Below are 72,089 nucleotides of genomic sequence, written 5' to 3'. Positions count from 1 at the left end.
CTTCGAAACCTCACAATTTCATGCGACATGTGATTTGTGCTTGCCATGTGTTTGGTGGGTAAGATATCATTCCATTTTTATTGTTCTTATCTTTTTACTCTCCACATTTCAATTATGCGTTTTATATTTCAATGACAATACATTTTAATCACAGATGCCCCTTTAGGTTTAGGTTTAGATGGGTAAACTCGCAATGGACGTGGTCCCCGTACCAGGGAATCTCAAGACTCTATAGGAGAATCTCGACCCAAGACATCAAGATTACATGGAAAAATGCATAGGCTTCCTCCCGACTTTATTAAAAGTCGAACCACATATCACGATGGTGAAAGCATTGCTTCATTTTTGGAATCCCATGACTTCCACTTTCGTGTTTAATCAATATGAATTGACCCCTACAATTGAGTTCCGGAAAGCCATCGGGTTAGGTAAAGCCTCTTTAGATTTCGCCACTCATCATATTGGTCAAGATCCAATATCTCTTCTAAGTCAATTCCTCAATATCCCTACTAATAAAATTGAGGCTATTCTTAAAAGAAAGGGTTAATACCCTGAAAAACCCCAAACCGGTACACTTGTGACAAATTTACCCCAAACTAATTTTTTAACTACCAAAAACCCTAAACCGGTATACCTTTGACAAATTTACCCTAAACTGGTATAGTTATGACAAATTTGCTTTATGTTAGTTTTCATTAAATTTTATTGTCAAATTATTAAGTTAAATTACACGTGACAATTGACTAGTATATCGATTTATGATTTTACGCATCGTTTGTCACAGTTTACAATTTTTTTGATTTTTTTGTAGTATTAATCTAATTTAGCGTAGGGTATATTTGTCACAAATTTATCAGTTTGAGGTTTTTTGCGGTCGAATGAATTAGTTTAGGATAAATTTGTCGTAAATATACCAGTTTATGGTTTTTTATGATCAGTCAGGGTAAATTTGTCACAAGTGGACCAATTTTGAGTTTTTCATGGTCAAAAAAATAGTTTTGGGTAAATTTGTCACATGTGTACCAGTTTGGGGTTTTTTAGGGTATTAACCCTAAAAGAAATTCTCATTCTATGCCTTATAATTTCCTCAAACAACATTTCTTTAGCCTTAAGCCTCAATCTGGGAATCAAATTCCCCGTGTCTTCCTACTCATGTTCTTTGGCTTTGTAGTATTCCCACATACCCAAAAAAAAAAAAAAAACAACGGATCCTTTAGTCACTCACATTGTCAATCAAGTGTGCGCATTTAATTGTTTTACACACATGATCCTCGCCAAAACTTTTGTGTCTCTTAATCATTCTCCAAATTTGGCTCTTTTTACATATCAAAGAATTTGCCCCTCACATGAAGATTGTCGATGTCACGAAATATCATCATCCCATTCTTAGATTTTGCCAAAGAAATGAATTCTTTCCATCATTGTCTTTCTCTACATGGTTTCATTTCCTTAAAAGCCTCAACCCAAGCTTAATTCAATGGCATGTTCAGTGGCTTGGGATTCCCGAGGTGCGCCTTTTTAGTGGAGTTAACAACCCCTCCCCCTCGTGGGATTGACGGGATTAACATCATATTGCCCTTTAAGGGTGCTCTGCCAATATTGCGCACTTCAAATGATCTTGCCAATCCTCAAGCTGGGGTTATATCGTATTGATTATCACGATAAAGTCATCGAGGAAAACCAAATTGACCATGTCAAGGCCGCGATTCAAGCCGCTACTGAAATTTGGTACTCTCATTCCTCGCATTAACGTGGTTGCCGTCGATGAAGCTGACTTGGAATGAGAGATGAAGACTCATCAAGCTACCATTGATTACATATACCATCAAGTAGAACCTGAACTCAAGGTTCAGTTGCCCGATATTCCCGAGCCTCAAGGTTTTCGACGAGCTCATATTAAGGAGCAAGAAGACGATGCCTTGATCGATGAGAAACGCTTGGCCCATGATAACAAGAATCCCCGCACGATCCCACCTAGTCCTTAGATTTCCATCTCATATTCTTTTCTTGTAAAGGGACTTCCTTTGTGTTTCCCTCTTTTCTATCAAGGTTTCCCTATATTCATCTTTATATCACATGTAAAATCAAACCACTTTGTAAGCTTCAAGAAAGCAAGGTTCTGTTTCCTTGTAATTGTTCAATGAAATGAATAAAATTTATGAACATTTTCATGTAATTTTTAGAAAAGGGGCATTCTGATTAAATATTTGCCGTCATTCCTTTTCAATTGGATAATTTCTTTTGAAGAAATTTTGATAAAAGGATGTTATATGATACTGGGATCATATACACTTCTTATTAATTCATCTCAAGAAAATATAAAATTGAACGGATTTGTATTTTAATGATTTCTTTTAAATTGTACTAATTCGAGTCATCTTCTTTTATGAAGGTACTGAAAGATGGCTGAAGAACGGTCTATTATACGTACTCGCCACCAAACAAGAATGGAGAATGAAGATACCCGTGCTCATGTTATTAGCATGGAGAACCAAATGGCGCAGATGATGGTGTTATTAGCTGATCTCTCCAACTAAGTCAAGAACTTAACTTCTGTAGTTCCTACTTCTCCTATCATGAATCCTCCTACCGTGCCCTCTAAAGTGCCGGTAGCAGAATCGTAGGAAAAGGGCCTACTAAAGAGGTTCCTACTGCAACCTCGACAATTATTGATTTAGAGGCTCCATCTAAGGAGATCCCCACTTCGTACTTTGATGAGGAAAGTTCAAGATGCCTTGCAAAGATTGAGGAACGCCTTTGCATGCTACAAGGCTATCAACAGCTGAGGTTCGATAAGCCGTCACCCTTCGCTAAGGTTAAAGTCCCTGCATTCTACAAGGAGCACGAATTTATGAAGAAGTATGATGGCATTGAATGCCTCACGAGACCCACTTAAAGTACTATCTAGGCAAGATGGCCCGTTACTCAGACAATCCTCCACTCCTGATTAATTCCTTTCAGGATAGCTTGGTTGGTCCCGCGTTGACATGGTTTATAGAGTTGGACTTAGAGAAGATCTATACTTGGGAAGATCTCACCGAAGAATTCCTCCAACAATATAAGTTCAACACTGGAATCGCTCCGACCCGAAAGGAATTAGTTCGAGTCGAGAAGAGGAAAACTGAAACATTTAAAGCTTATGCTCAAAGATGGAGAGCTACTGCATCTCAAGTAAAGCCACCCTTATTTGAGAAGAAGGCTATGAAATTACTGCTTCAAGCCATGCCTCGAGATTTCTTCAAGAAAATGTACAACCACACCTGTATTAACTTTGTCGCATTGGTGGAGTTAGGTGAACACATTGAGGGGATCATGCGTGAAGGAAGGTTGACCGAGACTACAAATCGTCGATATGCCTCGAAGAGAGATAAGGAATCGATTGTGGAGATTGCTTATATACAAAACTCCTCTTCTTAGAAACCATATAATCCTTAGGCTCATAAACCTGCCGAGAGGTATGGAGTTTTTCCCGAAATTTTTGAATGTAAAGGAAAAGTCCCTCAAAGGCAATTCACTCAATTTGCCTAGACCCATGTCTCAACTACTTCCAATGCTGATTGAAAGTCATCTTGTGGCAAGAGAGATCCCGAGGGATAATCCGCCAAAGTTTTCCAAGTTCAACCTTAATAAGACGTGTGAGTATCACATGGGAGAAAAAAGGTCATCATGTGGACAACTGGCTGGTGCTCCGTTCTAAGATCCAGAATTTGCTGGATAAAAAGCTGCTCACCTTTAAGGACTCAACGTCAAATGTCCAACAAAATCCCCTTTCGAAATATTCTGAAGATGTCAACATGATTTTTTGGGGATGATGACAAGCATATACTCTTGATGGATATCTAAAAGTTGAAACAGATCATGCCATTTACTGATCCCCAATTGAAAGGTGACATCACTTGTGATGAGAAGATGCTTGCTTAGCGAAGCTAGCTGAGCTAGAAATTATCCAATATGAAGATGGTGAGCCCGCTCTAAGACGAATGTCTCTGGTTGATGTCGATTTGTCTAGCAAAGATATAATCTCAAAAGTCATAAAGAATGTTTGAGAATCCAAGTTAGGATGACACTCAAAAGGAGAAATCTTCAAGCCTCAAAAAGCAAAACCCTTATGTACCAATACTCTAACACTGTAAGCGGTTATGAATATAAAGCTTCTCGCATGGATCGTGAGTTTGTTCGAAAAGCTCATGAAAATAGTGAAGCTGTTGGTATCATTGGCCAACCAAGTGGTAAATATGACTTTAAGGTGAAGTTCACACCACCACCAAGTTTCTTCGTTGACGTGAAGGATATTGTCTCGAGTGGATAGGGATGAGGATGAGTACAAAACTTCTCATTCAAATCGTGAGTTCGTAAGGAGAGCCCATGAGAGAGGTGAAGTGGTGGACACCTAGAGATAACCAAGTGGGAAGTATGACTTTATGGTCAAGTATACTCCTCCTCCAAGTTATTTTCAAAACCCCAAAGACATTGTCCCTATTGGATGGGGAGATGAGTTCAGGGATGACTTCGTGACTTTTGATTGAGCCTGTTGTGATTGATTTGACTAAGGAGAAAATCCCCCATGGGGTTGATGCAACTAACAAGAGCGTTATCAAAGTCCACTCATTGATTGACAATTTGGAATCATGAAGATCTCAAGTGCGGGTTATGGAATCATTGTGATTGAGGCCTAGGCCTCCACATGATCTATAGTTTCAAAATGTTTTAGTGGAACAAAGACGTCCAATCACATGAGGGCTAGTTCCCAATAATTTTTTTCGACAACTCAAATTTAAAAACAAATTTTTCATGGCATTTACAATCATTGCATTCATTTATATGTATATATACTAACCATTTCTTGATTGCATCTCAGGCATGACATTTCACATCATGATAGTCATTTGCATGGCTTGGATTCACATTCAAAAGATTTTGATGAACCCGATTATTCCAACTCAGAGAATAAGGATGATCCTCAAGTTATTGAAAAAGAATGGCTCAGACATGAAGAGTCCAAACCTCCTACCACCAAACGGCCAATCACTGTGAATTTAGAAGATTCAAATAACCCTAAAGAAACCAAGATTGGGATAAGTCTCTCTCAAGCGGATGCCAATAAATTAATTGGACTTTTGAAAGAGTATCAAGATTTTTTTGCTTGGTCATATGCCGATATGCCGGGTTTAGACCTTGAGATCGTGGAACATGCGTTACCACTTGATCCTAATACCGCCAAAGAAATAGAAGCTCAAAAGGATGAAACCTGAGTTGTTGAAAAAAGATTAAAGAAGAAATCATGAAGCTCTTAATTGTTGGTTTCATTGAAGTCACCCATTATGCTTATTGGATTGTTAATATAGTCCCGGTTATGAAGAAGGATGGACAAGTCCAAGTATGTGTTGATTACCGTGACCTAAATAAGGCAAGCCTTAAGGATGATTTTCCTTTGCCACACATTGATGTCTTAGTTGACAGTACTGTTGGATTCAAATTGTTATAATCAGATTTTCCGATTATAACCAAATCCAAACAAAAGAAGAAGACGAGACTAAAACGTCATTCATCACCCCATGGGGAACATATTGCTACAAAGTTATGCCCTTTGGCTTAAAGAACACGAGGCAACATATCAAAGAGCCATGATAACACTATTCCATGACATGATGCATAAGGAGATTGAAGTTTATGTTGATGACATGATTGCAAAGTCAAGACAAGGTGAAGATCATGTTGAAGTCTTAAGAAAACTATTTGACTAATTGAAGAAATTGAAGCTGAGGCTTAACCCCGCAAAATGCATATTTGGGGCAAAGCCTAGGAAGCTTCTTAGGTTTATGGTTAGTAACAATGGTATCAAGATAGATCCCTCTAAAGTGAAAGCCATATGTGATCTAAAACCTCCTTCTACTGTTAAGGAAGTCCGAAGCTTACTAGGAAGATTGAATTATGTTGCAAGATTTATCTCTCAATTGTCAGAAACTGTTAAGCCATTCTTCAAGTTATTAAAAAAGAACGCCAAGGTCAACTGGGATGAAGAATGGCAAAGATCATTTGAAGAACTTAAGTGATATCTTTCTCCTATACTTGTACCGCCTATCCAAGGCATGCCTCTAATCTTGTATCTCACTATTCACAAAGAGTATTTAGGAGCCATGTTGGCACAAAAAGGACCTAAGGATGGAATAGAACGTGCCATATACTACCTCAGTAAGAAGTTTACCACTTTTGAGATATGATATCCTAAAGTGAAAAAGACCTGTGTAGCCTTGATTTGGGTTGTACACCAACTAAGGCAATACACTCTACACCACCGTATCCTTTTAGTGTGACATCCCGATTTTTCAATTCTATTTTCAATAAATTGAGACGGGCATTTCGTTGGCACGCATATAGTTCTTTTCCTTGAGTCGGCCACTCATGTGAAAACTAGTCTATCAAGCGAAGCCGTTAAGAAATTCTAATGCATCAGACTCGAGAATTTGATCAGGAAACGATCTTTTGACTGAGATAATCTGCAAGGGTCATTACGGCACAATTAAAAATCGATTAGAGATCGGAGATAGGTCGACTCGACAGAGGCATGTGATCAGGTGTGGGTGATTCCACCAGATTGCACAATTCTTGTCAATCGACACTGGACCGACTTTTCTGTCGATTGGGTACCTTGTGTTCGTATTTGAAACCTTGAAATTACCTCGACAACCGAAAGTCGTCAATGTTTCAAAGATGTACATTGTGGCTTGAGATAATCAACCACATGTCAAATGCATGAAAATTCCTAAAGGCTACCCGGTAGGTTGGGCCGCGCTAGTATCGTGCCAAAGTGAAATTAACCGTGAAATTAATATCGAATTCAGAAATTGGAAGTCTGGTGTGTCATATAATCATTTTAGAAATATTAACTCATCTTCAGAAGATTTTTCATGTAATCAGAATTTTTCAGAAATTAAATCAGAGAATGGCTATTTTGGCTCGAGAATTAGTAGGCCCGCCTTTGGTCTTGCTTTTGGGACTCAAGTTGGTTCTATGGTCAAGTGATTACGTAAATTGAAATGTGGTGATATTTGATTAATTTTATGGATTTCAATTTGGTTCAATTTGAAGAGAATTGAAGAATGGGATGTATAAAGTTTAAAAATTGGTATGCCACGGCGGAAAAGTAAATTGGACCTATTGGGAAGATTGTGGTGGAAGATTTTGGTGCGTGGGAAGTGATGTCACATGAGGTCACGGTGGGCCACTTTTGTTGGATTAAAGAAAAAGAAAAAAAGGAAAAGAAAGGGTCCCATCTCTCCCTCTCTCCTTCCTCTCTCTCGTGCGACTTCTCCATCTCCATCTTCTTCTTCTTCTTCTTCGGTTCGGTGGCCAACAGCAAGAGGGATTCGGTTGCAGTAGCCCTCCACCCGACTGGTCGCCCCCGCCGTTCAACACCGCTACACGTTGTCGCAGCCCGCACCCCGCCACTTGCACCTCCGCCTCCCTCTCTCCCTCCTGCTGCGTCAAAGTCCTCTTTCCTCCATTGTTGGTTGCTGCTCGGCACCAAGCAGATCTGAGAAGACATCGGAGCAGCCAGCAGCCCATCCAGACCACCGTTGCACACCCCTCGCGCGCCGTCCACCACCTCGCACGCTGCTGCTGTCGCGCGAACCCGCCTCCCCCACCATCGCCCTCGCTCATCTTCACCTTCAGGAGGCTGTTCGACCAATTTAGGCCACGGCTCAGCCGCCTCCAACCACTATGCGCCCCCGCCTCAGCCCGCCGGAGCCACCACCAATCACCGCACGAGCTGTCGCACCTCTCCTCCGCCCTTTCCGACCTGAACCAACAACAGATCCACCCTCCTTCAACCCCAAAACATTAGCTGGAAAATGGGTATTCCAGCTCGATTTTGGCCCGTTTTGGCCGTCTTCCTAGCCCCAGATGCTCGGGCTGCCTTGAGAAAAGTCGATCTTCGCGTTGTCCTCGTCGTTTTGGTTCGCTCGGCTCGCTAAACCTTGATTAGAGGGTTAATGATGCTTTAGGTGTGCTTAGTTATGTTAAGTGTTATTAAGTGGTTAGTTTAAATTATTTAAGTGTAGGTTATATTAAGGTGCTTAATTAACTTAAAGTGTGTTTAATTTAAGGTTAAGTGAATGTTTATATTAATATAAACATTGATGTGACATAAAGGAATTTACTTTTGATTTATTTAAATGTCTCGAAATTATTAAATAATTTAATAATATATTATTATTCGAAATTATTAAAATATTATTATTTAATTATTTTTGGAATAAATTTAATTATTTATTAAATTCCGAAAATTTTGTCAGGACCTTAAATTCTCAGAATTTTGTGCCGGTTGCTGCTGTGTAGTCAGATTTGAAATTGATGATTGGATATTATAAATTGAGTGTGGATTGTGAAAGATATGGATATTATTATTTAATAAATTTTCGGAATAAATTTAATTATTTAATAGATTCTGAAAATCATTTTAGAACCTTATTTTCTCAGAATTTCGTGCTGATCGCTGCTGTGCATTTAGAATTTGAATTTGATGAATGGATGTGGCAAATTGAGTGTGATTGCAATAAATAATGATTCTTTATAAGATCCCAAGTGTGGAAATTGATGGGAGATTAGCCGTGATTAACCACCTATTAGAGGTCGTGCCCATTGGGCCGGGATCTACCACCTTTTAAAGGTTGTGCCAAGTGGGGCCGTGATGCCACTAATTCTAATTCTACTGAGTGGGGTCATGATTGCCACTAGTTGTTAAACCTTCCTATAGGGCCGTGATTGAGAGCAATGATTGATTTGCTAGAATGACATGTAATCGGCCGAGTCAATTGATCGTTGAAACGATCCAAGTGGTTGAATTGTTCTGATGATGTGATTGTGCCGCAGTTGTTTGCTTATCATAATTGCACGTAGTTTAATTATATAAACTGTGATAACCTGCAAATGAAGACTAATGCGAGGTAAGTCTTTGTGTGATGTGGCTAGGCCACCCGGGGTGTATTTTCTTTTTAATAGGGGTTAGGAGGTTGAACTTGCTGAGACATTATCTCATCCCGGTTTGGGGATTACAATTTCAGATCCCTAGTGGATGGAGCAGCTAGATAGCTTCGGTTGGCCTTGAGGAGTTGCAGAGGCGAAGTCATAAGGATTGGAGAACGTGTCCTGCTAGTTGGTTTTAGGATAGTTCCCTTTTTGTCGAGCTGGTCTATTTTGTAGACAGTCCAGTGTTGTATTTAAACCCTTCGTGTTTGTAAATGAGTGTTTGGTATTGTGATTAATTGCCTGTTTTTCTATCCCAAGTTAAATGTTGTCAGGGGATTTGTTTCGCTTCCGCATGCGTAAATAAATGAATGGGTCGGCAACATATCCTGAGATGTCGCATATTTGATCGACCGCAGTGGGATGTGCGCGTATCTCGAGGTTCGGGGCGTGACATTTAGTGACTAAGAATGACCCGATCAAATATCTTTGGAGAAACTCATATTGGTTGGAAGGCTCGCTAAATGGCAAATATTACTCTCTGAGTTTGATATTCAACGCATGGCACAAAAGTCCATCAAAAGGCAAGCCATAGCTAATTTGTTAGCTGAAAATCCCAGGAAATCTAATGATTGGGATGAAATCGATGAACGAATTTATTTGGTCTCACCTAACAAGTGGACCATGTAATTCGATGGTGCAATTAACCTTTCTAGTTCTGGCACTAGGGTAGTTTTAATATTTCTAGAAGGTCAACATTATCCAGTAGCTGCAAAGTTGGTATTCCCTTGTACTAACAATATTTCTGAATATGAAGCTTGCATCCTTGTTTGCAATTAACCATCGATATGAAAGTCAAAAAGCTTCAAGTTTATGGTGATTCTAGACTCATCATCCTCTAGACGAGAGGTGAATGGCAAATGCGGGACGTAAAGTTGATTCCTTACCATGAATATCTCGAAGACTTGGTTAAGGAATTTGATGAAATCTCTTTTGATTATCTGCCAAGATCACAAAATCAATTTGCCGATGCCCTAGCGACTTTATCTTCAATGTTACAAGTAACTAATGGCTTGAGTGTTGATCATTTGCAAATCGACATCTTGAAGAAGCCTACTTATTGTCTGATGATTGAAGAAGAACCTAATGGTCAACCCTAGTATTATGACATCATGAATTACCTTTGAGAAGGCAAATTCCCCCAAGGGAGTCGAGCCAATGATCGAAAAATCTTGATGAAGTTGGCATCCAAATTCTTCCTTAGTGGATGAGTCCTTTATAAAAGGTCTTTTGATTCAGTTTTACTGAAGTGCGTGGATGCAAGAAGCTAAACTCTTGATGAAAGAAATACATGAAGGAGAGTATGGCCCTCATATGAACGGTCATCTTTTGGCTAGAAAAATCATGAGGCTCCATTACTATTGGTTGACCATGGAAGCCGATTATATTCAGCATGTGAGGTGTTGTCACCAATGCCAAGTCTATGGAGACAAAATCAATGCTCCTCCTAATGAGCTTCAAATGTCCAAGTCCTGGCCTTTTTCAATGTGGGGCATCAACATCATCGGACCAATTAATCCTAAAGCATCAAATGGACGCCATTTTATCTTAGTAGCCATTGATTACTTCACCAAATGGATTAAAGCCAGTTCTTATGCCCATGTTACCACAAAGAGGGTGGCAAAGTTCATCCGTCATGATATCATCACTCGATATGGAGTTCTTGAAGCGATCATCACATACAATGGATCAAACCTGAACAACAAGGTGGTGGATGAATTACTTAGAGAATTCCACATTCGCCATTTAAACTCTTCTCTTTACTATCCACAAATGAATGGAGCTGTAGAAGCAACAAAGTAGAACATCAATAAGCTTTTAGCCAAAATGGTGGAAAATTATTGTGATTGGCATGATCAGTTACCATATGTTTTTCTTGCTTACCAAACTTCAATTTGCACTTCAATCGAGGCAACACCATTCTCATTGGTTTATGAGATGGAGGCTATATTACCCGTGGAAATAGAAATCCCTTCACTGAGAGTACTTTCTCAAATCAAGCTTTCTGAAGCTGAATGGGTTCAACAAAGATTTGAACAACTCAATACGATTGATGAAAAAAGGGCAAAAGCCTTATGTCATGGATAAAGCTATCAAAAAAGAGTAGCTAGGTCGTTCAATTGCAAGGTTAGGCCAAGACATTTCAAGATCAATGATCTTGTATTGAGAAAGGTCTTACCTATCATTCCAGATCCTCGTGGGAAGTTTACCCCAAACTATGAAGGTCTATATATTGTAAGAAAAGTGCTACCTGGTGGGGCACTAATTCTTGTAGAAATGGATGATCAAGAATTGCCAAGACCTGTAAATGTTGATGCTATCAAGAAGTATTATCCATGAATAAAATGAAAGGTCTTTGAGCTGCTTTTGGATTGAATCCGAGCCACTTTAGGATGTTTGCATCATGCATCTCATGCATACATATTGCATCTACATGTTTGTTCATTTTGCAGGATCTCTAAAGAAGATTCTACCTTTCAATAGTAGGTTGATCTTAGAAATGCAAAACTTTCAAAAAGTGTCCAATCTTCTTTAGAACTTAGAAGTGACCTTGTCCCTTAGAATGCCAAAAGAGTCAGTTAGAACTCTAGAAGTGAACCCCTGTGTTGAGTAAAGCTCGTTCTATCTACAAACTTTATTCAACCTTATTTTCAAAATCCTCCCCAGTAAGGTCAAGGGAACATGTCTTTTCAAACAAATTTCATTACATTTTCATTTCCCAATGAGCTGAATTTAACCAAAGTGTGCTTTGGAAAACCCGAAAAGGATTGTTAAATATGCCAAGTGGAAGTGCCTAAAATGATGAGAGGCAACACATCCTTATACACTCTTTAAGAGAATTGAGTGAAAAGAACCATGTCTTAGGGCATAGGGTTCGTTCACAGTGAATACATGATTTGAGATGATAAAGGCATTTCCTTTCTCAATCCCAAACACTATTAATATCCCTTGCAAGCCACTTTGAGCCAAATAGGAAGCATTTCCACAATAACCCTGTCAAGAACAACCCCACATTAGGGCAAAATAGGGGGTCTTGGTTGAAAATTATTGAGCAAAATTTTAAGAAAGATTTTATTGCTTTCACTTGAATCAATCTTCTTGTGCTAGTTTCAAGTGATTTCTTATCGAAACTCGAAGCATCCCGAAGTGACGAAGAGCATTCCATTCACCACCACAAACACAATTACCTTTTGTTTAGCCAATTTGAGCTTTATGCAATTCTTTCATAACCCAAGGTGATGATTATCTCCCCACACTGGGGCAAGGCATGTGAATTACAAATAAAATTAAAAACGTTGGTCAAGTTTATAAATGCCACTCGAGAATCCTAGATACTCAAAAGAGAATGAAAACTAAGGGGCATGAAAAAGCAGTGTGCCTGGTAAAAGACCAATGCCCATGAAAAAAAAAATGTAAAGAAGAGCAAAATCAATGGTCATGCAAAAGATCATCCGTTGAAAAACAAAAGAAAAGCCTTGCAAAAGAAAATGTATGGCGAGCAATGTCATTAGAACAGAGAGCGAAGCCCTCATGTCTGAAGACAAATGATCAAAAGGACTCTCGAGATAGGTCCAATTTCAAGAGTCAAATTTTTGAAAAGTCGTCTGATGGTAATGATGCCAAGATAATCACTCACTTTTAAACCTTCGATATCTAAAAGTTTTTCAAGCCTTTTTAAGACTCACCCGAACCAACATTACAACCCTTATCCGAAGTCTCTTCCAATTGGGATGGTTTGAGTTGAAATGAGAGTGTCGCATAAGAGCTATTGCTAGAAGGAGTGGAAGCAATCCTATCTTATCTACAAGGTTCTTAACTTATAAACCTGATGAAAATATTGATTAAATATTCATTTCTTGACCTCAAAGTACATACCCTTTGTCTAAGCCCATGACCAGGCCATCATTACGGTCCCTTCAAAAGATCTTTTGATCAATGGATTGTATTTACTGTAAACATTTCCGAAAGCCTTAAACACAGGTTGAGTGAAACTTTTCTAGTGAGATTTAAATAATTTTCCCATATCAATGGTTGGGAATAAAAGCCATTTTTAAGAGTTAGTGTGAAAGACCTATCTTGATTAGGATATTTCCACTTGGCATATTTGACTTAACCCTTAGGTGGGTGGTTAATTGAATCTTATTTTGTTAAAATTCTCTCCGAAGGGATTTGGCAATCAACATCGTTTTGCAATATTGGCTCTCCAACAATCTTGAAACCCTTTTTCAAAATATTTGTTCCTTAGTGAACCAATTTTTGGTCATCCTAAACCATATCATTGTTTTTGGTCTTTGGTCATCCTAAATCATAACTCTTGCTTTTGGTTACCCTAAACCATACCCCTTGTCTTTAGGTTCCTGGTCAACCTTAAATCTCGTCCTTTTAAGTTCTTGGTCAACCTTAAATCGTGTTTCTTAGGTTCTAGGTTATCATTAAACATTGCCTTTAGGTTCTTGGTTATCCTTAAACCTTGCCTCCTAGGTTCTAGGTTATCCTTAAACCTTGTCTTTAAGTTATAGGTTATCCTTAAACCTTGTCTCTTAGGTTCTAGGTTATCCATAAATCTTATCTTTAGGTTCTAGGTAATCCTTAAACCTTGTCTCTTAGGTTCTAGGTTATCCTTAAACCTTGCCTTTAGTATCTAGGTCATCATTAAACCTTGTCTCCTAGGTTCTAGGTTATTCTTAAACCTTGTCTCTTAGGTTCTAGGTTATCCATAAACCTTGTCTCTTAAGTTCTAGGTTATCCTTAAACCTTGTCTTTAGGTTCTAGGTTATCCTTAAACCTTGTCTTTTAAGTTTTGGGTGATCCTTGAATCTTATCTTTAGATTAGTGGTTATCCTTAAACCATACATTTTTCATTTAGTAATTTTATTTCCTTCATTCCATTCCATGAGAGAGAGATAGAGACAGAGTGAATAAACCCCAACAAGAGTTCAGATATCCCAATGGGTAAACGTAAGTGTCAGTTATGTCCCTAACCAAATATCCAAATGTCATTGCTTTTATCTTTTTCTATTTCTAGATATGACTAAAAATTACAGGTATCAATTGTGTCTTTGAGTGGAACCTCTTCAAACTCTAACTCAAAAGAGGGCAAATATTGACACATGATTTTTTGTTGACAAATTATTTAAAAGTAAAAAATTGAGATTTAGGTTTTTGATCGCAACAAAACCCTATCTCTCGACCAAAAATATTGTTTTTCATTTCTTTCTTTTACATTGTCATTTTTAAGCATTTTTTAGCTCAATTTCAACGAAAAAAAAAACTGAAAAGTCAAACGGTTGACTTTTGGATTGACTTTTTGGTCAACCCTTTAACCAAACATCAACCTTGACCAAAAAGTCAACCCCGTATCAACAATTGACTTTTTACCCAAAAAATTTCGCTTAGTTTTAATTTCATTTTTTTCAAATCAATTTCTTGAAAATTCAAAGATTTTACCAAAAAATCAATCTTTTAGGAAAAGTCAACTAAATTGTCGATTTTGGTCAAACATTTGACCAAAAAAAATAAAAATAAAAAATGCACGAATACATTTCTTTTAATGTCAATTTGACTTTTGTGTCAAAAATTTCACAAAAGTCGATTAAGAACCTTGATTTATGAATTTTTCAGTTTTAGGTTCTAAATCAACCAAAAATGAAATTACTTTTATTTAAATAATAATTAAGTGTAGTTCCTTCTTTGACATTTGGCTTAGGGACTATCTTAAATATGTTTGAGCATTCAATTTCACGATTTATCGAGTCAAAATATGAACTTCCATTTTGAGCCCTAATTAGGGGACCAAAATCGATCATTCATAACTTGTAAACAAACGATTGTTTCTCACTCATTTTCTTAAGATAAGTCCCAATTTGAGATCGATTTTGTGAAATTCACACAAGAACTCATCAATTTGAAGATTTTTATCCTCCCAAGCATTAGAAAGTCAAGCAATTAAGCTTCAATCAACAAAATTCGAATTGACCTATTCATGGCTATGGTTTAATTTCATAAATTTAGGTCTAATTTTAATATTAAGCTTAGATTCATTTTTGACCTAAGCTCGAACACTTCAATTCAAGGTCAATTTGAATGTGGTAAGTGATCTTACTTATGAGTAGCTCATTAGATAGAGCAATTGTAACACTGAGTTTAATTTTAGTTCATTTGCAATTTTGCCTATTGAATTGCAAATTTTATCATTTTAGCCCTTTAGGCCCAATTCAAAGCACCCATGGTTTCGACTCATTTTTTTCCACGATAATCATTCAAGTAGACCAATAAAAGACCCCTAGATCACGTTCATAAGGTTTAATTAGCTTAATTGTATCTTAATTAGTCAATTTTTTCATAAAAAAAATAAAATAAAATTCCTTTTCAATTAGGTCTTTAGGGGTCAAATTGCATAAATCTTTTACCCATAATGAACCGATTCGGTCAATTTGATTGGCCGCTAGCGGGACTGGCTGGTTGAAGCCCTTTCCGACTGGTTCTTGGCCTCCGGCCACTGGTTATGGAACCCTCTCACTCCCAATTTCACTTCTACACCTTTAATTTCCAAAAATTTTATAAATTGATCCTCGAATTTTGTCAAATTGCAAATTAACCCCTAATTAGACATTTTGACGTAATTCCTGATTTTGGCTTGGTTTTTGCAAATCGAATCCAATAGATGAATTACCCAACACCTCAAGATCATTATGGAGCCTTCGAAATGGATTTTTGACCATTGGATCGAGATTTCGACCATCGGGTCGAACCGACGGCCAAAATCGCTTAATGTGGGGGTATATAAGTCAAATCTCTTCTATTTTCAGCATGGGGGTTCATTTGCACAAAATTTCTCTCTCCTCAACCTCTCTTTCCCTCTTTTCTCCCTCCAAAATCCTGCCTAAATAGATCTCTCTCTCTCTCTCTCTCTCTCTCTAAGTTTTGGTTCTAGACTCGAGCCGGTAGTCGCAGAAGTTCCCAAGCCTTTGAGTTGCTGATGATCTATTGTAGCAGGGGTCCTTGACCTTGCTGTGGACAGAGGAGGTTAGATCGGTGGCCAAATCTTCATCGACGGCCCAATCTTTGCCGGCGAGTCAAGGCCGGTCCATTTTGGACCGGTTCTTCCTTTTTCTCCTTAAGCCGGTGGTTTGATTGGTCCTGATCCAAGCCATAGTGACCTAATATAGGTTCTTAGAGTCCCAATCATGATCCGGCGACTTGATCCGATCAATCACGATAGAAATCAACGAAAATCGCGATGAGGGTAAAGATTCGAAACTCGAATCCGATGAAGCGAGATCAAGTTGGTCGATCAGGGCTAGGATTCAAGATTATGAGCTTTTACATGCTTAAGATTGCTGAGTATGAATGCTGCAATGATTTGTTGATGATGTGAACAAATGTTTATGATTTTGAGCCTAATCTGTCATTTTCATAGGCCTATACATAGGTTACTATTTTGGCCAAAACAAGATCCGAAACGACCTCGTTTTAGCTCAAGTCCTGTTAGAATTAGATAATAGACATCCCGAGCTTCGAAATGATAGGTTGTACGCCCAAAAAGAATGTTTTTTAGCCCTCCAAAAACACCTCCGAAGATTAACAATTCTGCAGTGGTTTAGGTTTTTTTTTGTTTTGATCCTATTCCGCCTTCTAACTTTGTTATTTTTGTGCCAATTTTCATGATCATTTCTTGACAAAAATTTCTTCATGATTTTTGTTAAAAATCATCTCGTTCATCTTCTGTAATTTTTTCATGATTTTTGGATGTGTTCAGCTAAGTCAGATTTACTTAGATCTAGGCTTAGGTCAATCTGTTCCATAACAATCTCTGATTTTGCTATTTTTGTGATGATTTTTGTGTTGATTTCTAGAATAAATTTTCTTCATAAAAAATTTTCACACAAGTGTTGTACATGTCCTGTATTTGTTTCAAAAATTTTAGACATGTTTAGCTATGTCAAAATTTCTTAGATCTAGACATAGGTCAATCTGTCCTACATCGATCCGAGATTTGTTTTGATGAAATTAAGTCCATAAATGCACTTATTTGGTTTCAAATCCTTCATGATAATTGAAATACATGATATAGATGTTCAATTGGTGCATGCTTTGCAAGGTTTTTTACATTGAAAATGTGAATCAATTGCATGTATTAGAGTAAAAAGTATTGTAGCAACATGTGTTGGACATATAGTTTGTCTGTTTTGTCATTTTTGCCACGATTCATATGATCTTAATGGAGTTTTGATCTCTTAACAAGAAATATTCATCACTGTATGCTCTGTATGTGAGATTTTTGGTAGGATTTATGCATGTCTTAAGGATGGCTAAAGTCAGGCTTGTTCTATAAACTTAATGCTGAAATGAAACATTATCATATGTGCACATTTCCATGCTTGTTTGAGTCATCTAAAGATCAAATCTTACAATCATGCCTTTTTTTTTATAATCGAACCGCATGTTACAAGGTTTGCATACGTGTTTAGGTCATGTTCTTTGAGTATCATCTTGCACATTAAATTGTCTCACAAAAAGTGTTTAGCACACTTAGAATTCTCAAGCATATCATTAGGAATCATGAATCATCTTATAATTTCATTTAAATTGTATGACATTTTGCATGCCGACTTAGGATTAGATGATTATCCAAACATTTTGTCGCGGCCAATCTTAAGTCCTACGTGATTTTTTCATGATGTCTGTGCATCTTTGAGTGATTTTAAGGTTTTTTAATGAATGCTTACATTACGTTTTCTTAATTACTGATGCAAACGCTTTTAGAGATCTCAATTTTAGGATATAGAATTAACCTTTTTTGGACTCAAGCTCTTCTAGGAAGATGTAAGAAACGCTTAAAAGTTTCTAATGCCGTTGATTTCATGCCAATCGCTCATCGTTTGGACCAATTTTCCATTTTTTCAAAGTCAGACTATAATTTGAATAAGTGATCAAATTCAAACCCCTATTCTAACCCCTATTTGGACAAATATTTGATATTTTTGTTCCATTTTTTCTATTTAGAATCTGAACTTGGCCTTTGGATAAAACTTGCTTGTCATCATGTTGTCTATGTTGTGTGTAAATTTGATGATTTTTAGACAATTTTTGATAGGAAAAATCCTCATGACGTTAGCTGAATTGTCCTGTTGTTTTGGTAAATTTCTGATGTGTTGTTGCTTGTTGTTTGATTTTTGTAAAATCATGTGTATTTGTTTGAGAAAACTTTTTTCATGAAAGTTGTTTGTCATCATGCCATGCATGTTAGGAATTTTTTTTTCATTGCCAAATTGTCATTAGGTATTACTCAATTTTGTTGTCCTTATACGCTTGTTTGAAAATTTCCTGATATAAATATAATTGTGATTGTTTAGTTAAACCTTTTAGGAGTTTGTGCATGAAATTAGGCCATGCCATCTCCATGAAAATTGTTCTAAATGCTTTGATCTTTATTGTTAAACAATCGGCCTTTTCAAATTGCATCTTTCAAAAAATGCTTTGGTACAAGTGATATTTCCCAAAAAATAACGATTTCTAAAAAGTTTTTCTTGAAAACTCGATTTGGCTTAAGAAAAATCATGGTTTAGACTATATTCAAAATGCTTGCAATGCTTGTGAGTGCATTTATGTGAGCTCCGAGCTAGCCTTGGCAATTGAATGTGTTCCACAGCCTAGATATTCCTCAATCTTAAATATTTTCAAACATTTTTAAAATCCTGTTTTGACATTGTAAAAGTCACGATTTGTTGTATTCAAAATGCCTGCAATGCTTGTGAGTGTATTTGTGCGAGCTCCATGCTTACCTTGGCAATTGCTATTCTTAGGTAGACTAAAAATATTCAGGAAAAAGAACTGTAAGGGAAATTATATTTTAAGATAGCAACTCAACAGCATCTCCAATGGCTCCTTACTCCTTTGACTCTCTTCCAATGGATTGATTGGAGATGGATATAAAAAAAAGAAACCTAAGAAGCCGAGCAAGGGAGAAAGAACAACATTATCTAAAGATTCGCATCTAGTCATGTTCCGAGCAATACGATTTCATCCAAGTGTTTCACTGAATTTTGTATGTGTTGTTTGAGTAATTATGCTCTAGATTAAGTTTACAAGAGTAAGAGTAGGTGGGTACTAATAGTGTGATCTATCTTGTAATAAGACCAATGCTTGCCTATTATAATTGTCTGAGTAGATTACTAGTGCAACTTAGTCCAACTTATTGATGTTAATCTGAAGAGTGGACATATGTTTGGGAATAAAGCCGAACCACTATATATTGTTGTATGCTACTATTTTACTCTCATAAGCACACAAAATGATTACGACCTTTGAAACATTATCTTGACTCAATCTTTACTTAGTATTAGCTAATTTCCATAAAAAAAACTGTCAAGTTTTCTAAGACAACCTAATCACCCCTCCTCAAGGTTGTGTTGTGAGCTCCATACACGTGCTTGGCACAAGGGTGAGAAATGTACAATATATAAGCCAAGTTAAGGAGCAGTCATGTGCATAGTGCATGGACATCATCTTATATGTTCTAAGTCATTGACAAATACAAAGGCGTCTACGTGACGATCAATGGCAATGCCACATGTTCGTCTGGTTCTTTTATTACACTTCAAATTTCCTTAAATATAGCTATCAAATTCCCATCGTTAATTGGATTCCAACAGATTTCTTTATCATGATACGTCATTGATTAAATTATGCCGTTGTATCTCAAAATCATCAATCTGTGTTGTCGATTGAATTTCGACATAGTTCAAGACTAAGCTTGTAACTCTTAGGTCTTGTCATTGATTAAATTCCAACCTGATTTAAGATTGTACGGTGTTATTTGGATAAAAGAAATTTATTTCCTTATTCCATGAGATATCCTCTGTCCGAAATTGGCATAAATCCTTAAGCTACGTTTGGTCGTATGAATTTTTAATTATGATATGACTTGATAGGATAAGATATGAAATCAAAAGATTTTGTCATGTCCTATCCATTTTTTTTGTGATTGCAGTGTTAAAATCAAATATATTCACATCATACTATTTATATTGTTCGATATAAATAGCATGTCAGTATACATGAACCAAAAATTTTACAAATGGATATGATAAAAATCTCTTGCGACACTCTTGCGTACTTTTTGTTTATATGCTTTTTTATGTTATTTTCCTTTCTTTTTTAATTAATTTAGTTTTTATTTCTTTCTTTCCCTTCCCTTATTCTCTAATAAAATTTTATTAAATAGTAAACTTTACAAATATACCTAAAATGCTAAAATAATTATAAAATATGTAATAAATATAAATATATTTATATATTGAATTTTCATTATAAGATAGAATTAAATTCGAATGTATATAAATTAAATCAAATTAAATTAAAGACTAAATTGTAATTGTTTGTTATTTTGAGTTTCTTATATTAGAATTCAAATATTACCTATATATAAATATAATTTTAATTTTGTTAATTTATGAAATTTGTTATTTTGAGAAAAATAATTTTCCTATTTTAGATTTTAAAATTCCTATCCATATTTATCATATGTCTCTTTGATATCAAATTTTATCCTGTCTTAAGTAAGCACCAAATGCTAAATTAAAATAAATATAAATAATATCCTGAATTTTATCATGACTTTTAAATAAAGCCTTATTCCTTTTAATAAAATCACAAAACGACTTTCAGTTAAAGATATTTCATTGTAGGAATAATTCCAGCAAAACATCTTTTTGGCACACCCCGTAAAACTCTCTTGTCGCTAATTTGAGAGGATACTATGCAACATACTAGGAATCGGTCTAATCTCGATAGTGCTGGAGATGATTCTCCATTGTCAATGATTGGTGAAGCATTGGAACGTGCCCAATCATCATTGATACCACTAGCTTTGGATTAGGCCCAGATCGGAGACGTGAATATTCCAAGATGACTTATCGGGGAGAGGAGAAGACAAATGGAGTCGCGTCCTGTGATGCTATCTACCACGAGAAGAGAGTTAGCAGAGAACTAAAACGCGTTCATTGATCATACGAGCAAGATGACCCATCAAAGTACGGACACGAGTCGGAGGCCCAAGGAGACCCCCTCCTCTTTTCTCTATCTGTGCAGGCCCATCTTGTCTCATGGCTTTTTCTACAGATCAATATGATAATAACGTAATGTAATGCTTTCTTCATGCGCTTATGCCTGAATGGAGAAGCAAGCTATTAATACCCAAATCTCTAAGTCTTCACCCACTCGTCCAAGAAAAGAACTTCATATAAACTCACCTGCACGTAAAACGACATGCACAAGATATTCTGGAGAAAAGGTGCACTTTATTTGCAAATCTTGAAAACGTCAAAGTAGGTTCTGTTTTGACCAATTTAAACCTCACGCGTCCTTCAGTTCATGCATCAAATTAGTTGCTTCTTCTTCTTCAAAGGGAAATACTACAGGGCAAGAAATCGAAAATCTTCAGGACTCTGTCTAGATTACAAGGCTTTACAAGGTATGTTTGATGTCTAAAATGTGCTCTCTTTATTATGCACCAACCGATAATAACGGTGTTAGGAATTAGCGTGTTTTTTTATAGCATAAATGCAGTTTTAAGTTTAATTTAACCATAATTTTCTCTACCCAACGCAGCATCAGAAGTCTATTACATACTCTTCTACTTCAATAAAAAGAATGTCAAAAATGATTCTGTCAATCAAATTGCTAGACTTCTTGAATATATGGTTCGACTCGTCAATTTTGGTTTCCTAACCAAATCTATCAGATCTTTATGAGCCAATGACAATCTAGACTTTCTATAACATGAAATTTCTTTGTTTGTTCCTATTAATCTAGACAACAATTAGGAATGAGTTCAACGAGTTTGATTATTAGTGCTAGCTTTCTAACATTCAGATTGCCTATATATTGTCGTTTCGGTGAAAAATATCTTTGGAATTTTATGCTAAATCCAAATCAACAGTATCAAAATGCAAGGACTAGCCCGTGCCATCCGTTCTTGCCAGGAGACTCTCAAGAAGGCTATTCCGAAAGATTGGCACGCGAGAGTAACAGCCAGCAAAGATAGCATCTTCTCTCGTTTTGGATCTGTCTCCTCCTCTATAGACATCCGCGAAAAGGGTCTCGAGAATGTGACAGTAGCTGATGTCCTAATGACAAAGGGCGAAGAAAAAACCGGGACTTGGCTGTCATGCCAGTCCAATGACACCGTTTACGATGCGGTCAAGAATGTATGTCTTTCTACATCCCGCTGTAGGAAATTTCTTGTGCATTAGATATACATGTGATTTGCGAATAACATCATGACAATGAGGCAGATGGCTCAGAACAATATCGGGTCACTGGTTGTATTAAAGCCAGGAGAAGAACAAGTGATTGCAGGAATTATCACAGAAAGAGGTGATCCCAGTAATTTTTTTTTCTGTACAGTTGCAGATGACATAGTTGAGCACTCATCAAATTGCTTACTAATCTAACTCGTCCACACAATCTTGTCAAGTACAAGAAATTGAAAAAAAAAAAAAATATGAGTGCTATATGGAATATTGTGTATATATTCATTGAGGTCAACTCGACACTTTGGAAGCTCCAATACCATCAGCTTCCCTCCCCAGCCACAAACTTAAAGAGGGAATAGAAAAAAAAGGTTCAAGAAATAACAATAATTTCATGAATAAAAAGCTATTTGACAAGAATCTGATGTCATATAAGCAATTCTACAGATTATTTGCAGAAGATAATTGCACAGGGAAGGTCCTCGAAGCAGACAAGAGTTGGGGAGATCATGACTGTCGAGGTGAGTTCGGCCCTCTCACAATTGTCATACGTTTTCAGGTGATACAACAAACACTAGTTATATCTGAACTGCCTTCTATGATTACTCCTTTTCAGAATAACTTGATCACAGTTTCATCTGATACGAACATCCTCAAAGCAATGCAGCTTATGACAGGTACTCAACTTATTGCAGTATAAATGCCCAGTCTATTTCTTTTTGACTTGCTACTATGCGAGTCCATGAAAACATAACTTTGTGTTTGTCGCAGAGCACCACATAAGACATGTTCCAGTTATTAACAGAAAGATAGTCGGCATGATCTCAATCGTGGATGTAGTACAAGCAGTGGTACAGCAACAGAGAGGGGAATTGAAGAGACTGAATGACTTTATAAAAGGAGAATACTATTGAATTGAAAAATGATATGCTTACAAAGAATATGCTATAAATGCTGATTTCAGCAAAGAATTAAGATTTCATTCTTGTAGAAGAATAAAATTACCAAATCGATCTACAATGCAGTTATAAAGACTACATCATGCGCAACATCACAGAACTTAGACTAGAGTGAAGTGTGGCTGAACATTTATGCACCTTGTCCATTCAAGATTAGTACTTTGTCTGTGTTGTTCGCTCCCTGGCTCGCTCCTTGGGCCTGCTACGGGTGTGTTCACAACTGAATGGGTCTCGGGGCCTCACAAGGTGTAAATTCCTCTGGTGTATCTAGCAAAAATGTAATACCAATTTCTTTTTATCCTTTTGCAAACTAATCTCAAGTCAAAATTCGCAATGACTAAAATCTTTACAAAGCAAAGAAAATCTAATCAAAAGAGAAAGCCAAGGTTTCAAGGCAGCCCCCCACCATTCGAGATCGCCCAACCAGCTGAATTCACTAACCCATTTCTCATCTGTCAAGTCAGGTAATGTGTGAGAAGCAATTCTGTCTTTCGTTTTCAATTGCTTATTTATAAAGAGAATATAGAGCCCTTATCGTCCAAATCCGAATCTCTACTGGACAGCATATGCTCCTCTCTGCCTGAATTGCCAAATCCATCCACATGCAACATTACCAACTTAGAAGTGTTGCAGTAGCTCATAATGCCAATCACCTTGGCTTCACTACTCTCTGCTTCTACAACAAAGCACACTTTCATCCTACAGAAAGCTAAAAAGTTCATCTGCTCCCATATCTTGTAAGTTGTTCTGTACCAAAGTGCCTTGGTTGGGTATCTATCATGTAAGATACAATGAAGCAGTGAAAATTCGATTCCGTATAGCGAGCTACATCATGAATTGGTCCTATTGCTGTCACAAAAAACATTCTTTGAATGTAGTAGAAGTCTAAGAAGTACATTATACTTAAAACGTTCCACTGGACTCGCTGCTCACATGCTGCTCGTGAAAAGAGATAGTGTAATCAAGATCTATTTATTCATACTCGAAGACGATCACATATTGATGATGCTTTGGCTGAGCAGGAGCGACTCAACTTGTTCGGTCACTTCTTGATAAGAGACAAATAGTCTGATCTATCGCCATAACTAGAGTAAAACAGAGCTAACCAGCATGCGTAGATAAAATCACCAGTGACCATACATCCAATAGAATTAGGTCAAACATGTTAAGAACATATACCTCGAGCACAAGATACGGTGCATTCCTCGCTGGCTGGTACGCGAATACTCAACTTTGGGAACATTCCATATCGAAGAACGATCCTTCCAATGCTTTCTCCGAGAAGATTCAATACTAAAAAAATTCATCTTCTTTACGTCAAGATTCGCTTCAAGTGGCGGTACCTCTCTCTTTTTCCTCTGAAGTGGACCACGTTCCTAAGAAGACACCTTGCCCCCAACTGTTCCATGGCTTTTTGGCATACAAAATTAAAAGTAAAGAAGAAGCTTGAATGGCTGAAAATTCTACACAAATTCAGGTTCAGATTCACCATGAAGGCTTTAAAGTATGGTAAAACTTGGCCTGAGGCGAAGTGGCAGGAACGAGAAAGACCAACCCCATGTTTTTATAAGGTGGAAACAGAGAATCCCATGATGGAAATCTTTGCGGAAGTGACATCATATGATAGAGATTTTCTCGCTTTTTGGTCATCTTAGATTTGGCGCAATTTCGCAGATTCCGATAAAATTGTCCAAAAGGACCTAGATTTTTTTTTTTTTTTTTGGACTAAAACCAAAAGGACCTAAAGTTGCAACTTGCATTGGAGAGTCGGTGCACTCAAATCCCATATATCTTTTTTCTCGTGGATTTTTCATTTCTCATGTATTTTTTGCTTCTTTGCCATATTGTAATCCTACGTTATTTGTCCTCGTGACATCTATTTTATTTTCCAATAAATTTATAAATCCTTTATCAGTGAACAAAATGAATTTTCTATGCTACGATTTTTTTTTAAGGAACATTCTGTAACACGAGTTAATTGTTGATTATAGCAAATCTTTACCGAGGCAAAGGCCATGTTACTGAGGTTAACTCTCATTTTTCTTTTTTATCAATAAAGAAGTACAAGAACAAAATAGCCATGGAGATATAAATTAGACATCTTTCCATTCTTTTCTCTTTTCTCTTCTTCAACTATATATGAAATGACCTAATTAGGTTCGTTTTTTTCTTTTCTTTCATAAGCATCCAAACTACAATTGAACCAATCATTATTTCTTGCATCCTATCCAGTCACTCCTAATCACTCCATCTAAAGTGATTGTGTGAGAAAAGAGGATCGCACTATCTTTAATAAAATCACAAATTTCAGCCATAGCATGAGCATATTTGTCTTTGGGAACAGATTTCTAACTCCCAACATGCTAGTGAGGTTATGGTGACTTGGGTCCAATGGAGGACACAACTATAGCCCAAACTAAGGGCCACAACCATTTCACTAGGACAGCCATCATCCACGTCATTATTTTTTGGCTGGAATGACTACATTGATAATCTTCAAAAAGCTTAGGACTATATTTACAAAATTAGAATGTTTTGAACTAAATTGGCATATGTGCAATAGAATTAGGACTTATTGATAATTTTCCCTAAGATAAGAGATCTATGGAATATTATACATATAATATAGGATGACCTTTCATCCATAAGATGTAAAATTAAAATTTCTGAATTATTTTTCTGAAGAAACTCAAAATTTTTGTTTTTGTGTTTTGTGCACTTGTGCGATTCAGATATAAATTTCAAATTTAGATATGTGCTCCATAAAATCTCTATTAAGGAGTGTGAGAGCCCTTAAGATTGCAAGGAAGGTGGACCAATTGAGTTACACAAAACCTAATCCAGACACCACTAACCGTCAAACAATAAAAAAAAAAAATTACAGTCCACCATTTCATTTAATATACGTATTTAATAGATCTGCACATTAGCCCCCTAAGATTGCAAGGAAGGTGGACCAATCAAGTTGTACAAAACCTAATCCAGACACTACCTAACCTCAACCCCCTCCCCCCCCCCCCCCCCCAAATAAATAAAAAAAAAAACATTTACAGTTCACCACTTCATTTATACATATTTACTAGATCTGCATATTAGCCCTTTGGTCATCTGGAATGAGCTAGTAAGAATGACATGTATAAGAGGAGTCGAAGTAGAGGGTAATTAGGTTGGCACAAAATGTTTGAATTACAATATCTAGTAACAGAGTTGAAACATAATATTTTGAGAAACTAGAAACACGGTAGAAACCCACCATTAGTGTCTTTTTTTTCAGTGAATAATACAAGTCTCTTCCATTTCTAATGTTTCACCACATTCATTTTTCTTCAGGTCACGAAACACTACAAAAAAAAATAATAATAATGGAGGTCTCAACCCCTTTCTTAATTATTCCCGATAAGCAAATGCAACCCTCACCTTAATATTCTAGAAATCTAATTATAATCAAAGAGGGAAGATAGAGAGGAATCTCGTCAATCCAAAAATTTGTCTGTGGGGTGCGTACATATCTTCACCGTGTCCAATTGCATGATCAATCATGTCACCTGAAGTTTATTTGACACAGCACAAGTTAATGGGCGATTAGATAGATGCCTAGGAGATACTCCGGGTCTGGTAAAGAGAGCAGAACTTCCACGGCCTTCCTCTTTCATATGTTGCTCCAGCATCAACACAAGGCAATAATGCGGCAGAATAATAGCCCTGTCCCCTGAATATAGAGGAATAAGTAAATCCCAAGTTGCTTAAAGGAGCTTCAGAAAAGACAAAATCTCAGTGTATCTACTGTGGTTGGTGGGTTTAAAAGGCGATGCACTGAAAAGAGGAATGTATGCAATCATGATCAAATCTGACGTCGTAATAAGATCGCATGTGCTGTCCGCACAAAATGTGCAGCAGAAGAATCAGTACGCTATGATATGTGTTTACTTACTCGCGTGCTATATTTTCCTCCAATTCGGGCTCTGATTTGTTGATTTTTAGAACCATCATGCCTAGATAAGTATGTGTCTTACAAAAAAACGAACCCATTAAGAAAAAAAAAGGTGTTTTTTTTCCATTCAACCACATTTTAGATCGTTGAGTTACGAATTGTGAATATCTCTTAAACGTGAAGTTCACAAAATATAAATGCAATTGATATTTATCCATCAATCAAAAGATTGGTAGGAGGAAATTTATTATAAACATGGCCATTCTAGAAGGGCCGCCATCAAACCAACTTCCCATGCCTTCATCATGCTCCCTCAAGCTCCAACGTTTCGACAAAAAAAAAAAAGCTCCAACGTGGCAGGGCAAACTCCAGGTTGCGGTGATGTAGAGCAAGTGTAGCCTTAGTTCAGATTTAGAGGGAGGAAGGGAAGCGGGAGGTGATTTTGGTGACATGCATGTTTGTCACCGGGATACAAGACCTAATTGGAGAAAATTCCTTCAATTAGCACTTGAGACAAACATAAACCTAGACTAAAAAATTCTGTTTTAGTACGTGGTGTCCAAAAACCTTTCGTTTTGACTAATGCCCTAGAATGTATGGATGGGCACGACCCTGAGATTACTTTGAGTGGGAATAATGTGATTTGAGCACAGATTCACCATATTTAAACTGATCATCATGCCGGTCAACTCCTTGAAGATATATCTTCAAAACTTTGAGATCCACCAGAAGGAAATTGAGTGTACTGAAAAAGAATATTGGAGATACCCAGACTTTCGTCGCTTACTCAACAAGATCAAACCGGGTGTTAAAATACGTTAGCCAAGAAATGGTCAAAACAAAGCTATGTAATTAGCAATCATTCCCTTGCTTATTAATCTAACCCATCCAAACAATTTAGTTATAAACCTGTTGACGATTTGCTAAATTAGTCCTAAATTTTTTAACAATTTGATAATACAGCTCTTTTGAGTAATTTTGGCTAAAAATTGCTAAAGAACGACATTGGCAAATCATTAAAAATTTTAGGACTAAATTAACAAACCATCAAAAGATTTGGGACTTAATTGGTATAATTAAAAGGTTTATGATTGAATTAGCCATCGTACGATAGGCTTAGGACTAGACTACATAATTGAAAAGTTTAGAACTAAATTGACCATAGGTTTTGGACTATTTAGATAATTTTTCGCAATTTTGAGTAGTCTTTGGAATTTTGGGAATACAATTGTGACCAGTTAAATAATGGGAAATGAGTACATGACCGTTTGGACGATCGAATGTCAACCACCAATTTTGAAGTTGGGAACCGGGATACATACAAGCTTTGCTAGTTTCATAATCTTTTGTCAATATATTGGTGGGATTTCCACTATTTTAAAAAGGAAAAAACATGAGATTTAAAAAAAAAAAAAAAAAGAAATCAAAGTGATAATATTCAAACAAGAAGTAATGTATGAAGAATCCAATCACAATGTCTAAAATGGTGGATATTATTTTCCGGCCAAAGAAAAGATTTGGTGGATATTGTTCCTAAATAAAAGAGATTTAATAACTAAAAAAAAATAGAATGCAAATATTTAGTATACTTTAAACTTTTGATTATTTTAGGTTTTTGTAATCGATTGACACATAACCATGGAGAAAGGTTCATTAGTACTTATTTCTTTGATTGCAAGAAAGTAAGAGGTGTCCATTGATGCCTAATTTTAATTGATATTCGTAAATATATATTTAGACATATGGTGCATAGTTTTGTTCTCTTATCTTGTTTAGATGAATGGATTTCGTGTTGAAAGCAGCTTCTCTAATGAAAATAATATTAGTGATGAGGACGAGATGAACAATTCAATTAAAGATGCTAGTGATGAAATAATCACAACACCATGCGATCCTAAGTTACTAGTGATGAAGGCAACTTCACTAATCTTTTAGGCCATGGGAGAGTCCTTCTAAAGCAATTTAATTTGAGCAAAACAAATGAGAAGTCATAATACACTATGATTTTGCCATTAGTTGCAAAGCCAACATTTTTAATATTTTTTCATCTTTGAAATGTAATAAATATGTCTAATGACATTAATGATTTCTTTTCACTTAGTGACGATAAATTTTTTACTTGTGATTATCTATTTCGTGATGTATAATTTCTCTTTTCTTTTCATATTTAAGGATTTTAACTTTCTGGGATATGTAGGGTTTCCTTATCAGATTGGTGCTTTTTGGGCGTAGAAATCCAAGGAAGCACGGACACGTTCGGAGGGCCTCCGTGTCGTGTCGGACACGCTCGGACACGGCCGGACACGCTCGGACACGCGGTCAACACGTGTCGGAGTTTTCGACACGTGGTCAACTCTTTTCGACACGCGCGTCGGAGCGTGTCCGGAGGTTTGTGGGCGGATCTGCAGGTGGGAAGGGAAGAAGGTGATGGAGGGCGGAGGCAAGGGTGAGGGAGCCGAGGCAATGCTGCAAGCGACGGTGAGAGAGCCGAGGCGACACTGCGAGCGACGGCGAGGGAGGGCTGCGACCGCCGACTGCAACGCCTAGATGGAAAACAGCAACACCGCGATGGAGGGCTGGACGCGAGGCTACGATGGCAAAGGGCGCAACGGAGGCGAGGCAGCAGCAAGAGAGGTGGAGACCGAGCAAGGGAGAGGAGAAAGAAAGCGATTGCTAGGGTTTTTGTTTTAGGAAGAAGAGCAAGGAGAGAGACGCGTCGACGACTTCTGGCTTTGGGAAGTGTTACCAAGGAGAGAGACGCGTCGACGGCTTCTGGCTTTGGGAAGAAAGAAAGCCTGTGCAACGTACCTCGTGCAGCGTGATTTGGGAAGTGACAGAGGCGCAGGCGGTGGGTGGGGTGGGGGAAGAAAAGGGGAGCTGAAATAAATGGGTGGGATCCATTTAGCTCTAAAAAAAATAGTAAACATTAAATAATTTTATTTTTTTTTGGTAACCAACGTTGAATAATTTTATTAACACATGGTAATGCTAAAAAAAAAATAAATCAATGGGTTAAAAATTTATTTTGAAAAATAAAAGTACTAGATATTAATATTATTAGTGTAAATTTATTATAAGTTATTTATTTATTTATTTATGAATTTGAATTAAATTAATTAAAAATAAAAATATTTATTTAATATATAACGTGTCGGAACGTGTCGGAATTCTCTATTTTTAAGAAATGACGTGTCGACGTGTCGTATTGTGTCGTGTCGCGTGTCGGTGCTACCTAGTAGAAATCATCTAGTTTTAAATTAAGTCAAGAGAAAAAGGAAATGTTGGAAAGTTAATGAAACGTGTCAAAGGATTGTCCTGGTTTCCTCTAATATAAGTTGTGGCTGCCGTTAGACGGTCAGAAAATTAAAATCATGGCATCGTTAAACTAGCCGGCCCTTAAATAATTTCAAGCGATAACTGCATAAGTCGAAGTAGATTATGCTATATATGTATATAATATAATATATTTTCCATAACCAAAAACTCTTCTCCACAAGTGAACCTCTTCTATTATCGTCTAATTTGGTAGATCTTATTTTTGTCATGCATTCTAGAGAATCCTCATGGAGATTTTGGATGACTTTTAAGAGTACATTAGTCCACTCAAAAAAAATAATATTTGAAAAAGTTATGGACGGATATTTTAGTATTGGAAATTTAATACGATATTTATTTTCCAAGGTGAATAGTGAAATATAAAGGGGTTCCTCTCATTAAAAGTAGGAACCCTCTTCTTCTTATAGTAACTAGCAAGAATGGCACTCATTTATAATGTGTTAAAAAAGTGGAAAATTTGAATAAAGGAGAGAGACAGTCTGATATGATTTTGAGTTATTTTAGGAAACAGATTCAGATTATTTCAGGACAAAGAAGATTGCTTAAATTCAAATTGGACATAGAAAAAGCTTATTAGATAGTAGATATTTATGTTCCTTAATGTTTTCACATTTAATTTCTATTTTGTCCACTGCATTGTAGTACACAATCGTTATATTTTTAGCTAGCGTGCCTTCTTGAAGATTCCTTTTGTGTTTGCTTTATTATATAAAGAGATCTGGGGAAAGTTTACCCGAAAGTTTGAGATTATAGTTTCCTTTTGTTTTTGCTTTACTACCTAGAGAGATCATAGAATGCGGCACTCGATTGTCCCCTTCATATTTACGTCTAGGATGAAAATAAAAATTTGGATACGGGTAGGATACATTCATTGACAATAGAGGATACACCTAGTAGCACCTTCTGAATGTATGCATACTAATCAGATAGCGCACCCATTTGAAATGTTTTCTCTACTCACCAAGCTATGGACCTAATAAAAATCCAAAATTATTTGCTTGCAGTGGAAAGTATAGGTTTCCTCAGCATATCTATATTTGTTATGATTCATCTATGATCTTTGAATTGGGATCTAATACCCCCACCCAAGCTGATAAAATGCTCAAGCAAACCCACTTGCTAATACAAATATCACACCGATATGGGGCTTCATAGATTGAATTATCCCTCAAAAAGTTCTCAAACTTTAGCAACGATGATTCTTCTTTACCTGTCTTGTCCTATATCAAGGGAATCACATCTTCTTGTTACTATCCTTCAATTTCGATTTTATTTCCAAAAAAAAAGCCAACTTGGAGAGAATCCCACATCTTCCCTTGCTTATAAGTAGCCCCATCATTGCAATCTCTCAATACATACCACCAACGCTTAGCCTCTGAGTCTTCAACAAATCATACAGTCGTTCTTTTTTCTTCTGGGACTTTCAATTCTTGCATCTTTCTCATCTCGTTTGGTTATTAAGGAAGTAGTTGACATGGCAGCATCATGGACAAGAGAGCAAAACAAGAGGTTTGAGGAGGCACTGGCTTTGTACGACGAGAACACTCCGGATAGGTGGCAAAGGGTGGCGAGAGCGGTCGGTGATGGGAAGAGTGTGGAGGAGGTGAGGAGGCATTATGAGGTCCTTGTGAGGGACCTCGTGAGGATTGAATCTGGCCAAATTCCCCTGCCCAACTATAGAGGATCCGACCAAAGTGATGAATCTAGTAGGTAGTATCTAACACTTTCTTACAAAAGTCATTCATGTAATAATTATTCCCTATTTAGGCATGTTGAGTTTTTTTTTTTTTTTGAAGTAATGCTACATATGCAATGACTTGTTTACAATGTTGGATTTTGAAATTATGTGACGATATGTAGTTGAGGTATTCTATTACATGAGATATGATTCAATCATAATCGACCATATCTCTTCATGAACAACTAGTGATATACATAGTACTATTCTTGTTTTTTTTTTTTCCTTATCTCTTCGACTTTAACACTCTATTTCATTAGAAAACTGATGTTTATGAGCAATTACAATGCTATCATAGTGCAGAGCCTGAGAGTTTTCATAGAGATAATGAAGTTGAAAACCAATCCCTTAAAAAAGAAGGCCTTAATTATGTAATTTGTTCCTTATATATATATATGAAAGCGAACCTTTGTCTCTGGGGTCATCTATCAACTCGTCTAAAAAAGCCCATCTTTCTTTTTCTTTTTATCACAATATCATTCATTGTGATTGCAAATTTTATTGAAGAAGGAAATCGAAACTTTGGAATCGACTCCATGTAATATTTTTGAAAGAAGTCATCTTCCAAATATATTCCTAAAATTGTATCTTGAAAGATGTGAAGATATTTTCAGGATTGCACATATATATCCAAGGAATATCATCATATTAATACAATCAACGATTAAAAGTTACTTGATTAAGTCAAAAGACAATGAGACACTTTCAATTACTTTTTTATTCTGGAAACTTCTGTGTCTACATTTATACAAGTTTTGATTGGGTGAACCCATTTCTCTTTTCCATGTACCTTAAGGTGCAAGACTCGAACCATGTCCTTACCTTCTTAAAGTGAAAGTTCCACTAACCCTAGCTTTCCATCGCAAGTTGATTGAGTCCAAAGAAGCAAAGTGATCATTCAATATAGTTGTCTCTCATGTGCATGGCCATGCATTTTGTGCAGTTTAAAGCGTGTTGCAGGGGAATAAATTATCTCGGGGCCATGTGCTAGCGATCTAAAACGATAAAATGTAGTTAAAATTTTGTTTGGAAGCATAATGCAACCTCATATTTCCTAAATTAAAAAGGTCGAGAATAAATTACATCTTATTGTATAATGATCAGCCATTCACGGGTCTAAAAATTCCTCTGTTTAAAATATAAACGCATCATAATAAACTTGCCATGAATATAATTCGTGTCAATTTCAACTATCTATCATGTATTTGGTTAAAACTTTGTCAAAACATGTTAGAAAAATGCTTTATTAATACAAGTACGAAAACCATGAGCTTTTGGCTCGATGGTCCCTGTAAGTAACATAATAATTTTTTTAAGGATGTTTTAAGACTATGAACACATTAGATTACCTTTCTTTAGTGTCTCCTTAGGGTCAATAGAGTGTAAATTTATAAGAATAATAAAATCAACAAATTACATTGGCAGCTGAGAAAATATTGGCAAAGTAGTAAGGAACTCAATAATAGTGTACATTTGTCAGTGTATGAAGTATGATATTTCTCAAATTGGAAATATAATCTCGACTTTACTTCACATTTCAAAATCAAGATCATTATCTAAGATTTATTTCTTACTTTCCGATTTTTTATATGAAATTGCTTAAGCTTGTCAAAATCTTGAGATTTTGAAGAAATTTCCAATCTTTAGGGGGGGCACAGTTCATTTAAAGTTCTCTTGTTGAGTTGGGTCAATAAGCGACTTTGGAAGGTTTGGAGGCCTCTAAATTCGCCCATTGAATAGTTCATGAATTGATTTGGGCTATAAGAAAATATGGTGGGGCTCGACTAATATTGCAATAATTGAGAAAGTATTTTATGTATCGGTGATATTACATGTCAAAGTAATAAGCATTATTCAATAATCACGATTCTTCTGCTTTTTGACATGGTAAACTCCATCTGATTATTTTCTTTTCTTTTTTCAAATGATAAAAATTCTTGAGGCAATAATTAATTGGATGATTTTATCATGTCATCAACATGATCCATGATATCACCAATTCTCAAAGATGAAACTTACCAGTATTCAATAACTAGATTGGACATGAGTAGTCACTACCCTCGAATGATTGACATATCGTAACATGACAATCCACAGTTTCTTGTGAAAAGGCATTATTTGATTTTTGTTCTTCTAATGGTTTTACCTCTCGTAACAGGCTCCTCAGGAATATGAGGCTCCACTGAAAGTGAAGGGTCACTCTTTTCAGATCAGGAAGCGCTTTATTAGCTATAAAGATGCTAAGTACGCGCCAAATATATATAGCAATAACTGTAAGTATAGAAGCCTAAGAAAGGGGGTAAAATAGGAAGAAGAGAAAAGGAGCGGTGATATCATGCGCTATAGGCATGAAGACTCGTGGGTCTCGACCCTGTAAAAAACCACCTTCTTCTGCTCCCTTTTTAACTTGTATGCGAACTGATATGGTTTCCTTAAAGACTGCTGTGTGTACTTTGTTCTCACAACATCCTCAATTGCACTAATTAGCTTACAATTACACAAACATGCTTATATACTTAACGTCTTCTGCGGGCTAATAGAGAAAGTGGTGAGCGCCGTACATCCGCTAAAATGCATTTGTAACGTCAAATCCCATGAGCCCACTATATTTGTAGGCGAGACTCACTCTATTCAGTGGTCCAGATGCATTTTGGTGCATGGATGAGGATGCACCACACTTGCAAAATAGTCCCCCCCTACACTAACAAATTCAAGACTTGTTATTGTGACAAGAGGCAACCTCTCTAATGCAAATTTTATCCTCAGCGACTTTTCCTTTCGCATGGAATTTTGGATGGCTAATATTATGACTCAGAGCACTAGAATGTAGTAAAATCTATTTATCATTTTATTAATAAAAAAAATGTTTACTGTGGACATGTTGATCTCTTCAGATCGTTTCTGTGAGTAGTTTCTTTTGTTTTCTCTTTCTATGGGTATTGAGTAAAATAGATATTCAAATTCAAAATAAGTCTTAATACCAGAAAAAAAAATATCAAAATCAAAATGAGTAGTTGCTTCCGCCGGATTTGTAGAAAGATGACCCCACTCCATAAATAAAAAGCCTAGACGATAGAGGTCCAAGCAATAGCTGCCAGGACAAAGGCGAGCTGATAAGAGAGGTCGAGCAGAGGGAGTGAGATCAATCCGAGCCACTAGTGGAATGAGGAAGTGGGTCCGTTGAGTAGATATAACTGAATCTGTAATAGGTCATGTATCAAAAAGAAAAAAAAAAATATGAGAGAAAACCGAAACGATAAAAAGAAGAGAACCAGAAAACAACTATAGTGAACAATCTTCTTGAATGGAGAACAAAAAGCCTAGACGATAAAGGTCCAAGCAATAGCTGCCAGGACAAAGGCCAGTTGATGAGATTGGTTGAGCGAAGGGAGTGAAATCAATCCGAGCCACTAGTGGAATGAGAAAGTAGGTCCATGGGATGGATATAACTGAATCCATAACAGATCATGCATCAAAAAGGAAAAATGAGAGAAAATCGAAACAATAAAAAGAAAGAGAACCAAAAAAAAACAACTTTGGAGTAGTGAACAATCTCCTTGAATGGAGATTATGGATCCCGTACCTCTCACATGCTAAGCGAGCGCTCTACCATCATGTTGAGGCACAAGTTGCAGGAATTTTTAAAGATGTTAAAAATGAGAACCCGCACTGAGTCTATGAGAAGTGTGATAAAAAGGTTTAACATAAAAGATTCCGGAAAAAATAAATGTTTGGAGTGCACGGCCAATTCCCCAACTTGTCATGATCCAATTAGACATCTCCACTTAAAAATTAAGTCAAATGAGTTATAATTTAATTATGATATATTAACTACTCCACACCATACCAATTCTCTAATATGGAATTTTTCTAAAGCAATTTATATGTGCATCCTAACAAAAAAAAAAGATTTATGTATCGTGACGAATAGTGGCTGACATTCTATTTTGAGATTGCATTGCATGTTCTATTGAAATTAATGTTGCAAGATGTGTTTGTCCGATGAAATCCTTGTTGTCATATCTCCAATCTTTCAAAAGGATCTTTCTTTCTTTCTTTCTTTCTTTCTTTTTGTAAAAAGCCTTTTTGGAAAGTAACATTTTTAGTTCAAAGCTATTATTTCAAATAATAATCCAAACGATGAAAAATGGAAATACTAGACTATAAGGCAACGACATATTCTTTCTCTTTTTCTTTTTTATGGTCGAAAGGCAACACCATATGTCACTACTCACTGTAGGCTTATTGATTGTAGGAGGGTCAACAATTCAAGTCGGGTATGTTTCTACGATTCCTGATTTGATTCGAAACATTAAGAAAGTGGGTTTACTACTACCTGAATAGCATATGACCTGAATTGAAAAGACATTCCCTTTTATTTTGCCACACAATGTTTGTACTTCGCTGGAATTAAATAGGAGTACGAAAAGATGAGTTTGGAGTATTTTCTCAAAATAATAGGAATAGTCCTGTGCGTTGCAATACTCGCTGGCTGGCCGGCCACCCAGGAGGAGCTGCCACTCCTCCAGGACCTATCATCGGGGGTTTATCAGCCTAGTATGCTAGGAGATGACAGGGACCTCCCTCCAGGCGGGATCCTAGCGCTAGATGCGCTGTGGCCGAAGAGTCCAATGGGGCCGTTATCCCGCGTTTCTTCCCCTCACTTGCCTGTAAATGACTTGTGGGAAGAAGACACCCTGGGATGGCCTGTTCAGGATTGAGCAGTTTAAAGACCTACTCAGCTCTCTATGAACTCTTATATGTAGTAAAGAGATAATACTTTTCTTTCTTAATTATGTTCAGCTTATAAATTAGACCGTGCGGTAATTTATAGCTTGATTATTAACAACACTCTTGAAGAAGTGCCGATTATTCATAGAATCACTTGCTCCGTACGATTTGAATGGTAAGAGCATTAATCAGACGCAAAATATATCGAATAGGCCCTGAAATGGCAAAATAGATTTTGTATACCGTTCTTAATATTCTAAAGGAAACCTGTCAATCCCATTCAACATAGAGGGTCTTCAAGGAAAACATAAGCTCACTTTCATGCACCGCATGAAATAATTAAAAAAAAAAAAAAAGGAGAAAACAAAGAAAACAATAACATGTCAATTATAAGAATTTGTAAAGAGTAACTAAAGATATTTTAATCTGCCAATGAGGTTAAGATATTTCTTTACATGTTAAGATATTGTTCCGCGGAGTTAACCACAAGAAGTTATATTATTCGAAACCTCTTAGTTCATGGTCTTAAGGTATATAATTAATGATCTTAATTACCAATTGCAGCACCTTTCCTATAAAAAAAATTTCAGAGAAAAAATTAATTTAATTTTCTCCAAGTTCACAAAATGAAGACAAAATGCATAGTTTAACCTGAACCAATAAACATAAGAAATTAATTTAAGCCTCGACATCTATTTATAGAAGTTGCTAATGCAAATTGAATTTTTATAAAAATGGAGATAATAGTTTAGTTTATTTTCAAATAATTGCTAGTGTTAGTATCAATCTCCCGTATTAAAAATTAATTAAGGGACCTATTTATGGAATCACCTTGTCATATAATGACAAAAAAAAAATCAATCTATTAATACAAATTTTGTTAGTTCATTAGTTCACGCCAATAAAAGTAGGAACAACATAGTCATGCAAATTATATTTGCAAAATGTATCGGAGGTAATTGGTTAGTTTAATGCCAAATTAGAGGTTTCTAGCGAGGTATCTTGACCAACTCCTAATGATCTATCATAAATGGTATTACACGCAAGGATGTGCATCGGTTCTAGTCCAACCCCAGAACCAAACTTAGTGTGATCCAACCCCAAAACTGGACCTGCTTTGGGTGGTTCTTGCGAAAATCGGTTAGATTTTTAGAACCGAAATCGTTTGATTTTAGGAACCAAACTGGCAAACAATAACATAATATGTTATTATTTTTATTCAGCAATAGCAAAAGGTACAACTTACTCCTTTTACTAATAACTTCCCTATGATTAATAAATTTATCTGATAATAAAGTAACTTTCAATAGATGTAGTAACTTTTAAGAAAGAAAATAAAATATTAAAAAAGTAACACCATCAATTCTCGAGACAACCCTAAGGAATCGGACCAAGACCCAATGGTCTCGTCTACTCCGGTTCTAGGGTGGATAGGGTCGATTCTCAATTTCACATATTGGAAAAATCGACCATGTCCAGTCTAGCTTCCATCTCTAGAGCAGGAATCGGCCACCCTTAAAATCGATCACCCCTAATTACATGTTTAGTTTATATGTATATTGCATTTTTTTCCTTGCACTATATCTTTTACAGCCAAAGCATGATTTAAAATATGGCAAGTATTATTGGGCAAATAAATATATTGGTATGATATAAAAATGCCATGGGTAACAAAATTGTCACGTGGCACAAATCACCTCCATTTGGCGCAACGTTATCACGAATACATATCATGCCACATGGCACAAGCACACCGATTATACCCAACTTTGTAATGATATATGAGATTTGGATCGGCGAGGGTAAAAACGGATTAAGCATTGTGGTCTAGGTTTTCCGCCGAAAACAAAATGGGGGTAAAGACGGCTTTCCTTTAGACAGCAAGAGCCCAGTGATAAGGTCAGTTCGTTGGAGACCCTTGGGTCACGAGGAGAGTCTTTGTGCATTTAGATTTAGGCAATAAATTACCGCACTTATTACGGTCACATGCCAAACCATCACCTACATGTGACTTGGGAAGGACTCGAGTCCCCTCCCCAGCCAGAATCAAACCCAAGGGCATGGTTTTTTGGATTGTCCTCTAGAACACTCCATGTTTGTCGTCTATGATTAACGAGCCCTTTTTCACGTATACCCTCTATATCCACATATCATGACCTCTATGTCACACAAATATCTTCCTCTCCCAAGGGCGTCATAATGCCTATGGAACAATATCTTTAAATTCGGGAACTAATTTAAGCTATGGCTGACAAATCAACCCCTTCAATCGGTTGAATCGCCGAGTCAATGAACTTAGACAATTTGCTGAATTCGAAATATAACACCCACTATAGTTGTTAACTTGCTGTTTTACTTTGATTGGGGGTCGATCCAGCCTCATCCGCCTCGACTTTTCATGTTCTTTCACCAAAGTTAAGCACTCGTTCTTGACTAATCCAGGTTGAGTAGAAAAAATCGAATTGGCACATGGTTCTATTCCCGGTCAAACGGGCCAGTCTCGGGCTTGAAAACGCTGCTATCGAGGGCCTTTCCTTGGACCTCTTTTTTTCGGGGGCCATTGCGGACTTGCTGTCATGTACAAGTCTTGAGAACAAAGAGTCCGAACTTGCAGGGTTAAGACTAGTTTATCCATCAACTTCGGGACGTCGATTTTAACACGTAATTTTTATATCAATTTAGCTGAAATTCAGTATTACAGTAATTCGTCAAAAATGATTGTCTCAGAAAATAAAAATAAACATTCTTTTAAGATAAGAGTTCATACAATTGTTTATTTGTTCAATGTACTATTAATGGGCTTTCCTGCTTAAAACATTGCGTTTCAAGCCCTTCAATAGTGTTACCTCGCTGGCCACTTATTAATTTGATTTTTTTGGACTGAAGACTCTTTTACAAGGAAATCAACTGTATAAACTATATTATTAAGTTAAAGTGAGGCTTGTCTTTCCTCTTCAGGCCTTACCTTAATAATTACTCCTTCATTAGATAACTGAAGTAAAAAATTTAAGAAAACTATCTGCTGCCTTCGCTTCGAAAGAGGATTATCTATTCCCTCAACCACTTAGTTTCGGCATGAGCATGGTGTGTGCATATATCTATCTATATCATCTCTATCTATCTTCTGAAAGATAAAATATTTCACTATATATTTTCAATTTACGTAATAGAAATATGATAGATCTCTCATACAGACTTACCTATTCATAGACAACCACACACTTTCTTCTAAGAACAATCATCCCATCATGAGCGCGCACTACCCTTTTCCTACTATTGCTTTTGCTCATCACTTCCTTCAATATTTAGAAATAAAAAGTTACAAATTGTGAAAGGGTTACGTAAAATTCTATCCATTTATATTTAGAAATTTGAAAGATTTCAAGTCCTTCGTTTTGACTAAAGGTAAGTCAATTGCTGCAAAATCTGAACAAACAAGCTAAAGTCAAAATTGTTAGTCACACAAAAATTAATTCTTGTTCTTCAAGCTCCTTTATTAAGAATTAACATGCGCATGGATTTTACTTTTTATTGATCTTATGCTTCCTTTCTTCTACTCCACGTATGCGCATGCGCCTTAACGCAGTCTTCTCTCCACCCTCATTGTCCTTCGCTTATCCAGCACAACGTAGCGTAGGAGTCTCACTTTGGTTTTACGGGCTTTTTCCAATAGACTTCACGTATAAAAAAATAGAAAATCAGACTTTTCTTGCATATTTGTGCTCTAAATGAGCATTATTTATCCGCATGTCTTTACTTTACTTTCTTTTTACTTTGAGCATAATGGAAATTTTATAATTCATGTACTTTGAATTTTTTTTTTATTTATAAATTCAAGACTTCCGAAATATTCACAATACTCAAAATTTGACTTTTTTTTTTTGGTTGACATATTTTTTAAAATATGAATATCGTTTAAAAAGTTGACAAGAAGGCTTAGAGCCCATTTTGCAGAGATACGTTCAGCGTAAAAAAGCAGGCCAAACTCTGTCAATGCCAGAACAAGGAAAGGTACAAAGATTTTCGTACACAGACAATCGAACACAGAGACAACGTTCAGGAGGAGGAAGCACCAGCTTCTTCATGAGTTGACCGGTAGAGGCGCGCCGTCTGGTTGACACGTGACATGGATCGAATTCATGTGCAGGTGACTGTCCACCAAAACCATAACCGTAGTTGCAAAAATTTCCCACGTGCAATAATCTAACACGCCAATTGCAAGCGGAGTTTGGTTAGGCGATGTGAGTGGGATAAGTGATCCTTAACCAGGATTATGTGTAAAAAAACAAACTCCACGTATTTCATCATGAGGTCTCATGTTGTCGCGACAATTTATGCATCCAATGATATTCTTGGCATGGACAAAATAAAGGTATGACCGTGCCACTAATAGAAAGTTAGGTGAAGCTTTGATCTCCTCTTTGTGAAATCGAACCATATGCCAATCTCCATAGACCGCATCTAACTCCAAAAAGTGTTAACAAATTGAGTAATTTAGTAGTCAAAGCTACTTAAGATAGGACAAGATATAAAGTTAGAGTTAATCCCATATTCATATCCAATCCCTATATATATTTCGTATTTATGTATTACGTTTGGTACAATATTGGATGTGACCCCAGATGTAATCATATCCATTTCCAAAAAAGTATTTAGTGAACTTGAATTAGAATTGAATATAAATTAAAGAGTTAATTCCATGACAAACCTAAATTGGTACATCTGTAATAAATTTGCCTCAAACTAATTTTTTGATTACTAAAAACCCCAAACTAGCATACCATATAACTAATTTACAGTCTCTTAATTTGTCTTGTCAACTTGCTAAGTTCGATAGCATCAGTTTAGAGTTTTACCCTCCATTTATCATAAGTGCATTGATTTGTAGTTTTCATGTTAGTAATCCAATTGAACAAAAACTAACAGAGAGTAAATTTATTATAAATGTGTACCAATTTGGGATTTTTGATAGTCAAATAATTAGTTTTTGATAAATTTATTACAAATATACCAATTTGAGGATTTTTATGATGTTGACCCAATTTAAAGTTTCTAAAAATACTAGTTGAAAAGGATAAAAACATGAATATAATCTAGAAGTGTTTGCAAGAACTGCCACTACAATAGTGGCCATTTTTATTGGGCATAAGGCCAGTAAAAGTGCCAAAACTTTTGTACAACGCTCACTTGAATGTCAAAACTTTTTTTCGATCACTTAAATGCTACATTGGAAAAAAAAAAAAATCGATCATTGAGTGCCAATTCCTACCAAATGTCCTATGTGAAATTTAAAAAAAATGAAATTTTTATTTGTATATATTTTTTTCTTTAGGGCTAGCAAGGATTACCAATGACTCTTTACAACCACAGTTGCCTCGCCCTTGGTCCCAAAGGCCTTAGGCAAGGCCGCAAGGGCCTTGCCAATCACGGGCAAGATTCGTCCCCCAAGGCCTTCACAGCCAAATCTAGGCGAGGGCCACCTCATTGGCGAGGCCTTGATGGCCTTGCCCAAGGCCTTCGCAACCAAGGGCAAGGCGGCCGCAGCTAGCGAGGGTTGCTAGTGACCCTCACCGACCCTAAAAAAAAAAATTATAAAAAATTACAATTTAAAAAAAAATAAATCGATGGCCATGTTGGACAACCAGTAGCCATGTTAGCTTTTCCGATGGGGCAAATTGGAAGTGGCACTCAAGTGACTAATTTTTCAAAGCGAAAAAAAAGTTTTGGCACTCAAGTAAATGTTGTAAAAAAGTATTGATACTTGTACTATTTTTACCCCATTTTTATTGTGTTAGGATCCCCATGACAAAAAAAAAAAATTACAAAGGAGAGGTTAAGTAACATGCATGATAGTCAAGATTGGGGAAAATTGTTAAAAAAGTAATAAAACTATTGCACTTTAATCAATTCAATTATAAATATTTCAATTTTATCAATTTGAGTCCTAAACATTTTTACGTTTTACCAATTGAATTTATACGGCCAATTTTAGTTGGAAATCACTAATGTAAATGTCAGCCATCTTACATGGCATGACCATTGTAGACGTGGATAATTTTTGTAATATTTCAAAAAAAATTATAATTTTTTTATTTTTTATTTTTCTTTTTTGGTCCAAAACCGATGAGGGCCAGCTAACCTTCGCCGAACTTGATGAAGAAAAAAAAGAAAAAATAAAGAAAGATAAGAAAATAAAGAAAATAAAAAAATTATAAGAATTGTCAATGTTAACCGTGGACGTGCTAAGTGGCATTACTAGCATCGACGTCAGCGATTTTTGGTTAAAATTTGCTTAATGAATTAAATTGACAAATATAAAAAGTTAAGAACTCAATTGATATAATTGAAAGATTTATAATTGAATTTATATCCCTTTCCCCTTGGACCCGGACTAGTGATCCTGAATAAGGTATCTACCATTTTGCTCAAACTTAAATAGGTTTTGTCCCAACCAAGGAAACTCACCAAAAGTTGGATCGAATAATTTTATAACATGCCTTCAGTACCGATACTAAAAGGGAGGTTGACAAGAAATGTACAGTTTTGTGTGATCCTGACACAAGTTAATATATAATTTCAATGACGAGAGCATTCACTAATTAATCCTCTTCTATTTTTGGAGGAACCTCTTAACTCTAACTGGTATTTTAATAGGCGGATTAATACATGGGTATCACTCGTGTTTTTATTTTGTTACATTTTCATGAACGTGATGTCCATAACTTGTGAAGCGTCGGTCAGTTGTCAATAGCCCGAGGGAGAACGAAGCTCTTGTGCGAAACGGCATAAGGTAAGTACAATGTACATGCATGCGCGTTGCTGACGAATCCAACTAATTTTGTGGTTTTATTTTTTATTTTTTGGATGACGTGGCAGTTGAATTTTCAATCAAATGGATGGCTTGTCAAATTTCCCTACTTTCAACCAAAAATAAAAATAAAAAACCCCTATTGATAGGGGTTGAGATCGCTGTCGATAATTGCGGGGACCTGTGAATTCGTTGGGCATAGGAGGTCCTACCTGACCCCTAAAATTGAATAATGTGCTCTGAAACCGACCGAATCTCCGCAGTCGTATATAATAAACAAATACCACGGGCCACTCGCATGACTGGAAAAGTTATTGACAAGCGTGAAGGAATCCAAGGTCCACATGGTCAAATAAAGAAGTTAGAAACTGGGGAAACTAAAATGGATCATGGGCTTTTTGGATGATGAAAGACATCGAGTTGTTATGGCTTTTCTTTTGTAACATGTCTTGTGGCCTGATGCATGTATGCTAGATTGATGCCGTCATTGGCCCGTACGCATGGGCGAGTGAGGCTCATGGTAAAATCTCGGCTACTCACAAATCTAGTATAAATAATCTCATATTTGGGTAATTCACTTGGTTTTTTACTTGTATCTCACTCGACCATGAGCTTAATGGTAACTTTGTTAAGACTACTTCCTTAAGATCAGCTTTTTTTTTTGTGAACGGGAAAGAATGACGTCACGTTCTATTTTATCAATTTAATTGATTCAATCAATTTGTAATTTTAGTTGATTTGGCATATTTTGATAGAAGTTATAACCATATAAATACTCTTTCTCTTTGCAATTGGCACCCCATTTGCAGCTGCATTTTGCACTCCTTATTACTATCAAAACAACATTAAAACTTTTAAAAGATCTGCATACGTGCTAAAAGATCATGCATGTGCGCAAAATCTGGAAGTATTGGGACGGGTGAGGTCCCCCTCTAAAAGGAACGTGCCGGGCTTGTCGAGAGTGGGACCCATCTGATTCTCGGTGACACCCGGGTAATCAAATCTCCTCCCGCCTGTACCCCACACGTAGCTACAGCCGACGGTCACGCTGGCATGTAACGTTGGGTCCATTTGGGAGAACATTTGAGAAAATCTTTATATAAATACAAGAGACTTTGAGGGGTTTACAAGATGTAAATAATGTTGGAGTTACTTCGATATCCATTCGGAAAAGTAATTTTCAAAAAATAATATTAAAATTCAACCCCAAAATTATTTCAAAAAAAAAAGAGACTTAAATGACACAAAATTAGCGTTGGCCAACTCCACCTCAAGTAACGCCACCCTGAGGCCACGTGACGCATATGCCAAGGTTGAGCTAATTTAATGACAGATTGGATGAAAACATTTCATTAACCCAAAAGCGGCATTTTGAAAATATCAAATGCCAATATTACAGAGGACTTAAATTAAGTTAAGAGACCAGCCATTATAATAATAATAATAATAATAATAATAATAATAATAATAATAATAATAATAAGTTAAGGGTCTTTGGAAATGCTGGTTTTGCCTTTAATGACCATTGCAATTTCATTGTCAAAACAGCTCAGCCTTTTCGGCAAACCTGTGCCAAACTTGCCAAATTTATCACGTTTTCGGCTCTTTCACCGAATTTCCCCATTATGCCCTTATTGGAAGCAAATTTTGAAACTCTCGTGACTTTAAGCACTTCTGGTGCATTCTTTTGATGGCCTGGAACCGAAACAAATGTTCCTTTAGGAAGCTTTTCAAGGAACTAGGAAGTGTCACCTCCCTGAGAACCGCAACCAACCAACACCAACTACTTAGAGTCCAACCAATCAATCGAAACACCAGGCAATTCTCGTTGCAATTCTTCTTCCCTTTTAGAGCTTCTTCATCTTTGTGGAATAATGTATATTTTTGTGGGAAAAAAACTGTCCATTTCTCTGGACTTTGAAAAAAAAAAGCCGATTGCAAGAGATTAGACCACCTAAATCTGGAGGCATTGGATCTTTTTCATACAAAAAGTGACAATGCAATCAATAAATTTATCAGAACCTCATTGTCTATAAGCACATTAATTCCCAAAGTAAGTTCGGTAGTTTGAGTTAGAATCTAGGAGTAGAATGTGGGGACAGAGACGATGGAGGAATCCATGAGTCATTGTCACACATAAGAAGACAACACAAATATTATAGACCAGCAAGGATGGTGCCCAAATCATGGAATAAGTATTTAAAAAGGTCTAAAGCTATTATATTTGAACCAATTCAATTATAAACATTTCAATTATCAACTATCTTCAATCAAAATTGGCTAGATAAACTCAATTGGTAGAAGTACAAAAGGTTAGACTAAATTGTTTCAATTGAAATATTTATAACTGAATTGGTACTACTATAATAGCTTTAGGACTTTTTAGTACTTTTCCCCTAAAATCATAACTCTCAAAATTGGTTGATTTGTGGTTTGATCTTCGATTTGATTTTAGGTGAACATGTAGTCTATCAAATTGCATGCGAATCTCTCGATTTCCTTGCTAATACAATTTGATGCTTGTCTAATTCAATCGATTTCATAATTTCTTGTATGTAAATATCAAATGTTGCATATTTTGTTGTTTTTTTTTTAGTCAATGTAAATATCAAAGTGAATTTTACAAATTTCAATTCAATTATAATGATATCGCTTTTAGGGCTTATATTTACATGTTTTCCTGGATTCATAAGTCAACGGGAAGCAATACCTTTAGATGTAAAGATATCGCTACGTATACTTGAAATTAAGATTTCTTTTTCACTGTTATGCTATGAATCTTACTTGATTTTTTTTTTTTTTTATAATACGGCTTATTAAATAGATATGCGTATATCTTTCTAAGGCTTACTGACCAATTTGATTTCCAATGCACAATTCACAGATATAAGATTTTCATTCACGTAGCTATCTCGATTAGCAATTATGACCTAATTTTTTGCTGATTGACGTCGTTTGTGTACATTTTTTTCTTTGAATTAGACCGTTGAACTTAACTATTCTTTTTTTATAAGAAAATTGTTCAAAAACCCTTAAATTTATTATACTTTTACCAATTCAGTCATAAACCGTTCAATTTTGCCAATTGAGTCATAAATTGCCAATTGAGTCTATTTGGCACCAGAATTTGTTGACGTGGACGCCGATCATCCTACATGACACTGCCGGCACTAACATGAACAAAATAATGATATTTTTAAATATTTTTTCTAATTTCTTTGTATTTTTAATTTCTTTTTTCTCCTTTGTTTTTTTTTTTTTCCTTTTATTCCTTTGGCCGGTTGCCAGAGACTACGACCGGCCAAAGGCCACGATCGGTGAGGGTCGGCCTCCTTGGCCTCGGGCAAGGTCGCCCTTGCCGGGATTTGGTGAGGGGCGACCTCACCATCCTTAGGCAGGGCTTGCCCTCGCCAAAGGCTAGCGAGGGTCAACCTTGCGGGCCTCATGCAAGATCTGGTGAGATTCGGCGAGGGGGAGCCTTGCTCACAGTCCATTCGGTCACCCCTCGCCAAATCTCGACGAGGCCCACCTCGCCTAAGGCCTGCAAGCCTAACCCTCACGGCAAGGCCGACCCTCACTAGTCTTGGCCTCTAGCTAGTCACCGGAGGCTGGGCGACCAGCCAGAGGAAAAAAAAGGAAAGAAATTAAAAAAAAATGGAGAAAAAAAGAAATTCAAAACAAAAAATAATTTTAAAATTCAAAAAAATATTAAGAAATTTTAAAAAAAAATTGTCTACTTCAACATAGGCATTCAAGTTAGCAAATTCCTACCAAAATTAGCTAGATGGACTTAATTGGCAAAAAGCGAAAATGTTTAGAACTTAATTGGTAAAATTAAAAGGTTTATGACTAAATTGGCAAAAGTATAATAGGTTTAGAACTTTTTGGACAATTTTCCCTTTTTTTGATTCATGTTAATCTTTCAATGTTCTATATAGAAGAAAACATTCACGTAGCATGCCATATGGTCGCTGAATAGACCAAGTTAATATGGAAAACATGGGATCAACACATGCCATCATGATGGAAGAATTTTACCCAATTTATATGGACGAAACGTTTATTTGCATTCAGGAGGACCAGTCAAATAGAAGATTCGGATACTATTATGTTTAATATCACAAAAAAATTTAAACTAGTATATTCGTACCATATTTATCTAAAATTAATTTTCATGTCATATAAACTCTCGAATTGGTATATCCGTGCCACATTTGCCCTAAACTAGTACACCCACACCACATTACTCTGAACTAATTTCATATTATAAAAATTTCAAACCGGTATACTTGTGCCACATTTACCCTAAAGTGATGCATTTCATATCATACTAGTTCAAGATTTTTTGCCTACACAAAATTATTTTGGTGGTAAATGTATGAATTTACGGTTCTTGGTGATATTAGCCATATTATTTTATATAAGAAAATTTAAGATGGACTAACATGAAAGAGATAAAAAAGGGGGGGGGGGGGGAAGAAGTAGCAGAAAAACAAAGGCCTAGGGAGGCCAACAAGGCCGGACATTGGCTAGCCAAGGCTCATTGGACTAAAACTCTTCCTCAAAATTTGATGTCTTTTCCTCCCTTACCACTCTCGGAAATTTTATGTTCGGAAACTTATCTATCGTTTTCTTGTAATTCTTGTTGTTTATGAATAAATCAAAGCACCATATTCGACCTAAAACAAAATCAGGCTTGGGGGGAATGGTTTTGCTGCCTTACCTATCGACGAAGCTTGTTGGACCTTGCGAGGGCCCCTTGTCGCTTCTCTCTAGCTTTTTATCTTTGGATTAGTGCTATAAAAAAATCTTAAACTAATACACTTATAACAAATTTATTTATAATTATTTTTTTGACCAATAAAAATTTTAAAAGAATATACATTTATGATCAATTTACCCTACATTAATTTTCATCAAATTGGGTCAATATCATGAAAAATCACAAAATGGCATATTTGCAATAAACAAATGATAAATCCTCGAACTAGTATATCTGTTAATTACTATGTATTATTCAACTCAATAATCTAACGGTAAAATTTAACTTAAACTAATGAAGAGTAAATTGATCACGAATATATCGATTTTGAGTTTTTTTGTGATATTAACTCTTTTTTCTTTTTAAGTCTCGGTGCGTCAATCTGTCCAATTTGTGTTAACAATCACTTATCTATATTTTAGTTAGGGGATAGAGAAAGGTTTTCATTATCTCATAGAGAAGGTCGCTTATCTCATTATGTGGGGAATGCTTGATAGCAAGATCATAAATGTATAATATCAATAGTTACAGAGCGCAGAAGCCGGTCCGGACAGCACTTGACGTTTGAAAAATGTCTATATTACAGCTTGAAGTACACCTAGAGCAACAAAATAAAATATCTGAACAGAAGATTAGAAAAGAAGAGGAAACAGAAAAGGCAGATTTTAATCCCCTAATCCTCCATTGGTGGTCCAGCTCATAAGCAATAAACAGTAGAAATACAAAATGGGGAGGTCGCGGGATTGCCAGATGTGCGTATTGGCGAGAGCTCGAGCAGAAATGGATGACAACGACAAGACATGCCAGCTGCTACATACAGCACGTCCGACCCTTAGGTGTTCGATGACTGTTTTTGCCCTTATCATTAAAACGAAAGAAAAACCACTTCCTTGTCTACTCCCCTTCTTTCACTGTTTCCCATTGTCGGCTCTCCCCTACCAATTTTCCGTCCATCCTACTTTATCTTTTTCGATACATTCTTCTCTGTTCCTCGCACGGGCATTTCGGCGAACAGATAGAGTGCAGTCTTGGAGATTGAGTGCTGGGATCTTCGATTCGTCCCTCCAGTGTCGGGAGTTTGCGGGAAGACATGAGCTTCAGAGAGGAGAATGAAGAGGGGAGGGATCTTAGGAAGCCGTTCTTGCACACGGGAAGTTGGTATCGGATGGGCTCCAGGCAATCCAGCATGTTGGGCTCTTCTCAGGCAATTCGCGAGAGCTCCATATCGGTTGTTGCCTGCGTCTTAATCGTTGCTTTGGGTCCTATTCAGTTCGGCTTCACTGTAAGCAGCTTTCTCAATCTGTCTTTGTCGATTTCTTTGCCCGTTCGGTCACTCGAGCACGATTGCAAAAGCACTACTACACACTGTGAAAAGCCCCTTTCTCTTGATTGTCAAACAATGAAATCAGCTCTGGTCAAGAGCAAATGAGGATGTGTAACTTCAAAAATTGGCATTGCTTTTGAACTCATTTCGTTTGACTGAACATTAGTAGCTGTTGATGTTCTTATCTGAATGTTGATTGCTTATAAACAGTCGGGTTACTCATCGCCTACCCAATCTGCAATCGTAGAGGATCTTGGTCTTACCGTCTCAGAGGTGTGAATCTCTCAACTCTCTATCTCAAATTTGTATTGGGTTTTCTTGAGTACAGCGGCTAATCGGATTCTGGGCAGTTCTCCTGGTTTGGTTCGTTATCAAATGTAGGAGCTATGGTTGGGGCAATAGCCAGCGGTCAGATTGCAGAGTATATTGGACGAAAAGGGGTTGGGTTGAATTTGTTGATTAGCTTTTCTTTGTCAACATTGCACTTTTGCAGTAAGATTTGCTTGTTCTGACTAATGTGATGGAGGTTTACTGTACGTTGTCAACTGCAGTCTCTGATGATTGCTTCCATCCCAAATATCATTGGATGGCTTGCCATTTCCTTTGCCAAAGTGAGTTTTTGTATTTAACTATCTATGCCAGATGTTGTGGCATCTAGAAGGGAAGTGCTTGAGCCTGACATTTACAATGTTCTTTTAGGATTCTTCTTTTCTGTACATGGGAAGATTGCTAGAAGGCTTCGGTGTGGGCATAATTTCTTATACGGTACATTCTATTCTGCTCTAGTGTGTATCTTTTATAGTCAATTAAAGAATGAGAAAAGTGATGATGCCACCTATTTTAATATCCATAGGTGCCTGTATATATAGCTGAAATTGCACCTCAGAACATGAGAGGAAGCTTGGGCTCAGTGAATCAGGTTGGGATTGCTTGATCACTAATTGAGATTTTCTTCCTGAAAAAGGCCGAGTCTCCAGGTAGTAACAGCGTGATTTGTGTGTTTTTAGCTATCAGTTACTATCGGGATAATGCTGGCTTATCTGCTGGGACTTTTTGTCGAGTGGAGGATACTTGCTGTTTTAGGTAAAGCTAATTTATAGTTGTTAAGTGCATATTTCCTTTTTATCTATTGTTATTTCATTAGTTGGTTGAGAAAATCCTGTAATTATCTTAGTAAATAAAATAGAGCTTTTAGATGAAATCCTTAATTTGCAATGATCGGCTAAAATTCTTGTTTCTTGCAAAGTCAGAGTCATTGTATTTTGTTAGGTGCACTCTTCATAAAGCAGAGATATTTCCAGATTAAAGAAAACCACTAGGTGTGATCGAATAAAAAACAAATCTACCTCCTCCAATTTCCTTCTTTGCTTGATAGCGTCGTGTTAGAAGTTTCCTCTGTCTCAAAAGTATTATGAAGTCGTATTGGTTTCTTCAAATTGTTGCTTTTGCATCTCTCAGAGGTTAAATTTGCACTAAATGTCACTTCCAATTGCCATGGCTCATCTTATTTGAAATTCCATTTGTAACTCAAATTAGCATAATGATATCACATGTTTTGAGTACCCAACTGATCCTAGCTAGGAATGGCAGCCTTCTGTTTCATGCACATGCTGTGAGTACCAAGGCACACATTTTTTTTGCTTTTGGGGCAAGCTTGAGAGAACGTGTGGGCATGTTGATCTTGATCCACGTCTTGAACGAATATAACTACAACTTGAGCAATCATTTAGAGTTAAAAAGCAGCATCTTGATACAATTGACACGATTGAACCTGGTTTTGTAGCTATTTTAAGGAGAACTAAACTGAATGTGGATGTGGAGTCAATACTTGAGAATACAAAAGCTTGAGAGAAATAGACGCCCTATGTTTTGAGTACTTGAGCAATGTTAGAATGATTGAGATGAAAATTTCATGTTCCTTAGTCTTCATTCTTTGTTTCCCGAGAATAGAAGAGATGAGATGAATATTTTAATACAGTCAAACTATTCACAAAGACTTGACCATCTTCTTCTTGTATTTTTTATATATTACTCTATTGGTTACATTCACAGGAATATTGCCATGTACAATATTGATACCTGGTCTGTTCTTCATCCCAGAATCCCCCGCTGGCTGGTAAACTCTGTTCAGTAAGATCATTCTGCAAATTCTAGTTTAAGTTTTGTCTTAGCTCATTCCGGATTCATATATCAAATACAGGCTAAAATGGGCATGACAGAAGAATTTGAAGCTTCTTTGCAAGTTCTTCGAGGCTTTGATACTGATATTTCACTTGAAGTGAATGAGATCAAGGTAGTGTTGAGTTAATTTTTCATCTGTATTTGCAGTTGTGATTGAAAACTTGAGATGTAGTAGCCTCCTTCCAAACGAGTTCATTCTGAGCATGCAAGCTGATGCTACACCTAGTTCATTTACTTTAATGCTTGTTGCATGGGTGCACCTGTCTTTCACAGAGAGCTGTCGCCTCAAGCAGCAGAAGAACTACCATTCGATTTTCAGAGCTCAAACAAAGAAGATATTGGTTCCCATTGATGGTAAACACTTTCTGGAAATTTATCTTTCCCTTCGTGTCTTTTGCCATGTTAAGCATCGAAGGCTAATTGTCTTCCACAAATTTGATCTGCAGGTTGGGATTGGTTTGCTTATCCTGCAACAGCTTAGTGGGATAAATGGGGTTTTATTCTATTCTAGTACCATTTTTGAAGATGCTGGTAAGCATGTTGCATTCCCTTTCTTCAGATCGTTGTGAATAAGAATTATTAGCGGAACTAGCTTTTAAATTAGGTCATAGACAATAAGTTTATCCATGCTGACTACCCTGTGGCTGTCTGCTATGTTTATTGTTTGTGTTGAGTTTTTCAAGCAAGCAAGTTAAGTATCTTCCTCTGTAAAAACTTATCCTATCAGTAAGCATCGCATTCTAATTTCCTTGGTGTTTGCTTCTGTCTCAAATAGGGGTTACGTCAAGCAATTTAGCAACAGTTGGAGTCGGTGCTGTTCAGGTAGAACATAAGTAGGCTATCAATGGGCCTTTACATTTTGTGATTGGAGATTTCAACCATAATAGATTATCTTCCTAAGGCATGATTAAGGCGATTAAGGGATGATATGGCTTTTAGGTTATTGCAACTGGAGTTACTACTTGGTTGGTGGATAAAGCAGGCCGCCGGCTTCTACTTATTGTAAATGTCACAAACCTTTCAGTTTTTGGTATTTCCTGCTCTAGCAAAGGATTAATGACTGTCTATTTCAGGTTTCCTCAGCTGGGATGACTGCTAGCCTTCTTTTGGTTGCAGTGTCCTTCTATGTGACGGTAATACTGTAGTTTGCTCTTTGTGCTCAACCTAAGAATATAGCCTTTAGAAGCGTTTGGAAAATTTCTCATCAAGGGTTTCTTCTTGATTATTACAGGACTCCGTATCAGAGAGTTCTAGTCTCCATAATATTTTAGCATCTTGTCAGTGGTTGGGGTTGTGGTAAGTCACTATGGTCGAAGCTGGTAGATACATGTCCCATATGCTCATTGAAAACGTGGGGAGGCATAGTAACACTTTCCTATCTCTGTCTTCATGGCAGGCTATGGTAGTTGCATTCTCGCTAGGAATTGGAGCCATACCATGGGTTATAATGTCAGAGGTAATATCACTCGGATCAAATCTGATCTTGTTAGAACTGGCATAATCATTCGCTTGAAACGACAGTTTGGTTTTGCACAGAAGGAAGTTGTTCCACTTTGCTGTTTGTTTGTTGAGCCAGACATGCATGACCTACAACTATAATTTCATGGTCAACAAAAAAAAATACTCTTCAAAAAGAACGGAAGCAAGAGGAACTCGAGTCATCATGTTTGTAAGCATACTCAGAAGGTTTAAAAGTTTGAACTTAAATTATGCAGCCTACAATTTTTATGTCCTTCCTTTTTGGCTGGACTAGGTTAAGTTTCCTAGTATCCCTTTTAGGCAAAGGGAGAGTCCAGGATCTTTCATCTTGACTTTCATGAGAGAATAAACACAACCTAGTGAGCCCCGCTTATGAAGTGCTGGCTTAGATGTTACTTTGTGCAGTAATCTGATGTTGTGAATGATAGGATAAAGGAATCTGTTCATCTTGTGTGGGTGTGGGGAGAGAACCTCCACGGGGAAGATAGCTACTTTTCATTTTCGTATTAAAGGAATTGTGATCTTGTTGCCTCTAAATTTGAGGTTATTCTTCTGGTGAACGCAGATTCTTCCGGTCAATATTAAAGGCTTAGCTGGGAGTATTGCCACACTTGCCAACTGGTTATGCTCTTGGGTGGTCACCATGACAGCAAATTTGCTTTTGACTTGGAGCACCGGAGGTCTCTCTCTCTCTCTCTCTCTCTCTAGATAGCGCACACATGCATTTTTTCTATTTTCTAAGTTATTTGACTTGGCTATCCTACATCATAAACAGGTACCTTCACAATATATATGGTTGTTAGCGCTTTTACTGTGGCGTTTGTTTCTCTTTATGTGCCTGAGACTAAAGGAAGAACTTTAGAAGAAATTCAAAGGTCCTTCAGATGATGATGGTCTCCTTTTCCTCTTGGGTTGCTGTCCTCCCTTTCTCTCTTTTTTGAAGAGACAATCTCCGCATTCCCCAGCATTGGGATTTGACACATTCTCTGAGGGGAAGCAAGATGTACAATCACTTTCCGTATAAATGCAGGCATTTTCTTTGCCCGGCAGCCACTTTGCGACTGTATTGCTTTCATGGCTTCATTAAGTCGCTCTTCAGAGCCGTATCTTTAAAAGAACTCGTCAGGTGTTTCGGCATCGATTATATTGTATCTGTCACTTGAGGGAAGACTGGATTGTTAGTGAATCTGAAGAAAGGAAGTTTTGATGGAGTTGTCTTGCCGCTTCTGCTCATCATTGAATAGAGTCCCGATACTTTTATTTGTATTTGGCAATACATACATACATACATACATACATACATACATACAGCAAATGGATTTCAACCAAAGTTAGGACTCCTAACTTAGGATGTGATTCATCTTTATGATTGCTCTGGCGTAATATCACTCACATTTTACATGTTTTTCTCCCCGCTTTTCTACATCCAACTCGCTAGAAGTCAGTGCAGCCATAGCCTGAGAGAGACAGCAACCAACGGTTTTTTCTTTCACTTTGGTTTTAGGGGTGGTCCCGCAACCGGTGCATTGACCGTTAGGAATATGTTTCGAGTGAGAGGTTTCGCTGTCCACAATGAACTGGTCATCTGATGGTTCGCTGGCCTCTGCTTACAAAATATTTTAGGTACCAGCCGAAGAGTGAAAGGTCAATTCAGGAGACATTTGAAACTGTACAAATAATAGGTGTATGATGTGAATCAACCCAAAAATAGAACGTGAAAGACTCCTTTTGCTGAAACCTGGTTTCAACGGCCTTCAAATGTCCGAAAAAAGGCACCATATTTTCTATCTGAGTCGGTCCTGAGATTTTTGTGTAGGCTACTTTGGAGTCATTTATAAATGAAATTTATTGAAATCTTGAGGAGGAAGGCAAGTGGTCTAATTTGACACCTCCACATTACTGGAGTCTCTTCATATTTTAACTATGTCCACCCAACATACCAATTCGACCAAAAAAAAAAAAAAACAACATACTGAATATTCTCGGATTGAGGAATTTATTCAACCGTGAACCAGATAGAACTTGTGAGCCTAGAGCTAGACAATGATTAGGATGTGTCTCAATATCATATTCTACATATAACTGAAGAATGTGGCGAGGTAACAGTGTCTTCCAACATAAGAGAAACCAAAAAGCAAGGAAAGCAAACCACCAAGTTTAAAGTTGGAGTTGGTGCAATGTAGTTTTAGCCTTTTAGGTAATTGAGCTGACAACCATTCTCATAAGAGACCAACAGTAGCATCTTTAAGGAAACATCAATATAAGGAAGGTCAATAGAAAGTGTTGTGATCGGATTCACAACACTTCCTTAATGAGTTTCTCGGTGAGAGCTTTGGGGAGTCCCATGACGCTATCAGTTGTTCCTACCTGCAAACGAACATCACCAGCTAGTAGTGTTAGCCTGCTGTAGAGATGAAGATGAACTTCATAAGCAGACTAGACTAAATGCATGCAAAACCATCACTTAGTCTTCGGAAGCCAGCAACTCAGGGTTGTGTACTTCAAACATGAAGATTAAAGAAATTAAAAGCAATGCATGTATTATAGACAGATTTATCTGGGCATTTTAACAATCAAGACCAGCCTCCCTTCATCCTTTTTCTTTTGAACAGTGTAACAGTTAGCCAACAGTTTCATAATGATCTCTGAACGATGAAGCACTACCTAAGAAAGAAGCAAACTATTGCATTCTCCAAATCTAGAAGTCTACAACCATACAGTGCTTGATTTCTACAGAGCTGATGGACTATAGTTAAGGAAAACCACAAAACAAAACTAACCAAAATAAGTTGTGAAGGATCCATTGAAATTGCACTTATCATATCTTAATTAATCTCTTGCCTCTTGTATTGTGTATTATGAATGGTGATGCCACAACATTATTGTGACATTGCTGTGCAATTGTTAAATTACAGAGATAAGTAAACCAACCACTTGCTTCACGTAAGGCAATATCAATGGATGTTCAATAATTAGTCCCCAGCAACATTAAGCACAATTCCTTCCTCTACTGTACAACAAGAGAATATGAATCTTATTAGCTCGCCATGTAATCACAAACCAAGATTTGGTCAGATGAAAGGATAACGTTACAAAAAGAAGGGAATATTCTTCACCATTTTCTCAATGATCTCATCTGGTATTTCATGAAAGAAGATCTGCAGTGCAGTATCACAAAATTGTTAAAATAGTTTATCATTGTGGGACTACAAATTTAACTTTTGTGTATAACTCTATCAACATCATAAAGATCACCATTGAAGAAACACAAGCTAAATGAAATCCCTAACATTTCACAGAACAACACAGGCCCTTCTCACTTCACAATGCGGGAAACAAGTTTCAGTAGCACATACTGGAGCAACAATTTCATTTTAAAGAAAAATGATGAAATAGCAGGAGCTTCTAAAGAAGCTTGAGTACTGTTGACTCAAAGAGCTCTATAATTTACTCTTGTAAAATTGCAAAAAAATCAGATTGAAAGCTTGCTCTATTTTTATACAACAAACACAATTTGACATAAAATAACCCAGAGATCTCTCCAGTCACCAGCAGAAGATCAAAACCTAGACCTCCAAAGTAATCTTGATCAACATCAGGCAGTAAATAAAGCACAGTGAAGCAACACATTACACAATGAGTCTACACATGCTTACAAGAAGTTTTTAGCAGGAAATCAGCAGACAACTGCTTCTATAATAATATTAGCTCAATCAAAAAGTTGCATCAACAGTAATACAAATTGTAGACTTAGTTAGCCCGCCATTTGGATAACAGAAACTTGTCACTTGTTCAGCTTCAAAAAAACTTCATACCCTGTTGGCCCAAAATCATAAGGTCAAAATTAATGTTTCCATACTGTACTGGAGATCTAACCATAATGGTGTTCAGCATCTGTGAAGCGATCAGAAGCAGCCAAAAAAACCATATCATAAGCTGCATCTATAGCTAGTTGAATCGGGGTCTGGGTTACTAAATACTGGTTGAAACACTCAAATCAGAATTGCCTACATTTCTTTCTCCATGAGAAGGAGAGAGAAAGTACCTCCACACGATCCATTCCCTTTTCTACTTCCAGTTTTGAGATTCAAAACAAGAAACAGATCCAACAGTTGCAGCATGTCCACCAGAATATCCTGCAACCTATTGGTTTAGATTATATGGTCATGGAAAAGGGCATCAATGATGAAGTGGATTGAAACATTGTAAGCAAACCTTTCAAAAATTCTCGTGCTTCTTCCTTACTGGATGGTTTTTCCCTAACAGCATCTCCATAGACAACCACCTCCAGATCAAATTCACAGTAAGAAAAAAAACACAAAGCAGGCTGTTTCTAGAGAAGAATTTCCACTTAAGGAAAAGAATATGTTTTATCACCACCCAGGACAGCCATCTATGTTTGAGGATACAAGGTGCTTTAAGGAAATTAATAGATAGTTACTCAACAAAATTTCCAAATAATATGTGAATGTATAAGTTCTTCTAATATTGTAGACAGACCAAATATCGACATTAAATGAGTTGGTCAAATATACAACACAATAACAAAAAAAGGACTTTTACTTGATCCGAAGTTATAAGTAATGTGGGATCAGCATCCTTAATGTAGTCACCAAGAGGTATCTTCTGAGAGATGGCCTCTGCCTGACAAGAGGTTCCACGAAAGGAAGTAAGCACCTGAGTTACATCACACTGCGATCGCCAATATAATCGAAGCATAATGACAAACAAATCATTCAACTTTAGTGAGATCACCGAACTGCCATCTAAAAAATGCAACATATTTACGCAATCAACTATACCCAATGTCAATATCATTCAGCACTGGTTGCAGCTTGTGATCATAAGAGAGTAACCAGGACATTCACGGCCAAAGAATTCCTATAACCAGGTGTCCAGTCCACAGACCAGAGTACAATCTGTAGTTAATTTGTTCAAGGAAAGGATTTGCTTATTATTTTTGTATGAGGTCAAAAGGTTCAGAATGCAACTCAGGCCATGGCATTTCGAAGAGACCTCAAATAGATAAAAAAGACTGTATGATGGTTTCACCTTGCCAGGGTACATCTCAGCTTTCAGGAAAAACAATTGGCCCGTTCTGTCCTCCCTTATCGACATCCAAGGTCAAGGGGGTTAATTCCTACTTCCAGTCTCCTAAACAACTTGTTTATTAGAAGAAAAATTAATCTCAAAAGCTGTGAACCATCAAAGCGTGAAAAGAAAAGAGGGTGAAAACTAATATTAAGTTATATAGTAATAAATCAATGTATCCTCAAAATCCATAGATGGCGCTAGGTAGTTGACCAATTGAAAGGATTCATATAAGGAAATTTGACAACAAGTGTAGGAAAGATGTACTGTGTCTGCTGCAATCAAAATTATTGGTTCAGAATCCTTCTCTTGGCTATTTATCCGTTGTACTTTGGATGTGATAGCATTGGCCTGTGATGAAACTCCAACGCAATCAATGGAACAGATCACAAACCCAAACTACACTAATTCATTCCTATGCAAAAGAACCAGAAACTGGAATTTAGGCAAGGCTGAGGACTAAGAACCTCCCCTTAAATATTATGCTATGTTAAACTGAAGAATCACTTCATCACTGTAGCTTGACTATTAAATCTTAGGGAGTATAATGATGACACATCCATAACATTCTCAGTAATCAAACAGCACATAATTGGCCAATTCAACATTTGAAGAATCACGTCACCTTAGCCTCGGCCAGAGCCATCACCAACTCCTCCGGCTTATCCTTCCGGATTGATTTCTCATCAATATCTGCAGTCTAACTAACAAATGAAAGCTAAAACAAATTTCCAAACAATACCAACGAATCACAATAACAACAACAAAGTCAATGAGAGACAATCTTACCATGATGGTGAATTCATACCCCATTTCAGCCAATATTTTCCTCCGGGCTATCGAAGAAGAGCCCAAGATTATCTGCACAATACAAAGCTTAGCAATCCATTTTTACTTCCAAGTATAACCCAAGAGAGATTACGGGTTTCTTTGTGAAACGAAATTGCTGCAACTCGATGCACCAATTTGACGGCTCTTTCTAGTTCCTCCTCCTCCTCTTCTCTCTCTCTCTCTCTCTCTCTCTCTCTCTCTCAAGGATGAGAACAGCATCCATTAATGGAATGAAAGGTGCAACAGGACAGAGCCTACCTTGAAGGGAGAGCAAGCCGCTTCCATCTCTCACGGCGGCGAGAAGTTGGTACCGTTCGTTCACCTCCGATTTTGTTGGGTTTGCTGGTGATCTGATGTTTTATTTGCTTCGGGCCAAACGACATCGTAGGGACTGATGTAGCTTCGGTTCAAGCCATTGCTGAACCGAGGCTTGTGATCTGATGTTTTATTTGGTATTTTGCGAATGTTCTTATTTAATTTTAAACGGCCTTCGGTTTTGTGATCTGATGTTTTATTTGGTATTTTGTGAATGTTCTTTTTTGGTTTTAAACAACGTTTATGACTGGAAATCAAGATTGTTTTGTCAATTAATTGATCAACCATCTATTAAAATTAGATTAGATATCCTTATGGTCTAGAGTGTTTGAATCTCTCGACTATTTTTACATTTAGCTGAGTCAAACACAATTTGTGAGTATTTATCTTTTTCAAAGCCGGTGAGTGGAGGACGAGTGGTGCATGTGGCTTTCAAACTTACTCTATTGATTCGAACACAATTTTGCTGCATTTAATGATTAAAGCACCAATCCAATCCAACACACTAACTAGTTTGATTTAGTTTGGTTTCATACTAGCACTTAGTTCAATTTTGTACACAATCAATCCTTGACTTGAAGGCAAAACTAGATTAGACATTAAACCACCAATCCAATCCAATCCATCACACTAATTAGTTTGATTTGGTTCGATTTTTGATTTGGTTCGATTTCATACTAGCACTTAGTTCAATTTTGTCTCCATTGTATAAACCAATTAAGTTTAATTCTAGGATCAAACTTGTATTGGAACAAATTTTGATCGATCATATGTGCGTTTATTGCTTAATTGAAATTCTATCCTGGTTAGGATGCTCATTCTAGGGAAAATGTGTTAAATCTATTTTTATTCTTTATGATTCATTTTTTCTATGATTTGATCTCAAAGTTTGATTTTGGTCAGTTATTAAAGTATTTTAATTTGTACAATGAAGTCTTACCGCTAGTTGTCGTAGAAAAGCTCCATTTTATATATTGATGTAGTGATGGTGGCATGGAATTTTTACTGATGTGGCATCTTTTCAGCCCCAAATTTCTTAGGTGGATTTCATAGTTAAAGAAAAAAATGTCAACTTAAAAATATGAACGTAAGAGACTATTCCCTAAATTCCCTAAACTTTTTGCTCGTCTTACACTTCTCTGTACCGCTCGACAGTCTGGGCCGAAAAGATGCCACGTCATTTAAGATATTCCACTTTTGACCAAAAAAATTAAGATATTCCACGTCGGCACCACCACATCATCATTTTAAGGGAGTTCCCGACAGCAATTACAAGTAAGACCTAGACCGCACGATGAGAGAAAATATTGCCGTATCAATGGCTGATGTAGCGTGTGCTTATTTACACTATTAACCAATTATAATTTGACATATACTCGATGACAAGGAAATAAAGAAATTAATAAAAAAATCCCCAAATCCAACTGGACTTCTCTCTTCCTCCTCTTCCATATGCAGCCACCACGAGCTCAACCTCCGCGCCTCCTTCCGCCATTGCCATCGCCGGAGTCGCCGGCGTCTCGCATCTCTTCAACTTGGTCGTCTCCTCCGCTCGGTTCCTCACTTCCAAGTCTGGCAGCAGGGGATTGGATTTGGTCAGAAGAGAACCCATGGCTAAAGCTGGTCTATCCTTCCACCACTCAACACAAAATCCATGGACTGAAAGCGTGCAGGTTTTTCATCGCGAGACGACCGAAATAGAAAATGATTGTGTAGAAACAGCTCCATTTGCGCCAGATTTGGAGCCTGGCCATGAGCGACAATAGCTCGCTCACACATGACGACGAGGAGGAGACGTGAAGGTCGATGAAGTCTAGATCTGGAACCGTCGTCGCTCCTGGCCGAGGCTCCAGATCTGGAAGTTCGGCTAGATTTGGAGTCTTGGCCGCGAGATTGAGAGGCCATGGCTCCAGATCTGGAAGTTCGATTGGATGTGGAGCCTTGGCTGCGAGACTGAGAGGTGGACGCAGAGGTCAGCGCTCAGATCTATGGACGAGAGGCCGTCCATGGCCGACTGCTGCTCTGCATCTCCATCTCTGTGGACGAGCACTTGCGGTCAATGTTAGACGCAAATTGCGCAAACCCCAAGATCTCCATAACTAGAACAAAAAACATGCATGATTAAGTAGAAAGAATTGACGCACCTGTTTTGGAATCCATTGTTCTTGAAGCGGAAGCGGAAACACAATGTTCCACGCGCAAGTCCTTCTCCTCTATTGCCCTCCGTATTACTGGCTCAATGAGGCGGCCCCTCACGTGTAGCGTTAGATAAACGCCCCTTAGGTGAGGATACATGTGAGAAATTAGGGTTAGAGGAGAGACTTGAGCACTATTTATAGAGTTTCCAGCCAGTCCCCCTCATTACGGGCTAGGCTCAACTCGGCCCACACTAGCCAGCCCATATTAGACTAATTAAGAAACCTACTATCTCACCTTAGACCAAACCCCATAAAACGATAAACGTTAAACGGTAAATTACAATATCAATTAATGTAGTCCACAATTAGAAAAACTCTTACATTCTCCCACTTGAACTATATTAATTGAAATCGTACTGTATGTGCGCACATTGGTCTAGAGATAATTCTTAATAGTCAATCCTATCCTATAAAGTCTCAAACACCGAATCATGGCGGTAACTGCATGTATACACACAGAGCCTTCCATGGTCACGAATGTTTTCAACTTTATTGATTTAGATTCAATATGGTAGTGTAGCAAATGGATAACATCTCTCATAGAAAGACCCCATTTGTCAGTCACCATTCTCTTAACTTTAGGCATCACAAAAACTTGTGCCACTAGAGAATGCTTTATGGTTCCAATGAACCCACATATGTCTTGTCCTTACGGTTAACCTTTCTTTATGTATCACAAGACATATGCACAATGTTAATAACCGAATGCTCGGATGCCCCTAGCCTTCACTCAAGGTTTAAGTAATACCTTGAGACTTTTAACAATATATATATATATATATATATATAATAATAATAATAATAATAATAATAATAATAATAATAATAATAATCCATTCAAAAATATTTTATTGAATGCAAAAGTTGACATATATATATCAAAGTGTTACTAAATTGTAACAAAACAGATGTAAACTTTATTCAAAGAAAAATAAAAACACAGCTCCCACTAAATAACAGCATCCCAAGATGCTCCTAGGCTCATACTAATGACATGTCGATCAAAAACACACGGGCGTAGGCCTTTAGTTAGTGGGTCTGCAATCATATCATCTGTATTAATATAATCTACTGCAACGTCACCATTCTGTACTGATTCTTTTATAGTCAAAAACGTGACCTCCATGTGTTTAGACCCCTTTAAACTTCTGTTGTTATTAATAAACAACACTGCAGAGTTATTGTCACAATATAACTATATGGGTCTATCCACAAAACCATAAACTGATAACTCTTTAATGAGGTTCCGGAGCTAAATAGCTTGAGTAGCAGCTGAAAAACATGCTACAAACTCCGCTTGCATGGTTGAAGAAGATATGGATTTGTGTTTCTCGCTCTTCCATGATACTGCACCTTCTGCCAACATAAATATGTATCCAGTCGTTGATTTCTTATCATCTTGACAACCAGCAAAATCTGCATATGAATACCCTACTAGTTGCAAGTTTGGAACATATCTATAAATCAGCATATAATCTTTTGTTATTTTTAAGTACCTTAAAATCTTCTTGGCAGCAACCCAGTGATCACGTCCTAGATTAGACTGATATCTGCCTAGAAGCCCTGTTGCAAAAGCAATATCTGGCCTAGTGCAAACTTGAGCATACATGATGCTTCCAAGCACATTAGCATAAGGTACATCCTTCATTTGAGCTTTCTCAAAATCTGAATTAAAGCATTGTGAAAAACTCAATTTATCACCCTTAACAACAGAAGCAATTCTTGGTTTGCAATCTTACATATTGAATCTTTCTAAAATGCGATCAATATACGCCCTCTGAGATAAACCCAATGAACGGCGTGAGCGATCCCTATGGATCTCAATGCCAAGAACAAAAGACGCCTCAAACAAGGTCTTTCATGTCAAAAATTTTCGATAACATCCACTTTGTCTCATGCAGTAAACCAATGTCACTATTAGCATGCAAGATATCATCTACATAAAGTATGAGAAAAATATATTTCCTCCCACTGACCTTGGTGTATATGCACTAATCTACTTTGTTCTCAATAAATCCAAATGAAGTAACAACACTATGAAACTTGAAATACCACTGTCTAGAAGCTTGCTTAAGGCCATAAATAGACTTTTTCAATCTACAAACAAGCTGACCTGAGTCATCTATTACAAAACCTTCAGGCTGCACCATATAAACCTCCTCATCAAGGTCTCCATTTAGAAAAGCAGTCTTAACATCCATCTGGTGTAACTCCATATCATAATAAGCTACCAATGCTAAGATCACTCTAAAGGAATCTTTAGAAGAAACTGGAGAAAATGTTGCTTCATAATCTATTCATTCTCTTTGAGTGAAACCCTTAGCTACCAGTCTGGCTTTAAACTTTTTAATCTTTCCTTTGGAATCCCTTTTAGTCTTGAATACCCATTTGCAGCCAATAGGTTTACAACCTTCAGGCAATTCAACAAGCTCCCAAACACCATTGTGTTTTATAGATTGCATCTCATCTTTCATCGCATCTAACCACAAATCTGATTGAGAACATGAGATGGCTTCAGTATAAGTCACGGGATCAACAACACAGCCTGTGTCATAGAGCTCTCCCAGGTAGACAAGATAGTCTGGTGGTATAGCTGAACGTCTTTCTCTAGTTGATCTTCTGAGTGGAGCTACGTCAACCTCATTTTGAATTTGAGGGGCTTGAGGAATTTCATCAGGAATTGTCTCAACAATAGGATCATGGGCCACAATAGGCTCAGTTTGTGGCGCAAGAGGCTCCATAATTGTCTGCACATGATGAGACAGAGATCCAGTAATCCCCACCATACTATCATCTTCGATAGCTTGTGAGTAGCTACCCTTTTCAGCTACATCAAATTCTAGAAATTTTGCAGTCTGAGATTCCACAATTCTTGTACCTCCATTAGGGTTATAAAAACGATACCCCTTTGAATGGTCTGGGTAAGACATGAAGTAACATCGAGTAGTTTTGGAATCCAGTTTACTCAATGTTGGATTATATAACTTCACTTCTACTGGACATCCCCAAACTCTAAGATGATTCAAGCTAGGTTTACGTCCAGTCCACAACTCAAAAGGAATCAATGGAATTGCTTTAGTAGGAACACGATTTAGAATATAAAGAGTTGTTTTCAAAGCTTCTCCCCACAGAAAATTAGGTAAATTTGTCATACTAATCATACTTCTCATCATGTCCATAAGAGTATGATTCCGCCTTTCAGCTACACCATTTTGTTCAGGACTTTCAGGCATAGTAAACTGACCTATTATCCCAGAATCCTCTAAGTATTTAGCAAATGGCTCTTTAAGCTGTCCAGCATCACCGTGCCTACCAAAATACTCACCATCACGATTAGATCTGACAATCTTAATAACTTTTCCCAATTGTTTCTCCACTTTAGTCCAAAAAATCTTGAATTTATTAAGAGACTCGGACTTTTCTTTAATCGAGTATAAGTATCCATATTGGGAATAGTCGTCAATAAATGTGATGAAATAAAAATTTCTGCACAAAGTAGCCGTGTATGGTCCACTGATATCAGTGTGAATAACTTCCAACAAGTCTGAACTTCGTACAGCAGATTTCTTCTTTATCTTAGTCATCTTACCTCTGCAACAATCTACGCAAATCTCTTGATCATCTTTAAGAGTAGGCAAGATATCAGCCTTTATAAGCCTTTCTACTCTGTCTTTAGAGATGTGACCAAGATGTTTATGTCACAATGCATAAGACTGTTCCTTAGGTAGAGGCCTTTTGGAAACAACATTTTCAGCGGAATAAGCAACATATATGTCGTTGGGAGATAAGCTCAATCGATATAATCCATCGGATAAATTGCAACACCCAATCTTATTTGAATAAAAAAACATGGAAATAGTATTACTCTTTATTTCAAAAGATTATCCACACATGTCCAAACAAGACACAGAAACTAAATTCCGCTAAAAGAAGATATGTAAAAAGTGTTTTTTAACACCATCCGAAAACCAGAATCTAAAATCAAAATAACATCTCCCACGAACTCAACGTCAACTCTAACGTTGTTTCCAACAGTGAGCTTTGATTCATCCTGAGTTGGCGTCCTTCGGTTTATGAACCCCTGAATGGTAAATGCAACATGATTAGTTGCACCACTATCTAGCCACCAGGAATTGGTCGGAACTTCAGATAGATTGGATTCATAAACAAATGCCAAAGAATCATTACCTTTAGGCTCTCTCTTATTTCTCTTAGACAACCAAGCCTTAAACTTGCTGCAACGTTTCTTCACGTGTCCTCTCTCCCTACAAAAGTAGCAAAGAACACCATCCTTCTTGGTGATTGCCTTCTTAGGACCCAGAGTGTTAGAAGGACCTGCTCCTTCAGAATTTCCTTTGTTGTTGGAAGGACCAGTAACTTCTGAATTGCTTTTATGGGTATAAGTTTTCACCTTCTTACCCTTGTCACTAGCAGAACTAGAAGCATAAAGAGCAATATGTCCTTTATCTTTCTTTAATTTCTCTTCCTCTGCCACCAACCTTGCAATCGGGTCATTAATAGACCAAGTTTCATCTTGGGAATTATAATTGGTCTTAAAAATCCCAAAATCAGGAGGAAGAGTATTTAGAGCTTGATGGACAATGCAAGCAGTAGGAATTTCAACATTGAGAACCTGAAGCTTTGTTTGCAAATCAACCATCCTCAGAACATAATCTCTAACTCCACTAGAACCATCATACTTCATAGTAAAAAGTGTTTGCATATGTGTCCCTATCTTAGCATTAGGCGACACACGGTTTCTAGCCATCAAAGCTTCCATCATTTGCCTAGCATTGCAGTCTGCAGGCAAACCACTTTTCAAGTGTTCCTAAATGGAACGCTTCATGGATAGCAAGCAAATTCTATTGCTCTTTTCCCATGCAGCAAAATTTGCTTTTTGAGCCTCTGTACTCTTGGCAGTCAAAACTGTCGGCCGATCAGTAGTAAGAGCCATATGAACATCTGCCAATTCCATAGCAAACAGAAAATCCTCTCTCCATCTCTTAAAATTCGAACCAGCAAGAACCTCAATGGTGACAGAGTTATCATTTACAGTAAAGGTGACTGAAAGACAAGCAATATATATAATTAGCATCATATGAGCATTGTGTAACTTGACACACAAGTACACATCTAGAGAGTTACATGCAAAATCACATAATCACCTTTGGGCAGAATACATAACAAGCAATTGTACACTCCCCACATGATAAGGGTTATGAGAATATATTCCAATCTTTGTGAATTCATCACCTTTGGGTATATGAACCATTAGGATCGGTCACTCTTCCACCACACTATCATGTATCCCTTCATGAACTAATACATAATCACCTCCTTTGGGAGTATGACTATGCATTAGACTAGGAGACATCTCAATCAATATACGAGATCGAAATTTCTCAAACTCAACCAAGTGTGCCACTTTGGCGGTCACAACTCAATTGAATCCTTGAAACTCTCTCATCCCAGGGATATAATCTTTACATCTCACATATATTATATACATGTGATTTAACTTTAGTGATAGGGGCATCATATCACTCAAATCACATGCCATGCTAATTACATTGCCTTATTCATTAATAAAATACAATAAAGTTTAATTTTTATTAATGAATCACACTTTTATAATGTTTATGTGATAACATACCTGTATCCCGGCACCTGTATTTTCTAAATCATAGAAAAATACAAGAAAAATACGCGAAAAATACACTAAAAAGCACGTATTTAGGGCTTTGCATGTATTTTCACATCCATAAAATCATCAAAGATATAAAATAAATACACCATGACGTAGGAAATAATCATATGAGTCTATCGCCGCCGGCCCCGCGCAAATTAGAGCCTCCACGCGCCTGCACGCGCCGCCTGAGTGCACGGCGCGTGGAGCCCACGCGCGGGCGTCAAAGTGCCGGTCAAAACCGGTCCGACCGGTGGCGGTCCAACCGGTTCCCGGTCCGACCATCTGATTCAGCCGCCCGGTCCGACCAGTTGATTGGGTCGGGTCAGGTCAACGGGTCGGGTCGGGTCATCGGTTGGGTCAGGTCCAATCGTGTCGAATCCGGGTCGCTGACGTCATCGTGACGTCAGCTCCTGCGTGTGCCGCACGCGCGAGCCCGACGGCGCTTGGCCGCGCGTGGGGGCACGTGGAGCCTTCCCCGGCAATGCGCCTCCCACGGTTTTGCTCGCCTCGTCAAGCCCAGTCCGAATTTGTGATTTAATTTTATTTTTATTGAACTAAAAGTCTCGAAAATCACAAATTAGGGCAAGATCCGTACTAATTATGACTAATCCGTACAAATTAAGGCAAAATCAATTATGTTCGTGTTCTAGGGTTATGGAGGCTCTGATACCACATGTTAGACGCAAATTGTGCAAACCCCAAGATCTCCATAATTAGAACAAAAAAAATATGTATGATTAAGTAGAAAGAATTGACGCACCTGTTTTGGAATCCATTGTTCTTGAAGCGGAAGTGGAAACATAATGTTCCACGCGCAAGTCATTCTCCTCTATTGCCCTCCGTATCACTAGCTCAATGAAGCGGCCCCTCACGTGTAGCGTTAGGTAAATGCCCTTTAGTGAGGATACAAGTGAGAAATTATGGTTAGAGGAGAGACTTGAGCACTATTTATAGAGTTTCCAGCCAGTCCCCCTCATTACGGGCCAGGCTCAACTCGGCCCACACTAGCCAACCCATATTAGACTAATTAAGAAACATATTATCTCACCTCAGACCAAACCCCGTAAAACGATAAACGTTAAACGGTAAATTACAATATCAATTAATGTAGTCCACAATTAGAAAAACTCTTACAGCCAAGGCTCAGCCGTTGGGACAACGGAGAGGGGGTGGACGAGAAGGTCGGCCTGGACGCGACGATCGACCGTCACTCAATAGCCAGATCTGGTCTGCTGCTCAATGGCTTTGAGCTCGAAACTTGGCTTGTCCATGGCTGCCAGCGATGAGTTCAACGACTTTGCCGCGTTCCATGGTGGCCACGGTGGGGCGGTGGCTCAAGGATCGCGGTGGCGGTGGCAGAGGAGATAGCTAAGCCCAGGTGGAGCGGAGGTTGAAGATGAAGAGTCAAAGAGAGAAAAGTGAATTTTTTAATTTCCACGTCAGTGTCCATGTGTCACGATCTAGTTGGATATTAGTAAATAAGCACACGCCACGTCAGCTAATGATGTGGCACTTGCGAACCACTCAATATTCTCTTGCACAATGGAGATACTTCAAGGATTGATTGCACAAAATCAAACTTTAATGTCTGCTTGATAATCCAAATAAGTGCTGATAATTAAAATTCAGCACTTAATGTAATTAAGCTTGGTTAATAATCTCAATCACAGTTGACTTAAACATTCAATTAACTCAAAAATCCACTTAATTTGATAAGTAAAAAAGGGGTTATATAATTTGTTATAAAATGAGTGTTTATTTAAAAAGTACAATAAATTCCTAAAACATGTTAAATTGATTCAATTAAAGCACTTTTTGAAAATTTTAGAATTTATAACATTTTTTGAAAATTTTACAATTTGGTTGGACTTTTATGACAAGTTTTAAGACTTCATTGTATTTTTTGAAAATTTTATGATTCGGTTGTATTTTCGTGATAAATTTTAAGACTTTCAGTACACTTATTTTATTTATTCACATTTATTGTCATAATGTATGAATTATATCAAATAGTATGTTTGAAAAGTGTATATGAATTCTCGTTCTTTGAATTTGTTGATCTCCTTATTATTGTGGTGGGCAAGTTTGAAAGGAAATTTGATATGGTTGGTTATAACATGTAATGACTTTTATGAGCATGTGGATTCTTGATATACTTATAAATCTACGCTATGATATGTGCTCATTGCTCACAAAAGAAAAATTGGTAAACACGTTGGGTCGGGATTAGATTACAAACTCTTGAATAATGCTAAATACATGTAGTATTTCTTGAGTGATGGAATCATTCTAATATGAACATGTAAATAATAGCAAAATGAGTGATTAGTATTTAATGAATTACAGTGATTCTTCCGAGTGATATGTGATAACTAATTGATTGTTACTATGTCATTGCGGTTTGGGGTCGAATGGTGAGTAGATCTCCTACTTTAGATTTAGATTTTTCATTTATTGAGTTTAGGCTTACATCAAAAATACCTTACAGATTAGTTGAATTCAGAGTTCAAGGGCATTTAGGTTAGCACTTTTGAAGATCTTTGAGGATTGGATTAGAGATGTAGCAAAAGTAGGGGTGTATCTTCTATACTGGGAGTTTTGATTAAGTATAATTGTACAAATTATTTGAGGTTAGTTAATTATTTATTCGAGATTCAAATTGTATGGAAAATTCAAGTCATCACATAGTCGCTCCCAAGCAACGGCTTCATCGACACCCATAGTTTTGAGTCATTTCTGAGGTCGTCTTAAAGTTTACTGCCTCTTTCTTCATCAATGAGAAGTCAATTCAGAGTAATTCTAGCAACTGGAGAGAAAACAAACCCTAGGAACAGCTTCGTCCACACCTATTGTCTTCGAGTCATTTCCAACGTCGTCAGAGTTAAGTTACTGCCTCTGTCTTCATCAACGAGAACTCGATTCAGCGACAGAGAAGTTAGATTCGAGTTTAGTGCTGTGAAGGTAACTTGATTTCGAGTGAGCATGCGAGATGGAGAGGTTTCTGAAGGGGAAGAGGCAATTATACTTGTTTAAATGCGAAATGCATCGTCGCTTCGTCAAGGAATGGACTGGTCTTGGCTCATCCTTGGTATCGTCAATGGTGGCCCAAAAAGACTTGGACACTAAACAATCCACGAAGCGCACGGAGTATTCATGGATCCTGCTAGAGGTGTGCAATCGGACCGAAAATATCCAGGAACCGGACCGGCCCATTCAGAAAGTAAGGTTGGGAACCGGTTTTGTAAACCCAACCCTAGAAGTCCAAAAACCAAAACGAACATGCTTATTGAAGGTACGAGGTGTTCTCATGCATTTTCTTAGGTCCAGCTCTATAGGATAAAAAGATCTCAAAATCAGATTAATTAAATTTGCACTTAATGATTCGTAAGTTTTATTATTTTCTTTGTTTTTCACCCTTTTCCTCAGGTTACCTCCTTATGTGTATTGCCAAAACGAGGAAGTTGCAGACATCATTAAAAGCCATCAATAGGAGATTGTAACTCTTGCTACTTTATCATCGTTAGCCTTGTGAATCCTTAGTTTTTCATTTAGTCAAAAAGTCTATATACTTATTGATTACAATTGCTTAATGTTTCAATACAAATTAGGAAAATTACATTATTTTCTTGTATATTAATGTAAAATTCAAAGCCGTATAAGATGTCAAATTGTTGCAAAATAAGTTCCAGTGGAAATAGAGTTGACCCTAGAACCAAACTGGAAAAACAATATGGTTTGGATATAGGGTCTAATGCAAACAGGATTGGGTATAGGATTCGAAAAAGAGGAACTGATTATAATAAAATCGAGTTCAAGGTCTAAGTTTAGAACCTACCCACCCTAAACCCAATCATCTCTAGAACCTGCTAGAAGTAGATGACTTGAAAAGAATTTGGAAGCCTAGTAATGCACACTCTTAGTCTACAATTACGGCCTCCAATTAAAGTTAATTTATGGCTTGATCAATTGCATGCAACCCGTAAGTATACTGCTATTATAACTTTCGTATTTTCTCACTTGAATGCTCTAATTTTTTTTTTTTTGACTACTTGAATATCATGACTTCTAAAGATGTTTATTTGAGTGCTATGACTTTTAATCAATTACTTGAGTTCCATAACTTTTAAAAAAATTCACCCAAATGCCAAAAATCCGACGTGGCATAATACTTGCGACAAATGTTTTTAAAATGTTATGGCACTCAAATAATTAATTGAAAAGTTATATGACACTTAACTGAGTAATACATAGGTTATGACACTTATATGATTGAAAAAAAAGTTATAACAATGTAGTGAGCATTGTACCAAAGTTATAATATTTGTAGTGACATTTACTCGTTATTGGAACTATGCCATTGTTGATGCGGCCATATATTTACTCTCTTCGGTTGCCTCTTCAACTTTGTTGCACCGCCTTTCTTAGCCACCTTC

The 72,089-nt window shown here is 37.1% G+C and overlaps 4 protein-coding genes and 1 pseudogene across 4 annotated transcripts; 3 read left to right on the top strand and 2 right to left on the bottom strand.

Annotated features, from left to right (window-relative positions):
- Positions 1–10,854: 10,854 nt before the first annotated feature.
- LOC139881619 (uncharacterized) lies at positions 10,855–11,367 on the top strand. The gene is made up of 2 exons (XM_071866065.1): positions 10,855–11,104; positions 11,219–11,367. The coding sequence occupies exons 1-2, from the start codon at positions 10,855–10,857 to the stop codon at positions 11,365–11,367; spliced, it is 399 nt and encodes a 132-aa protein (XP_071722166.1).
- A 10,610-nt stretch (positions 11,368–21,977) lies between these two features.
- Positions 21,978–23,197, top strand: LOC139881622 (CBS domain-containing protein CBSX3, mitochondrial-like). Its single transcript, XM_071866068.1, has 5 exons — positions 21,978–22,238; positions 22,326–22,407; positions 22,731–22,804; positions 22,900–22,960; positions 23,055–23,197. Exons 1-5 carry the CDS (start codon positions 21,978–21,980, stop codon positions 23,195–23,197), a joined length of 621 nt encoding a protein of 206 aa, XP_071722169.1.
- A 26,441-nt stretch (positions 23,198–49,638) lies between these two features.
- On the top strand, positions 49,639–54,420 carry LOC139881620 (sugar transporter ERD6-like 6). Its single transcript, XM_071866067.1, is given in 20 exon segments — positions 49,639–49,830; positions 50,083–50,145; positions 50,223–50,312; positions 50,424–50,483; positions 50,572–50,637; positions 50,726–50,791; positions 50,880–50,955; positions 51,925–51,972; positions 51,975–51,988; positions 52,073–52,165; positions 52,327–52,407; positions 52,500–52,584; positions 52,829–52,875; positions 52,993–53,055; positions 53,127–53,186; positions 53,285–53,318; positions 53,321–53,349; positions 53,450–53,509; positions 54,098–54,212; positions 54,308–54,420. Coding segments are annotated over 20 exon segments (1,455 nt in total).
- Positions 54,421–55,827: 1,407 nt separating this feature from the next.
- Positions 55,828–59,739, bottom strand: LOC139881621 (uncharacterized; annotated as a pseudogene).
- Positions 59,740–62,916: 3,177 nt separating this feature from the next.
- Positions 62,917–64,183, bottom strand: LOC139881618 (secreted RxLR effector protein 161-like). The gene is made up of 3 exons (XM_071866064.1): positions 64,081–64,183; positions 63,249–63,632; positions 62,917–63,137 (listed from the first exon to the last, which is right to left on the bottom strand). Exons 1-3 carry the CDS (start codon positions 64,181–64,183, stop codon positions 62,917–62,919), a joined length of 708 nt encoding a protein of 235 aa, XP_071722165.1.
- Between the last annotated feature and the right edge of the window lie 7,906 nt (positions 64,184–72,089).

The sequence above is a fragment of the Rutidosis leptorrhynchoides genome, unplaced genomic scaffold (genome assembly GCF_046630445.1).
Source record: "Rutidosis leptorrhynchoides isolate AG116_Rl617_1_P2 unplaced genomic scaffold, CSIRO_AGI_Rlap_v1 contig177, whole genome shotgun sequence".
In the NCBI taxonomy this organism is placed as follows: domain Eukaryota; kingdom Viridiplantae; phylum Streptophyta; class Magnoliopsida; order Asterales; family Asteraceae; genus Rutidosis; species Rutidosis leptorrhynchoides.
The sequence above is the reverse complement of the archived record's forward strand: the minus strand, read 5'-3'. Positions and strand labels throughout refer to the sequence as shown.

What these genes read in the sequence shown, in the direction of transcription:
- LOC139881619 (XM_071866065.1), top strand. Translation starts at nt 10,855, where the DNA reads ATGGTGGAAAATTATTGTGATTGGCATGATCAGTTACCATATGTTTTT. An exon ending in AAAAAGGGCAAAAGCCTTAT is followed by an intron (nt 11,105 to 11,218) that starts GTCATGGATAAA and finishes CTATCATTCCAG; the next exon opens with ATCCTCGTGGGAAGTTTACC.
- LOC139881622 (XM_071866068.1), top strand. Translation starts at nt 21,978, where the DNA reads ATGCAAGGACTAGCCCGTGCCATCCGTTCTTGCCAGGAGACTCTCAAG. An exon ending in GGGAGATCATGACTGTCGAG is followed by an intron (nt 22,805 to 22,899) that starts GTGAGTTCGGCC and finishes ACTCCTTTTCAG; the next exon opens with AATAACTTGATCACAGTTTC. An exon ending in AGCAATGCAGCTTATGACAG is followed by an intron (nt 22,961 to 23,054) that starts GTACTCAACTTA and finishes TGTTTGTCGCAG; the next exon opens with AGCACCACATAAGACATGTT.
- LOC139881618 (XM_071866064.1), bottom strand. Translation starts at nt 64,183, where the DNA reads ATGGAGTTACACCAGATGGATGTTAAGACTGCTTTTCTAAATGGAGAC. An exon ending in TTTTGTAATAGATGACTCAG is followed by an intron (nt 63,633 to 64,080) that starts GTCAGCTTGTTT and finishes GCTTTAATTCAG; the next exon opens with ATTTTGAGAAAGCTCAAATG. An exon ending in GCAAGCGGAGTTTGTAGCAT is followed by an intron (nt 63,138 to 63,248) that starts GTTTTTCAGCTG and finishes ATAACTCTGCAG; the next exon opens with TGTTGTTTATTAATAACAAC.